Source organism: Coptis chinensis, chromosome 7 (genome assembly GCF_015680905.1).
Source record: "Coptis chinensis isolate HL-2020 chromosome 7, ASM1568090v1, whole genome shotgun sequence".
Taxonomy (NCBI): Eukaryota; Viridiplantae; Streptophyta; class Magnoliopsida; order Ranunculales; family Ranunculaceae; genus Coptis; species Coptis chinensis.
Window position 1 is genome coordinate 11,201,519 of NC_141462.1, and position 72,089 is coordinate 11,273,607.

The 72,089-nt window shown below is 35.5% G+C and overlaps 1 protein-coding gene and 1 long non-coding RNA gene across 4 annotated transcripts; one reads left to right on the forward strand and one right to left on the reverse strand.

Moving 5' to 3' along the window:
• Positions 1 to 3,476: 3,476 nt before the first annotated feature.
• Positions 3,477 to 3,914, forward strand: LOC147485989 (uncharacterized). The gene has a single exon (XM_086573620.1). It carries the CDS (start codon positions 3,477 to 3,479, stop codon positions 3,912 to 3,914), a length of 438 nt encoding a protein of 145 aa, XP_086429746.1.
• Positions 3,915 to 18,809: 14,895 nt separating this feature from the next.
• LOC147485990 (uncharacterized) lies at positions 18,810 to 23,914 on the reverse strand. Of its 3 annotated transcripts, XR_015202241.1 has the most exons (4): positions 23,635 to 23,914; positions 19,522 to 19,634; positions 19,181 to 19,399; positions 18,810 to 19,092 (listed from the first exon to the last, which is right to left on the reverse strand). It is a non-coding gene; the product is annotated as an uncharacterized LOC147485990 (long non-coding RNA). The 3 variants fall into 3 exon arrangements; XR_015202240.1 differs by lacking the exon at positions 23,635 to 23,914 and having other exon boundaries at positions 19,522 to 19,731; XR_015202242.1 differs by lacking the exons at positions 19,181 to 19,399; positions 23,635 to 23,914 and having other exon boundaries at positions 19,522 to 19,731.
• Positions 23,915 to 72,089: the final 48,175 nt, after the last annotated feature.

Consider the following 72,089-nt stretch of genomic DNA (forward strand, 5'->3'; position numbering starts at 1 on the left):
AGGTTCAACTGTTGCAAAGCAATAGATCCTTAGTATTAACAACAGTCTATGCAAGTAATAGCATGAGTGCTAGACTAGCTTTATGGAAGGAATTTACAGAACTTGTTAACTCAATCAATGTACCTTTGTGCTTGATGGGAGACTTTAATGATGTGTTATACTCATATGAGAGAATTGGTGGTGAACCTGTACTGCCAAGAGAAACCATTCCTTTAGCTATTTCACATGGTCAAATTTTGAGGATATAGTGAGGAAATGGTCTAAGATTGATAGGGTGTTGGTTAATCATAAATGGTTTGATGACTTCAACAACTCCATAGTTGAATATCTCCCTCCTAGTATGTCAGATCATTCACCAATGATTATAAGTATGGGTGAGAAATAAAAAGGATTCTTTCCTTTTAGATTTTGCAACTACTAGGCTCTCCACCCAGATTTCCAGCAAACAGTCCAACTTTGCTGGGATATAGAAGTACATGGTAGTGCTCCCTATGTACTCTCCCAGAAACTCAAGATAGTCAAGTCTAAGCTGAAACAATGGACTAGAATACACCTATCTGACCTTTACAAAAGGGTGGAAATAACAAGGGGTGAACTGCAACAAATCCAGATTAGACTACAGGCAAGTCCATTAGATGCTCAACTATGGACTAGAGGGATAGAGGCAAGATCAGTCCTGAGTACCTTTCTAGAGATGGAAGAAGTGGATTTTAGGCAGAGAACAGAGTGTGATTGGCTACAATATGGTGACAAATGCAACACATATTTTCATAATGCTGTTAAAGAGAAGAAACATAGAAACTGAGTGTGGTCACTTGAGGATCTCCATGGAAATAGACTGCAAGGGCAACAACAAGTATCAGAGGCCTTCATTAGTCATCATGAAGAGTTATTGGGGAGAGCTTTAGAAGTACAGTGTGATGTAGAAAGTCTTGAGACTCTTAGTCTGAGGAAACAGGTGGATTCAAATGTAGCAGCAAAACTAGTGGTAGAGATAACAACATAAGAGATTGAAGAAGCTTTATTCTCTATGCAAGACAACAAGTCTCTGGGACCAGATGGCTTTAATGTCTATTTCTTCAAGAAAACATGGGCAATTCTGAAAGGTGAGTTTAATGCTGCAGTAAAATCAGTTTTTGTTCTGAATAATATCCATAGAAGCACAAACTCTACATTCTTGTGCTTAATTCCTAAGATACAAAAGTCATCTAGGATAAATGAATTCAGACCTATAGCATGTTGTAATGTGATTTACAAGAGCATCTCTAAAGCTATTAGTAATAGAATGAAACCTTTCATCTTTGAATTGATTAACTTGAATCAATCTGCCTTTCTCCTTAGAAGAAAAATTCAAGACAATTTACTCTTGGCTCATGAGATTCTGAGAGGTTACAACATAACACATCGAGCTCACAGATGTACTATCAAGATAGATATTCAAAAGACTTATGACTCAGTGAGCTGGGAAGCTTTAGAATCTATTCTTACAAGGTTCAGATTTCCCCGAACATTCAACCAATGGATTAAGATGTGTTATGACTCAGTGAGCTGGGAAGCTTTAGAATCTATTCTTGCAAGGTTTAGATTTCCCCGAACATTCATCCAATGGATTAAGATGTGTTTCTCTACACCAAGCTATTCCAAACTGGTGAATGGGTTTCCACAAGGATACTTTAATGGAAAGAGATGGCTCAGGCAAGGTGATCCAATATCCCCATATCTGTTTGTTCTTATCATGGAAATTTTGGGAGGCCTTCTCAAACAAGCGTGGGCAAGGAAAAACATTAACTACCATTCGAAGTGTAGAAGGGTCAAAGTAACTCATCTATGCTTTGCAGATGATATCATTTTGTTTTGTAAAGGAGAAGCTAGCTCTATGGAAGGAGTTAAAGAAGTTCTGCAGAGTTTTTTTGAACTCACCGGACTCAAGTTGAATGTAAATAAGACCTCTCTGCTCACAGGAAGCTTAAACCCAACAACAAATATGGATTTAGCAGGCATTATGGGTGTTAAAGTAGTCTCTCCACCTATTAAGTACTTGGGTCTCCCTCTCACAGTTGCTCGGATAGGTTACAAGGACTGCTTACCTCTCATTAAGCAAATCTCAGTTCGAATGGCTGATTGGAAAAATAAATCATTAAGTCTAGCAGGAAGACTTCAATTGATCCAATTGATCTTGTCCTCATTTCATACATATTGGACTAAAACTTTTATTTTACCTGATGGAGTGGTTAAGAAGATTTCTCAACTCACCAATAGGTTCCAATGGGCAGGTCCAAGCATGAAGAAGTGTTTGCACAAAGCTAGTCATGGCACTTTGAGGTTTAGTAAGATGGAAGGAGGGTTGAACATCATTACAAAAACTTGGGAACATAGCAGCTTACTGTGGTCTTATTTATAAAGTAGTGAAGAAAGAAGAAACCCTGTGGACAAAATGGATATGGGAGTATCAGCTCAGAGGTAAAAATTTCTGGACAATGAGGATCCCTTCTGACTGCTCATGGGTTTGGAGATCCATATTGAAGCACAGAAAGACATCTGTGAGGTTCATAAAGTATGTCATAGTTAATGGGAAAGGAACTAGTCTCTGGCATGAGCCTTGGTGTGAATCTATGCTACTCACTGAGAATAATGAGTTGAAACAATTGCTGCAACTTCCAGATGATGCTAGGATGGCTGAGCTCATCACCAATGGCCAGTGGAATGGTAAAATACACTCATTGCCTGACTCTGAAGTGAAAAGGCTCATTCTAGGCATATAGATTCAAAGTTTGATGAAGGAAGACTTTGTTGTTTAGATGGAAACAACAACTGGATAATACACTACAAAGTCGGCCTACATGAATCTAAGAAGGATAAAAAACAAAGTAAAATGACACAAACAAGTATGGGGAAAACTTGTAGTTCCTAAGCATTCTTTCATAGTTTGGCAGCTGTTCAGTGGATGCCTCTCTACTCAAGATCATCTGATTAAGAAAAACATATTGCACCAATCATTATGTTGCTTATGCAGGAATCATAGAGATAACTCATCTCATCTCTTCTTTGATTGTCCCTTCCCCAAGGAAGTATGGTCTATTTTCAAAAGGCACATGGGCATGGATAAAACTATATTAACATCTAAACAAGAATGGTATAGGACATTTAGAAGAACTAGAAGCAATTCCTGTGACTCAGAGATGATTAGAGCTATGATATGTGCAGTTGTTTATGCTCTATGGAATGAGTGGAATAGTAGACGCTTTAAGAACAAAGAGCACACTCCTGCTCAAGTTATGAATGACACTTTGAGGAAAATGAAGTTATACTTGCAGAAGGAACTCAAGGAGGTCCCAAACAATGCGGAGACTAGATCCATCTTAACACACCTGGGAATTAGTTCCCAGACTGTCCAGAAGCAACCAAGACTATGTTAGTGGAATAAACCCCCACCTCAAGCTTTCATGCTTAATGCTAATGGCTCTCTCCAACAACATATGGCAAGCTTTGGAGGAACTATAAGAGATGAGGAAGGAAATGTCACACTAATGTATGCAGGAGCCTCAAGAAAGAGATCCATCCTTTTTCTGGAGCTAATGGGTATCGCTGAAGGATTGAAAGCAGCAAAGATGGAAGGCATTAAACATCTTCTGGTTAATTCAGATTCCCAAAGAGTTGTTAGTATAATCAATGAGGAAGAGCCAACACCATGGTACTGCCTAAACCTCATGTGTGGCATTAGAGCATATAAAATGTCATTTATCTCTGCATCAATACAACACATACTCAGGGAAGGAAATAGAGCAGCTGATCATATTACAAGAAATTATAATGTGAGAGAAGAGGGAGTTTGGTATAGTATAGGACCTATGGATGAAAGACTAAGTGCTATAGTACAACAAGATGCTAAGGGTTATGTTTATACTAGAGTTTAATTTTAATGCAGGTTTGGGTCTGCCTAACCCACAAAAATTCCAAAAAAAAAAAAAAAATAAATAAATAAATGTATTCATCTCTTCAATCCTTCTACAGATATGAATACATGAACAATCTGTTCAAGTCTTCATTGAGTTCGTTAAAAATCAAAACCCATCTGCTCAAGTCTTCATGAATTTTTCCCTTTTTGAAAGATGTTCGGTATAAGATGACGGGTTTAAAAGGTTATTTTCATTATTCATTTCTCTTTATTATTTATATTCTTTTAGTTTGGTTTTGTGAGCCACACACAATGTCATTTTCGAGATATGGTTCCATGCCTATCTAAAGATTAATATGCTATTTGATGTGCTCTAAATTTAAAGAGATCAATCTCTCCCAACCTGATACTTTCATTTAAAGTTATGAACTATGAACAAACCAATAAACAAAAGAAACCTATATATCTAGTATTTAATCTAAACTAAATATTTGAATAATATAAATTTACCATAAACTAAAACATGTGAACATATTAAAAAAAAAAAAAAAAAGATTGTGTGTATGAAGTCGTATTCACTGGTGTGTAACTTCAAAGAGTATTGTAAGAAGTGAGGTTCATCCTAAATTGTTTGAAGTTTGAGTGTGGGAGTTAAGAAGAAGAAAGGTAGACTCTTGGTATAGATTGATTGGTTTTAAGCTAATGAAAACATGAAAACTCAAGTTGTTTGGTATGGAAATGACATAAAAACATTAAAAGAAGTATTGATTGAAGATTGAAATAAGAACTACAAGATAAGATAAGATAAGATAAGATAAGATAGATTAATTAAAACAAACAAAGTAAAATAACAAGATTTAAATAAAAGGAAATGAATAACAATAAAGTAAAGGACTTGAATTGAAAACTAGACAAGAAAATTAAACAAACCAAATGGTTTGGACCCTAAAGCAATGGATGCTTTCTCTCTCCCTAGCTTTTAGATTATCTACCCCTATTTTTGCCTTTTACTAATTTGCCCTCCTCCATCACCTTTGAGACACCTCACACTTCACTTTTTCTTTTGCTTTTTTATTTCTTCTTGACCAAGGTAGGTTTTGGAGAATGTCATATTTTGAGATAAGGGCCTCCATCTCTGGTCTTCTGAGTTGATCGGCTTTGACCTTTGACCTTGACCTTTGACTTTGACTTTAACCTTTGACGTTAATCATTGACTTTGAATTTTTTAGCACTTTTCCATAGCAGCTTCTGGTCTTCATAATAAGCATGATTAAGGCTCCTTTTTGTGCTAAGACGTAATTTTTATGATAAGTGGTCTGAAATTCTCCATATCCTAAAAACGGTAATAAAAGTTATGAGTTGTCTTTTCGTTAAGCGTAAGACGGCTGTAATGCAGTAATATAAGGGTAATAAAACGCTAATTTGGGAGCTGATCACCACCCCCAAATAGCATCTTGCATGTCTTCAAGCAAGGATGAGAGAAAAAACTAAGATCACAAATAAGTGATTTATTATAAGTTATGCTAATCTCGTTTCGCAGAGTGCCATTGCATTGACCATATGCAACAAGGCCTTAAACAGCTAGGAATTCCCTAGTGGACGAGCTTTAAGCCTCGTGAGAGTTTTCTAGTGAAGGTACTCACAAACTTCTTCTATTTAGTACAAAGGGTCTTGTTTCCTTATTTATTCTCAGAAGTTCATACATCTCATTAGTGGAGAATATGGACAAGCTCCTTTGAACTTAGAATAACATATGTACAGTAATTTAATCATCTAAAAATAAATGTACAAAACATGAGCAATGAAAATGCAAAACCAGAGTTGTTTATGAAACTTTTAAAAAGCATCCTTAAGGTGGGTTCTCACAAGGGTGTGTTGCAATCATAACTCTCTGATAAATTCACTCATGGTTCATTCTCTCAAGTGCAGAGGCACTTATATTCCTCGATTGATCACGTTTTCCACTTACTATCACACCATCCTATTCCTAATCAAGCTAGAGGTCTTTTATTGTGAGTTACGGGGTTAGGGTGATGGTTTAGAAAGAAAAAGGAAGGGAAAAACAAAATCTGATAAGTTCAGAAACTGGGTCTTCAAGATACTTGTAACCAGAGAAGAACTTCATTTTGTTCTTTTTCTTTCGAATACATTCTTTTAGCCCTTCGGCTTTGTGACTCCATATGATTGTGAATTTTTGGGAGTTCTAACTTTGCTTTTGTTTCTTTTTGTTTTTGATATTTTCTCCTTTTGATTTTGAACTTTTGGGAGATTCAATTTTTTTACTCCTTTGATTTTTTTGGAGTTTTGGTTTTTGGATGGATCTTTCTTTTCTTTTCTTCTCTTTATTTTCTTTTTGAAGCAAATAACTATTCTGTTTTTGTACAAGGTCTTCTTTTTCTTTTCTTCTGAACTTGTCAGCTGGGTAAACTTTTTATTGTGTGTTGTAACGGGTGAGGAATTTTTAGTGAAGAATAAAAAAAACTTTTAGAAAAAGGTGAAGGATCAAGAGGGGCAACTAGAGAAAACTATCTTTTTGGGTTTTTAACATTTATTTGGCTATATCAATCCAAAAAGGGCCTAAATTCTCTAATATAATATGGTGTAGTGATCAAGCAAGTGGACGTGTGGTCTTTCTATCCGTACATCCTTTGTGTCATCACTCAATAATCATTCAGATGAGGCTTTTGGTTAGATTCTCCTAGGATATGGAACTAAATTGTTCTAACCTTGGCTTTGGAAACTCATTGCTATATACAAAAAATACTGATGCATGCCATTCATGAAAAGATGCAGAAATTATTGTACGTATATTAGTCTAAGTACAAATAACAAATCTTTACACTATTGCTATAATGAGACTTCTAAACTTTTTATTCATCATAGAAAAAGGAAACAAGACTTTTTTATACTAAATGGAAAATTATTTTTTGTCTTTTTCGAAAAAAAAATTTAGAAAGGAAGAAATATACTATTATATCTACTATATAGAAAATATTTAGTTTTTGCAAAATGTTACTATACCACCCCCAAATAGAACTATGCTTTGTCCTCAAAGTATGAAGAGATAAAGAAAGAGATTACCATAGAAACATAAGCAAAAATGGCGAGACACCTGTATTCAGTTATTCATGATGAAAATATGTCACCCCTAAATAAGTTTGGGGTGTGGGTTGTTTGATATAGAACAAGAAATACATGGTTTATTATACTAGAGATAATTATTCTACTATGAAATCTTTTTGGGTTTTTGTATTTTTGAAAATATATGAAATGCAGAAAATCTAACATGCATGCATGATTATTATTACACTAACGATAAAAAGTGCAAAATGTAAAGTATGTAAACAACTATCTATACATACACATATGAAATGTGTGTGTGTGTGTGTTTTTTATTTTATTTTTATTTTTATTTTTATTTTGTTTTGAGTAATAATTGTTTTTCTCAATCTAAAAGTATCTCTAACGATATAGTGGTTTTCACAAAAAGATAAAATTATACGTTGATCCGGTATCATTTTGGTTATTCCGGGGCGTATAATTTTCATTTTTATATCTTCTAGTTTTGAAAACCATGTAGAGATGTTATAAAGAGACTCGTTCTCAAAAGCAGTGATTGAAAACAAACCGTAATAGGTATCTCAGACAACTTTCGTGTCGGCTCTTTATTGAACCCAATCCAGTCAGACTGTGGCTTCAGTTATGTGTGTGTTGGGGGGTTTACTATGCAAGACAAAATGGAAGGGTTTAGCTAATTAGACACTAGTGGGTGATGGTTCTAGGTCTCTTTGGTGGATTTTGGTAGTTATGGTTAAAATGGGATGGAAACCAATGCTTTGTTCTGATTGTTGTAGGTACCTTGTCCCTGTCTGAATGTATTTGATGGTTGACGTGATGATATGTTGGTGAGCAAGGGGCAATTGGTATCTATATGGTTTAAGTTGAGACAGAAAGTGGATGGTTTTATGGGCGACCCTTAGTAACACATAATTGATCCTGAAACCACCCTTAGAATAATGAAGATTGCGTACTTCTAAGGGTTGGTCTATGTAGAATCCATTGCCCATTTTGTTTTGGAAGAATCACATCACTATTGATGTATCGAGAACCTTTCATAATGAGAATGAAGAAAAACAACTATTTTGACAAAGAAATGTAAAATAAAGAAAAAGAAAATTGTATACTCGCTTCACAAGTTCACACTTACTCAAACGACGAGTAAAAAGTGTTTCACAAAGAATATGTGAGATATACAAAGGGGACTAAGGATCCGACACTTACAACCACACACTCTAGGTGGAGTGGTCCAGTTACCTTAAGGATGCACTCCCATGGAATGCATTGAGAAAACATAACATGAATCTTTTATAGTCAAATATTCAAGACTATATGTGCGGAGTCGTTTTAAGTCAGATTCCCCAAGATTATGCATATAATGGATGATATGATGTTAATTATGATAGGGTTATATATTAAAAGCATTATTTTTGTATTAACTCTAATTCTTTATATTTTGAATGAGAATCATATGGGCAAATGTTATGTATATTATATATATTATTAGTTATATGCATGCGTCTAATACTTTATGTTATAAATAATATGGTGTGTGGTGACACACAGAAAATCATATCATCGGTACCTTATAAAGTATAAGTAAACGTTCACAACCTAGATGGATTTGAACAAACCATTGGTACGGTTATAGTATAATATGGTATTAGTCTATCTTGACTACAGGATTACACTAGTACACTTTGTGTGTATTGAATAGGACCAAGTGAGGTTGTTTCTCTTTATACTGACTATATAAGAGAACAAAAACCTTTGTTATTATGGATGCTTGTCCTCTTAATCCAGATATAATAATGGGCACTTAGAGCATTGTATATTGCTTTAAATCATCAATGAATGAGATTCATTTGTGAATCAATAAACTCGATGGATTGGGTAATGACATTATATGTAAGGTGTGCTGTTGATTATAGAAGGAACCCGTGACCCATAGGAAGTCGAGTTGATGATGTCCCCTTGAGGAGCTCATAAGGATTGTTATGTAAACCCTGCAGGTGGATTTAATCCGACATGACAATGAGATTTAATGGTACTACTCAAGGACATAAGAAGTTGATTAATGTAGTTGTCAGTAACTTGACTTAATCAACGGGCATTCGATATCTTAAACATGGGGAGATCAACGAGCATATAATATGGAGCCCATAAATGTAATTTGGGATTAGGGCGGTAGTGCAACAATGGCCTTTAGTGGAATAAGCCATTTGTTGACGGACTTAGGCCGTGTGTTCTGGGCGAACATGGGAAGCCCAAGCCCGTCAGGAGGCCCAACCCTAATTTCTCCTCATGGTCCCTAGTGTAGCCTATATAAAGAAACCTTTTTCTTCTTGGCCAATTTCACAATTCACTTGATTGGAAAAAGAGAGGCAAAGAGAGAAAAAAAGGGTGGTAGATAATTGCCCACACAACGTCCATTCTAAGGATAGGTATACAACAGAAGATCAAGAGGTTGCTGATTTCGTAGATCTTGGATTCTCAGAGATATCACAGCTAATCTAAAGGTATGAATTTCTAACCAAAATTGTGAGAACCTTTATTCCGCTCGCATGGTTTTCATGGTTTGTAAACTACGACCATAACGGTTCCTACAAACTATATACTAATAATCTAAACAGTTGGGGATCTTTATAGAAAAACATATGAAAGTATACACCCCCAAACAGAATAAAATAATGCAGTTAGAATGTAAGATACAAAATGATAAGAGAAAGCTTATGTAACCCATCATGGAACTCATGCAATAACCCATCATAGTTGACTTATCTAAAAGAGTGAGAGGTTGGCGGTAGACGTCCTTCATGAGGCTCAATTGATGGGGAATAAGACATACCAGGTTTCTCAACTACTGAAATGATGGACTATTGTGTTTGTACATTAGGCAAAGTCTTTTTACTGGGACTGTTTAGAAAATTATGGATGATCTCAAAAACAATTGGCTTAAGTGTGAATTTGTGGTTTCTTTGAAATGGGTTCGTGGTGCTGTCCTCAGAAATTGGTGGATTTTTGATAAATGGAGGTTGGATTTCAAGAGGTGTTAAATTGGGATGGTAATGGTTGGGTGGTGGTTCTTCATATGATCTCGAGGACTTAGAGAATTCTTCATCTAGTTTTGGAATTTCCACAAGATTGTGGTTCATATCTGCAATAGTAAGGATGTAACAAATTTATTTGATCGATAAGTCTTTAACGGCCAAACTAAATTAAAATTCACTTTCCACCATAGATTTTACTCGCTCTTTTCCAAGCACTTCATTTTCTTTGTCTTCTCTGCCTAGATTTTCAAAAAAATTCTCAATGTCATTGTCCATGTGTGTCGAGTCCAATACATGCTCTTGAGTTTCTTCTGTCGGAGTGTTTTTATTTATGGGTGATGATGCGTTAAGGCATGTGAGAAAAATTATGACTTCGGGCATATAATCATCATCATAAGATTTGGAATTCACACGATAGTCAGGTGGAGGATGATGTTTTAACTGGTCATAAGTATCAGGATGGGTTTTAGCAATTGGTCTTGTTATAGTAACATCTTGTTTCTTTTTTCGGTTGGGTTCTGGACTAGTGGGAAGAATATTAGTTTCAGATGTGGCATCATTTGAATCAGATTAGAGAAAACATAAAATAGTTGCTATTTGCTGAGTTAGTATTGTTTGTTTGGCCATTTCCTAGTAGAGTTGGTCTGTGATGGATGGTGGAGTGGAATATGAATTTGATATGGATGGTGATGTGAATGGTAATGGGTTTTGGTTGAAACCTACTCTGACTGACCATATGGATATTGGAATGGTGGTTGACTATTTGTGGTAGAACTCCATGAATTGTCGACATAATTAGAAAACTCTTGAGTATATGGGGTACTAGGGAAGTTTGAAAATTGAAGTTTAAAATCGTAAGGATTTCCCGTAATAGACTTGAATTCAGTATATGATAGATAATGGGATAACCATTGATAAGGACTACCACAAAAAAATAGGGTTTTGGGTTTGTATTGTAATTCCATGTTGGTTGCGATGCATATTGATAAGACAAGAATGCTCAATCAATGATGATGCACAAACAGTAGAAATTATTTTTTTTAGATTTTTAAAAATATTTGCTTGGGTCTATAATTTACTATGCCCTGTTCAAGGGAACAATTGGGCGCGAGATTAAGATAACTCTACTACACGTCTCATAAGAGTAGGCAGTCACTTCACCAAGTGGTGTGGTACCAAGAATCTCACTCACGATGAATCTGGGGGAGGGGAGTGAGGAAGGTAGTTAGTCCACCAGAATCTGGTAACTGATTACTCTAAATCCTTGTGGCTATATTTTTGTTATTTTCTAGAGGAGCGTGACTACTTTGGGCTCTAGTTGATTGATTTTAATTCATTTTTTTGGCCTAGGGCTTCAAGAATCAAGCAACGTCCAATTTACCTACATTGAGGAATGACTTCTCAATGATTGTTATGTGGCTCGGGTTCAGCCTTACGCGCGAATGTAAATTGCAGTGCATAAATTAAATTTCAAATAATCATGTAAGCATCACTACTGTAGAAAAGTCCTAAGATAGCATGCAAAAAACGTTATGGTTGGTGTCCATAGTGTTTTCCAAAACGCTACTAATGATGGTGCTATGCTTTTATTGATAGCGTTTTCGGCGAAAACGATATTGAATTTATAGCATTTCTTCACAAATGCTATTATATTTATAGCGTTTTCCCTTAGCGCTATTAAAAATCAATAACGTTTATTATGACAAACGCTATTATATTTATTGCGTGTTTTCTTTAGCGCGATTACCGACCGATAGTATTTATTATGACAAACGATATTATATTTATAGCGTTTTTTCCTTAGCGCTATCAGTTCTATAGCATTTTAAGCTGTGCGCATCCATTTTAAAGCTTTTCCTAATCACAATTACTATTTTTTTTTAGAAACTTGTACACAATTACATTTTCACACAGTACTATTAATTTGTGCTACTAAATTGTTGTAACCACTAAACCTGCAAAATCCACAGTATAACAATGTCTATAAAATACATACACACAATAATCAATAATAACTTCATTCATTAATTAATACCCAAAATATACAATTTCATTGTGTACTGTATAAAGACAAAAATGACTTAAAACGCGATTCAAGTGTGTACTATACAAGGACAAAAATGACTTAAAATGTGATTCAAGTTTCACAAAATTAAACAAAATAAACATCCTAATCTCGACCTACTTCGCGTGGTGATCATCAGTAAATATGGCGTGCTATGTGGGCCATGCAATTGCGGTTCCTTTAGCATCTCCCATTGTTTGCAATTCAGAATTTTCTCTCCAAATACATGATTTTGACTTCACAACTTCATCTACCCAAACTTTATAGGCATTATCTCCAAGAGGTACACCATGTACTGGTTTAAATGGATCGTTAGTCTCCCAATATCCTTTAGCAACTAAATCATGCGGACCCGTTCAATTCATCAACTTGCACTGTCGCCCATGACTCCCTCTGCCTTGACCCTACCCCAAAACAAGGAAACCACGAATATAATAACTAAGAATTTAGGTAATCAGTACAAAATCAAAAGTAGGTAGTTACTATAAAAAAATGTTGTATACTGATAATCGTAAAAAAGGATAGTTTTACTAATGAATAAAGCGATGTAACTCTAAACGAAAGTAAAGCTACAAACTGTGGCTTATACTAGACTTATCAAAGATATTTGTTTTCTACTCTCGAATCTATTGAAGTAGAGATGGAATAGAAGATTCGTTCCACTCCTAGTTCTTTAGCATTCAAGTTTCCTACGACTATAAATCCTACAAAAGTCAATGAGAGAATTACGAACTATACTACGATGCAAATTTAACTAACAAGATATGAATAACTCGACTACGAAATACTACGAATACTAAGGTTTGAATCTAGAATAAGAATTAGGGGGGAATTGAATCCACCTTGAATCCAACTTAAGAGACTAGCATAGATGGTTGTAATCCAATTCTTACGTTCTTACGGTAAAAAGTGGTCGTTCTAATCCCTAATTATACATGGCATTTCTACCAATTCATAACTAGCATGTGAGGAAGTCCACCCATTCTCATGGCGAATCAACTTCCTTCTAGAGTGGAATAGACTCTTACAACGATTCTACGCTACACAATCAAGTTTTCATTAAGGTTTCACCAAACCCCTCTAATGGAGGTTTAGCCTTGATTCATCAAACTATCATTTTCAATTGAATTAAAACTAGACATAATATAAAGATTTGAACTTTACTAATTTAACTACTCAAGAATTGAAATCCAAATTAATAACTAGGAAATGAATAACAAACAATAATTGAAATTATATCTAAACAAATTTAAATGACAAAATCGAAATTAACAAGAACTACTATTTTATTTATCTAATGAATGAAGAATAATGATTCAAATAATTAATCTAAAACAAGGAATGAAACTAATTAATTACTAATTGAAATTCAAAAACTAGATCTACAAGCTATTCTAATAGCTACTTTCTATTCTAAGCGATATAACTCTTAAGAGCTAAGTCTTGTTTTATGTAAAGGAGGAGACCAGATCCATAATTTCGTGCATGGGCTGAGGAGTCATATTTTGGGCCGGAAAATCGAGCCCAAAGCCCAATTTCTTCAGTCCACAGAGTCTGTTTCAGTTGGCTTTGACTTCAGCAGACTTTTTGTCCACTTTTGCTCCTCTGATTGGGTCAAGGCTTAGACCATTGGAAAGGTCTTTCCGAGCCGGTTGTTTTGACATAAGGTAGGCCCAAATCCGAGGCCTGAGTCCAAAGATATGGTATTCGAAAGTTCTGCTGACTTGTGCACTATTTCTGCCCGTGTTGACTTTTCAGCTTTTGACCGGGCTTTATAAAGGCTTTGTCTCCTTAAATCATGGCCTTTATCATAGAACGTCTTAGTAGCCAACCCTTTGCTCCTTTATATCGCCAAAGTGGCATATTTCTACACATAATTGAGTTCCATGCCTTAAATACATAAAAGCACGTAATTAGCATTTACTCTTATTTATTACTCGCATAATTAGTCTAAAAGTAGTATTATTAAGGGGTTAAAACTATAGTTTTGGACTCTTATCAAACCACCCCCAAACAGCATTTTGCTTGTCCTCAAGCAAAGATGAGAAATTAGCATAAGTGACCAAAAATGGAGTTCTAACTAATCTCGTTTCGCCGAGTGCGATTGCATTGACCATATGCAACAAGGCCTTAAACGACTAGGAATTCCCTAGTGGACGAGTTATAGCCTCGTGAGAGTTTTTCGATGAAGGTACTCACAAACTTCATCTATACTTTAAACGACTTCGAAATAACTATTGTTTCCTTATCTATGTCTCAATTATCTATACATCTCACTAACAATGAATACAGAATAATCAAGTCGAAACCTAAGCTAATATATGCATAATAATCTATCATCTAGGAATAAACATATATACAATGAGTAATACTATGAAATGAACTAGCGAGTCCGTTTAAAAACTTCGAATAAGCGTCCTTAAGTAGGTCCTCACATAAATGTCAAGACAAAAACCACTCTGATTTTTCCGCTCAAGTTTTGCTACTCCAGTGTGCAGTGGGCACACTTTACCTTACAATCTCTATAATACACAAGGAAGCCAGAGTCGATCAAACACATCTGCCACTTACTATCACACTAACCTATTCCTAATTGAGCTAGAGGTCTTTATTAGGTGTTGTGGGGATTAGGAGATAGTTTTAAGAAGGAAGAAAATGGATATTCAAAAAGGACAAGTCTGAGATAATAGAGGCTTCATATTATGTAACTAGAAAAACCCTTGCTCTTTACTTTTGCTTCTATACTTTGTTTCCATCCTTAGCCATATTTTTCTTTTTTTTCTTTGGCTTTTGACTCCTTTGATTCTATTTTTTTTTTGGAGTTCTAACTCTTTATTTTCTTTTATTTATTTATATTTTTTTATTTGGATGGAAACTTCATTTTCTTATCTGAAGCGACTAACGAATTCTTGATTTCAAATGTTCTTCTCTTTTCTATTCTTCAACTCTATTCTCAGACTTATTCAAAGAATTGGGTAGGTTGATTTTTTTATTTTTATTTTGTTTTGTTTTGTAATAGGGTAAAGGATTTGTGGTTTATTAAAGGCTAAAGAAAGGCTCAGAGGGGCGACTAGCGGAAAATAATTCATAGGTTTGAATTTCTGGCTATATCGATCCAAAGAGGGCCTAAATTCTTGCTTAGGATATGGTATAGTAATTAAGCAAGTGGACGTGTGATTTCTCTATCCGGATTTTACTTCTCCCTTGTATCATTTCTCAAATGTTCACTCATATAAGGCTTTAGGCTATATTCTCACAGGATTTGTAGAATAAGTACTCTAGCCTAGATTTCAAAAACTTCAATCATAGATACCAACAATCATAGATACTCATGTAACATATTTATAGTTTCTAAAAACATTCTAATGCAATACTTTTTTTTTTTATATTTTTAAAATTTTTGAATTTTTTTTTTTATATACTTTAGAAAACAAGTGCATATTATACATATCTATATCCTAACAGATGCCTTAATTACACGTGTTTCTATGCCCCCAAACAAGAAGCATGCTTTGTCCTCAAAGTATTTTAAATAAAGAGGGTAGGAAAATACCATTGAAACGCGTGAAATTCCGGAACATCTGCAAAACAAGGTTATAACATACTAATATAGAAAAGAAAACTGACGCAACTCTATAAGAGTTCCACCCGTAATGGGGTTAATGAGAAACAAATTTGCTTGGGGCATAAGCAGACACTAACTGAAACTAACACTTACCTGCACTCCCGTTTAAACATTGTCCTCCTCATTTCCCTCTTCAAAGAGATGAGGTTCCTTCGCATCCTGCCATGCCATGATAACTTGCCAAGCCTGCCGCCGTGTGTCATCAACTTGTGCTAACCTGTCTAGTGTTACTATGTCTAATGGGGTGTAAGGAGCAACCAAATGAGGTTGCACTTGCCATCCCGGCCAAGTCATTACTCGAAATGAGCGAACCACCCAATTGGTGGGTCTCATGAGTTCAATCCTTTTCCAATCCGTGAACTGGGTACATAATTCAGGTAGACAACTGAGCATGATGTGGCAAACCAAAATAGGCATAAGAAGATACTTATGTCACATGCTTTGTGCTCTCTTAAGACTAGCCACTAATACTCGGGGAATGTCATATCGGTGATGTCCCTCAGCTAAAGCAAGAAAAACGTCACTAGCGGTACTATTTGCAAAAAGTAAACTGCCACTCCCCTACAATATTCATCAGGATGAATAACATGGTGGTGCCTACATTTAGGGACAGGCTACCAAAGGCTATGTTGTAACACCCTTGGTCCATTATACGAAATACCCCTCCCCCATAATACTTATGGAAATATGTATAGTCCTAGAGGTATGAATTATTGGTCATATATCCCCACGTGTGAATAGGATCAGGTATTGGTATTCCCGAAACTAATGCTACCACATACTTATTGAATTCTAGGGGTGTGTCATCAACCGTGACAGAGAATTCTTGTTCTCCATCCTGGTTACATTAGAACTTAATATTATTGTAAAAAAATTCAGTAAGCTTAGGTGAATACGAGTTGTCTTCACTTACCAGAAGATGCCTCCATCCGAACTGCATGACCCTCTCGCAGAACCAATGTCCATAAGACTCGCTCCCTAACAAGTGTTCGGAAGACTGCTCCGGTATTACTATAGGAGGAGTCATCACAAAACTACTCTCTAGAACAACTGCAACTATCCTGGAACAACCCTCGAAAAATGGGAAATTTTTGGTGCCCATAGGTGTCAGGGCGCAGGGTGTGCTCAAGGTATGCCTGGGATGGGCGGGTTGCGCTCTGTTGAATTTCGAGTTCCAGGCACTTGGGCGCAGGGTGCGCTCACTTTTAGCCTGGGATGGGCGCAGGTGGTGCTCATGTTTGGGCTGGAGAGGGCGCAGGTGGCGCTCATGTTTGAAATTTGGAGAGGGCGCGTCGCGGCTCGGGGTAATTTCTCGGCGGTGCTTAAAGGCGGTGTAAGCTCCTCAGGATCTCTGTTAGGCTGAAGTGCAAAGGAAAAATAAGGTAAAGTGGGAATGAAATGTGAGAGATGAATGTGAGATGTAGAATGAATGTAGTTTTTATAGGTTTTAAATTGCTAAACCGAATCGGGAATTTGCCAAAAAGATTTAAGGCAATTTCCGGAAATAATAAAATTCCCAAAACCAAAAATGCGGAAACAACTCATATTCTTGATTCTAAAACAACTCTAATATCTTTTAGGTTGAATTTAGGATAGAAACTGCCTAACTTATCGAGATTTCATCCTACCACAATATCTATTTATATCGATGCCCATATAGGCAATATTCTCAACCCTCACCCCAAAATAACTTCTTAAAATAGATGATCATATAACGAATTATGCTAGGCTAAATAATACCACCCCCAAACAATTCAGGAAGGTGGGATTAATGATAAAAACAATGCATAATTTGAAATTAACCAACTTATATTAAAATTGAATTACAACAACCAAATTCAAATTTAATTACTGAACTAATCTTTTTACATCCATACTAAATAAAAACAAATACAATAAAACAAATCAACTCATTAGATCCCTAAACCGCTCACTGCTAGTAGTGGAATGCGCTCGAGAATGAGATGGCTCTTGGGCTTCTGATGGGCCAAACCATCCGTCTTGCGGCGATGTTCGTGCCTCCGCAGCTCGCTTCTTCTTCAAAGAACCCCCAGGGTGGGAAGCGTGCAAGCATGTCGTCTCTCGAATCGGCGAGAGTTTCCATCTCAGCCTTCGTCTGTTCCCACTGCTCATCCTCGCCAGGCACGAGTCTCGAAGTTATGATGCATGGTAGCTTGCCGAGTTCGGAGGTCTTCATAAATAGTATTGAGAGAACGCATGCCAAGGTGAATGACAGCCATGCGTTCTACATCCGACCTACACCTCTCTAAGGCATCAACATCAAAACATGCCATGTCATCCTCATCCTTCGAGTCAGTCTCCTCGACTACCCTCTCTTCAGGCAACCTCCAAACTCTCTTAATACACTCCGTATAAATATGATGATTTCGGTGCTCCTTCAGGCAAATCCTATCAGACCTCGGAGTCGCTCTTAAGATCATCATGATCTTTGTTAGCAAAACAGGGAGAGGTGCAATACTCTTTCCAACTCCCCTAATCATGTTACGCAAAAACTCCAAAATATAGAACTCATACTTCTGCTCCTGGAGTATCCATTGAACGTGAAGGCAGTTCAGACCGATATCGCTGACTTTCTCCTTCCCTATGATATTCCTACCAATCCACTGAGCTACAACCAGCTGGTTAGTTCTGAGAGACGACTGGCGAATACAATGCGAGCTCGCATTCACTACACCAAAACAGCAAATTTGTGACGGCTATTTGGCGTCACAATTATTTTTTGTGACGCCATTTTGGCGTCAAAAATTTAGCGTCTCAATTTGTGTCACTTTTTTGTGATGGCCCAAATATTTGTGACGCCATGTTGGCGTCGATAATTTGTGACAACACTTTGTGGTGTCACTTTTTTGAACGGCATTCTAGCGTCACAAATATTTGTGACGGCATTCTAGCGTCGATTATTTATGACAGACCTTTGCAATTAGTGGCGACAAAGGCCACCAAATATCATTTAATTGAAAAAAATAACTTTCATTTTTGGTTGCTTTCCTTTTTTTTTCTCTACCCCTTAAATCACCTGCATAAATACAACCACAAAAACCCCAAACACCAAAATTTGACAAAGCATGTATCACAAAATGATTAACACAAAATATATATCAAAAAATCTACCAACATACCATTTCAATTAATGTAATCACTTGACTACAAGTTTACAACTCAAGATCACATATTAAGTATTCAAGTTCATCTATGAGCAAAAAGTAATACAAAAAAATTCATCATACATTTGTTTTGTATTCTGCAAACGAGTGAACATATAGCGCCAATTGGCTCGGTCAAAGAATTGTGGCTAATATTCTTGTGCACAACAATACAAAAAATGCTCGGAGGTTGACATAGGCACCCAGATGCTACTAGCCAGTTCCTCTAGCAATACCTACACATTACACAGTCCCTGTCAATTCAAAACTTTTTTGAAAAAAAAAAAGATGGTCAAACACGAAACTCTAGGATTTGTATCTAACCTGAAAGAGTTCCTTGTAGGCTATTCATAATAACTTAGATACAAACTAAAAGAACCATTGCTATGACATAATCTACCACCTCCTCATTATTGTACGTGTATACCATAATGTGTCGACTCAAGAAAAAAAATAGATAACAGCGTTGTACATATAATTCCCAAGCTTTTGGTATTGTTGTGCCACATAAGCTTGACCGCATAGTGTTGAGAGTGAACTCATCTGCGTTGGCGGAGTTGATTGACAACACCAATAAAAAGAAAAGAAGGTTAAAGTCTAGGGGTTGTTCAGGAGGTTGAACATTTCTTGAAAGTTTTAAAAAACACAAAAATTTGGAATGTCACCTTTTCAAGATTGCGCTAAGTACGCTCCATCTCTTTCTTGGCATAGTCAGAACCTTTCTCCAAACTGCTCTTGGCTGCTTTCTAGTAGATCTTGCCATACCTAGAAATAGGACCTAAGATAGTATGATGAATTCATAATTCAGTATACAACAACCTAAGATAGTTAATAATTCAACCAATAAAAATGTTACTTAAACCAAGGAAATCTAATTCAACAAAGTATCTCAAAGCGCATAAAATGAGCGAAATAATTACTACTACAAATCTACAAGACAAGGAAGAATGGGACTAACGAGTAGAGGAGATTTGCCCGAGATTTACACAAGAAAAAAGGTATATTATAGCATCCAAAAGCTCCAAAACTCGTCTGTCCTAATATTGGTCTGTCTTTATCTTGTGGGGTTATCACATGGTTTTCACCCCCTAAGAAATGGGTCTATCTTCTAGAAGAAGAAGATAGATAATGTCACGCCTCGATTTTTCAGATAATTGAATATTCAGGTAAAAGAGCTCAATCTGAATATTCAACAATCTAATAAACCAAGACGTGAGCGGGTTTGACTCACACGAGTCCAAACTATAACTAAAAATAAAATCCTCTCTGAACATTGTGTTCTAAAAAAATAAATAAATAAAATAAAATAAATTCGTGAGAGTCTCCTCTGTATTTCTAACATTTCATAAATCTACAACATGTCCTAACCTGAAAATCAAATAATACACTTCCATTTATTATATTAAAACCTCAGCCATAAACCCAACTACTAAAGATATTGATTCGTGGCACCGGCTACTTAACCATCTCGACAAATGCCAGTTAAATCAAGTAGCTGCGTAAAACAAATCTCATACCCCGGATCGAGTCTTTCCCAATTGGCTAATCCATGTCATAGTTTCTAACTAATAGATGCATCATAATATGGACTCATTATTAAAGACAATAAAAAGAAATACTAAATTATTACAAAACAACTTAAATGAATAAATTTATAAACAAGAAAGAGCTAAAAGAACCGCCTTAGCCAATCCGAAGTCTTTCACGTTAAATTGTTCTTAATTTACCCGTCGCCTTTTCTTGTCTTATGGGAGCACCTGTAAAGATACTCCAATCCAACGTTGGATCTGAAGTCAATATATAATAATCCACTGGAAATGAAATTGAAACAAAAGACGAGGTTAACACATACCTTTAGCTGCTTAATACCACTTACCGTTTCCTTATTAAATCCTCGTAAGTGCATTGATTAATATACTCTCAAGAAAAACATTAGCATTCAATATAATTCATACTCACAAGATTTCTATCATGCTTAACACGTAGGCAAATGAATTGTACTAGAATTAACTAGAAATAAAATAACTTGAACTACCGATTTTCTTACTACAAGGGGGGGGTTTTCCTATGGAAGCTGCCGAGCCGAAAGTGGTTGCCCTCACGCACCCATTTAGGGATCAAACCAATCGTAGTTCCCCTATTCGGTAAGGATCTATGGGATGGATTAAGCCATTTTTACGATGAGGAAGGCGGTATAGGTTCCTCACTCTTGTTCTAACCATGTAACGTCCCTCACCGATTCTCAGCCTTGAATCGGTATTCTACCTAGTATGTCACTTCACTTCTAGTTATTTGAGGTTTTCCCTAATTCTCGACACCATATATATATATTATTCAACCTAGACAAAATAAGTATTTAGCGCAAGAGAACCTATGATAATCGTGATGTCATTAATATACTTATCTCAATACTATTTTAACAACCAAGTAATTATTATCGGAAATAAAACAATAAGTTAATAAAATAGACACGGATATATTAAAGCTCATTAAAACTTGTGTCCGTCCCTAAATGGCTCGCCCGTGACCTAACATGGTCTGTGGCGGCCTGGCGGTGGCATGGCGATATGGCATATTAGTGACTTGGATGCCGCCTAAAACAGCTTAACACGGCCCGGTGATGGCCTAGTGCGGTCCTTTTGATGTGGCTCGACGCGACCTTCTTGCGGACCTTATTATGCGGTCGACAACGGCCGGTTGTCGGTCTTAATAACTTATATATATATAAGTTAATAATTAATACCCAACTTAAGGTGAAATACACATATTGTACACTAAGAAGCCACGAAAAATTAGAAGATATGGGTAGTGTCCAATATAAGTATATTTGTTCAATATATACAAATGATGGTCTACTATCGACAAGTCAAACAGATGAAGTATGCACAGCATTAAATTACCTGCTAGCTAATGATTTCGGGTTCACAATTCCTTCAAGATAAACATGAAAACCAGGTACCAAAATTCTCCAGCCAAACTCTTCCAATAGCTCTCGATCCATTAGAAAGCGGTGAGTGCTCAAACGACATAATCAAAGTAGTTCCCCTTTCAAATTCTCTCGAACACCAGACTCTTTTTTCCCTTTAGTTCCCCGGGTTTCCTTATTAGTACCGAAATTAATTTAAGTTGTGGATTAACAACGGATGGTGGCGGAAGAAGTTTTGATTAAAAGGTTGAGGGAGACGGATTTCAGGGAAATCAAAACCGAGATATTTCTTGAAAACCCCCAGAGAGAGAAGAGTGTGATCCCCTTTTCTTCTTCTTTTTGTTTTCGTCCTTATCCCTCCATAAGCTCTGTCTCCCTCTAATAAAACGGGCCCAAACATATATAGCCCACTCCCTAATCTCCTAAGTCCACTATAATAGCAAGTCTAATACTTAACAGGCCCACTAACATAAAAGGTGGCCCAATAATATAGAGCAAACCCAATAATTATCTAACAGCCCAACAGAATAACAAGCCCAATACAATAACCAGGCCCAATATAAAAATAATCATCAATGAAAAACCCTATATCAATTAATCCAGCCCACCAAATGATAAATGTTCAACCTCACCATATACGTAAGTACCTAGAGTGGCACTGAACTAACACGTAAAATGACCAGTTTACCCGTAGGTAAAATTCCGGGTCATTACAGATAATGAGATGGGTCTAGGGGTTTCTTACCTTATCCGTTTTGTACTCCAGATTAGGTTCGAAAGATCAAGTTAATCCCAATTAGTTGGGATGTCCATCACTCAACATTCTATGCTAATGGGGGTCTTTAAACTAAAACCAACTTAAGGCCCATCAAAGCCCATAAGATGTTTACTTCCTAATCCAAATATACGGGGTTCTACATTTGGAGTTTATGCAAAGTGGAGCACACACTCTCGAAAGAGAGCAAAATAGATTAAAGGGGTCAAGAATATAATAGGCCTAGAGAAACACATAATTTGTTCAACAGTCATAATTAAATAAGTTTTTAGACATACCCCTATCCTATATCTTACAAACTCTATATAAATTAATCATATGCTCAACCAATTAATAAGTCCTTCAATTCTAATTAAAAGAACATACTTGTGCCACTAAACTTACACATTGTTCCCTCTGGTTGTGCGGTGTCATTAATAAAGGCAAATAGTGAGAATTTAGAAATTACATAGACAAAAAAAGTTGTATAGGAGTGCTTCAAGTAGTCAAGTAGCCAAAAATTCACATGATTTCATGCAATCTAGTCCAGTTACTAGCTAATTACAGTGGGATCAGCTTAATGATATATACATTATAATAAATGGATACCAAACAGAACACTACATAATAAAGGATTAGCAAGTACTCAAGTTGCAAATCAGGCAACAAACAACTATCGAATATTGAGAATTGGACTCTACGAGTCTGCAAATCTAGAGTCGCAGTTCAGCTATGCAAACAAAGGAACCATGATTACCTACCATAGTCCTGAATCCGTACAAATGCACATGAATTGAAAATAAAGGCAAGCAAAGGATAACGCAAACATTGGAAATAAATAAAACTAGATACAATTCTCAGCCTACTATTGGTGAAATAGTGCCCCGATTAATAAAGTCTTGATTACCAACACCTTGGTACTTAACAAAATGAAGAAATGCTTGACACCATTCCTTCCAAAAAAAAGAGGGGTTTTAATGCTTTTAAATGAGTTTTAATGATCATTGAAGAAGCCACAATGCATTTTCAAAGAAAAACACTAAATTGTGATGCATTTTGATCCTAAAAATTAGAGTCAAACACTAAAAAATCATATACCTGAGCAGCCTTGTAAACGTGCATAGCATCATCTTTGCGCTCAACAAGGTATCAATCGTAACCACTTTCAACATCAACATCAACAACAGCAAAAAAATTCAGAGAAATTGAGAAAGTAAACCCTATAAATTTTTGTTGATTAAACAATCAACGATTGAAAAAGTAAACCCTATAAATTTTAACTTACCTTTCAATTTTAATTGGAATATAGGAACTTCTGAACCAATTTTCATCTTGATTACTGATTTGAGAAGATATATTGGTGGTTTCACCATTGAAGCTGCAGAGACTTGAAAGAGACGAGTGAAAACACGAAAATCAGGCATGGGTACCTAGTTACCCATTCTTGCTGGTTCGATAAGATTGAGATGAGGAGGGAGTTAGGGTTTCGGTGATAGAGAACTGAATTCAAAAGGGGGACCTTGAGAGTGAATGAGAGATGAGATCGTGGGAATTGATTTTGAGTGATGGCTTTCTTTTTTCTTCATAAGTTTATTCTCACGTTTCTGACGAGGTCTTGCCGTCACTTAATTTGATTAAATTCAGCCATTTATTTCAAGTAATTGTATGAGTTTTAGTCATGGCTTTTACCAAATAGTGACGCTACCTTGCCGTCACAAACTTACTGACGCCAAACTGGCGTCACAAATGGAAAAAACCATGGGTCACAAAATTGTTGTTATGGTGTAGTGATTGTAGTTCCCTTCCACAACAGTCACGTTCATCAAAGGTTCTACAGCAGTAAACTGGGAATCCTATAATGTTGCATCGAGATGGTGTCTAGGTGAAATGCCTAAAATCTCAGCCAACAACCTAATAGTAACCTCTCTCCTCCTCCCAGCCACCTTAACAAAAATTCGATTCCCATCCAACTCCCTCGTCCTATAAAACTCTCGGACCAAATCTTCGTAGTAAAAATCATCTGTTGAGTACCACAAACCACTCCAGTCTCTCCTAACCATCTCGTCACCGTAAAATAAGCCTTGAAGTGGTCGGTCGGCGAAAAAAGTGCTCCGACAATATCCGACGTCTTTGAGCCATTGGAGTTTTTATAAGATTTGTGGGTTTGAATGATGTAGGGAGACTTGTTTTGAAACACCCTAACTAAAAATAATGGCAGGAGGCGCGGTGGTGGTAGTGGCAGTTCGAAATTCTTGAATTTTCGGTTGGTTTTGGTTGTTTAAATTGGTGGAGGTGGTGGTCGGTGTAGTTAGGAGAAGATTTGGGTGGGTTTTAACTTTGGTTGAATTTTTTTTTTTTTTTTTTTTTTTTTAGGTTAGGTTTTAAGCTTTGTTGTTTGTTAATGGCGGTTTGGAGAATGAAACGCGATTGTTGGTGGAACGCGCGAGGTTGGGCCCAAGCCCATTTGATTTTCCGATTTTGTTTTTCGATATTTCACGCAACTTCAAACTGAAATTGCCGCTTTGTTACCGGGCCGATTTTTGTGAATGAGGTATGGAAATGATCAGGAGAGAATTTCCAATCCAATGATCCATAAAATGCTTTAGTCTGACTGTTAGTGACATGTAAGAAGATGGAAAATGCCTCGTAATGCGTGCATGACGTAAGTTATGCGAACGAATGAAATCTAATTTCATAGATAATATCAACCCGGATCGGAATACGATTAAACGGTCTAAACAACACAAATGGACAGTTGAACAATCCAGGATGGAAACCGGACACCCCACCCCCCAAACAAATTTTTAACAACAGAGTTTAGATTTTTTTTTTTTTTTTTTTTAAAAGTAGGTCTTTTAAACTCAGATTCCCGAGACTTCTTAAATTACTATGTTTGTGATTTTAACAATTTTTTTATTTTTTTATGAATAAAATTTAATATAAGAAAAACAAGAAGGCAATAAATGCATAATTCACACCATAGAGGAACATAACTCAAAAACCGAGAAAACATATAAGAGTGGAAAAGGTGAATTATGTTAACCGTGGACTTAGGATTCGGTACTTACAGCCACACACTCCATAGGGAGGGCCCGATTACCTGATTGGTGCACTTACCAATATATGGAAATGAAAGGAAGTACACCAATAAAAGAGGTCAGTCCTCATAGACAGGGTCCTGTAAAAGGACTTCCTCTACATCAGGGGACAATAGCTCGTGAAAATGTTTCAACCGTTGGCTATTAACTTGAAAGGTACTGTTATCCTTGGGATTTACTAAGGTGATTGCCTCGTAAAGGGTGACTTCAGTAACCATAAAAGGACCAGAACCAACGGGTTTTTAATTTCCCTAGAAAAATATGTTGACGAGAATTGTATAGTAAGACCTTTTGACCTACCACAAACTCTTTGCGCAAGATTTGCTTATCATGAACACGTTTCATGTTAGCTTTATAATCATTTGCAAGATCATAAGAGTCGCTACATATTTCTTCAAGCTCATTCAATTGCAACTTACACTTGACACCCGCCTCATCAAAATTGAAGTTAAGGCTTTTTATAGCCCACATAGCATGGTGCTCCAATTCAACGGGCAAATGACAAGGTTTTCCAAATACAAGTATAAAGGGAGACATACCTATAGGAGTTTTGAAAGTCGTCCTATATGCTCATAAGGCATCAGATAGATGCTTTGACCAGTCTTTCCTATCAGGATTTATAGTTGTTTCGAATATCTTTTTTATTTCCCTATTAGAAACTTCTACTTGTCCGCTAATTTGTGGATGATACGGAGTTCCTACTTTATGTGTAACTCCATACTTTTTCACTAGAGATGCAACAACTCTGTTATAAAAATGTGTTCCACCATCACTAATGATGGCTTTGGGAATGCCAAATCGATAGAAAATATATTCCTTAACAAAAAACACAAGTGTCTTATGATCATTGCTACGACAAGCCATGGCCTCTATCCATTTAGACACGTAGTCCACGGCGACTAAAATATAAATGAAACCATGGGAAACTAGAAAGGGACCCATGAAATCAATGCCCCATACATCAAAAATTTCTACCACCAATATTGGATTCAATGGCATCATATTACGCTTCATGATTTGCCCAAGTTGTTGGCAATGAATGCAAGTCTTGCAATGTACTTGGGCATCATTAAAGAGAGTGGGCCAATAAAACCCACTTGGGCATCAACCGTGTCTCTTTCTCCTTAGATAGCAGAGAAGATATAATTACCGGATGACTACCATCCGGATCAAGTTGAATATACTTTAACTCAGGAGGAAGAGGTTTAAGCACCGGGGTGGGAGGAATATCGATAAATGCTTCTGGAAGGTCCTCATCTTGAGTAATGAATACTTGCTTAGGTAGCAGGTCTTCAAACTCTGTATATGGAGCAACCGAAGGGTCTATGATTTGTGTAGACTCAAAGATGGTGTTGACTTCCTTTATGTAGGAGTCATCGACAAAATCTGAACTTCCAAAAGAAAGGAATTTATGCATATGGTTTTTTGGAAACGTGTTATGAAAGTAATCTTGAGCTAAACTCTCGATCATGCTAACCTCTCCATCTATAGACGAATCTGGTAACGGTTTCATCATTTTAAAAACATTTACCTCAACCAAAAGATGGCCAAAAGACAAGGACATCGACCCATCGGGGTAGTTTATAAGCGCGTTGGCAGTTGCCAAGAAGGGACGCCCTAAAATGATCGGAACAGAGTCATTAGCGACTTCTGTATCGAGGATAACAAAATCAACAAGATAATAGAAATCCTGGACCTTAACAAGCACATTTTCAACCACACCCTTAGGGTACTTAATTGATCGATCCGCTAGTTGCAACGTCATTTTAGTAGGTTGCATCTCTTGTAGACCTATTTGTTTGTATAGATAATACGGGAGTAAGTTAACATTCCCCCCCAGGTCTAGTAAAGCGGTCTTCGTGTGGGAATCTCCTAAGGTGCATTGTATAGTAGGATGACCAAGGTCCTTGTACTTAACGATTCCATTGTGTTCCGTTAAAGTTGGAAATTGTTCAGTTAAAAAGGCATCTTTAGGAATATTTGTCTTACGCCTTTTAGTGCACAACTCTTTGAGAAACTTAGCATGGTGAGGTAATTTTTTAATTGCGTCCAGAAAAGGTATGTTTATCGTTAGATTTTTAAAAACTTCCCTAACCTCGTCGAAGTTTGTATCCCTGTTTAACATTGCTAATTTATGGGGAAACGATGGTTTCTCTCTATATTTAGCGTATGGATCAACTAGATGTCTAACATTTGCTTTCTATTTCTTAGGTTGTGATTTAACTGGTACCTCTACAAGGGTAAGGTCTTCAGTTTCTATTACGGTATCTAGTACAATCTCCGGTGTAGGGACAACTGGTGGGGTAACTATATGCATAGTTACTTTGTTATCAACCACTCTCTCAGAGCGGAGAGTGGAGATGGCATTTAGCTCACCTACGTTTTCATTTTCCGTACTAGTATTACCATTTACCTCAAAAGCTGTGTTTGTTGTTTTAAGATTAGCTATCGCTTGTCCTGGAAACACACCTTTGGGTTGCATTTTCTCTTGAGCTAACTGCTGTAAGGAAAGTTGGATGGCTTGTAAAATCTGTTGCTGAGATTGCATAAAGGTATCAAAATGATCCGGTTGTGGAAGAGTGTTAGCTATAGGTTGTGTGACAGGAACTATGACACGTTGATTATTAATGGGTAGATTTTGATAGTTATTATTTACCGGAACAATACCTCTATTTGCAATATAATTATTATTGTTATAATTATTATAATTACGCTGACCTTGTCCTTGGCGTGGTGGAGCTTGGTTATAATTGTTTGCTTGCCTAACATTTTGATTATTAAACACTGGAGGTGTTACTTGTTGATTATTTCTCCAACTGAAGTTGGGATATTGTCTCCAAGGGGCGTTAGGAATAGGAAAACTATTAATCGAGCAAATATTATCTTGTTATGACTGTTGTTGTTCATAGGCGAGAGGACAATAGGAGTCGGGATGCTTTGGACTCAAACAGAAATTACATGGATTGGTGTTGACATTAATGACGGGGATCGGCGTTTGTTGAACAGAAATAGCCTCTACCTTTTTAGTTAGAGATTCGATTAAATTTTTCAGTTCCGGATCGGGTTTCATCTCAAACATACCGGCGGCTTTAACTGTTGTAGAAGAACTAGCGGAAAGGGAGAAATCGTCACTACCCCCCCCCCCCAGTTATTATTACGCTTAGTTTGATCTTCTAAAAATTTATAAGCCTCTGAGGCTCCCTTACTTAGGAAACTACCCCCATTCATTATGTCAAGCATCTCTTTGTGGTGGTGTAACAATCCCTTGAAAAAGGCACGAACTAGCGTGTCTTTCGCGAGGTTATGGTGTGAACACTCTATAAGTAGATCGGTGAAATGATTCCAATCCTCTGAAAATGATTCATGAAGATTCTGTCGAAAGAAATGAATCTTGAAAAGCATTTCATCGGTCTTCAGTGGTGGGTAAAAATGTTCCATGAATAGTTGAACAAGTTTAGCCCACGAGTCCACAGAATTTGGCGCTTGGGTAGTTAACCAAGACGCCGCCTTATTGGCTAAGGTGAAGGGAATTACCCTCAGTTTAATTTGTTCAGCACCAACCATAGGATGGTGGAATATAGTAAGGACTTGGTCAATCCTACGCATGAGCTAATAAGGTTTTTCATGGTCTAACCCAAGAAAAATGGGTAACAAATTAAATATATTTGGGGGGATTTGGAAATCCCCCACTGGGTCTGATAGAACGATGCAAGATTTAGGGCTATTGTTCAAGGCTTTATAAAAGTCCGAGAGAAGCGACTCTCTTTGTTTATCCATTATTTCAGGTGTGGTGTGTGGTATTCTAGCAAGAGGTGTAGTGAGTGGTATACTAAAAAGATGTGTTTGTTGCCGTTGTCGGTTAATTACGTTAGGCGTTTTTCTTCGGCCTGACCTTAATCTCATGCAAGGCTAAGACCAATCTTAATGAAACACAACAACACTCCAAACAATCCTGATATGCTAGTATGAACCTCCAACAGAAGATGCGAAGTGTGGAAGAAAAGAGTACCTGAAAGCCTCCTTGCTTCACTTATGAATAACGTCTTGTTTACACGTGCTCAGTGTATATAACAAGTTAGAACACTGAAAATCTTGAAGAAATGGAAGTTTGAATCAAACCTATAGAAATCGGGCGGTTTTAGAGGGGGGGGTCGCTTTCGAATAGGCCTAGGCTGGGCGCGCAGTCGCTGCCAGTCAAGCTGGAGTTCCAAGCGTGTGGGCGTAGGTCGCGCTTAGGCAAAAAGTGGAATTCCAGGCGTGTGGACGCAGGTCGCGCTCCAAGTTAGCCTTGGTAGGGTGTAGGTCGCTTCGGGGAAAAAAAAAGTGGAATTCCAGTGTGGGGCGGGTGTGTGCTCCATTTTGGCTTGCCCAGTGCGGTCGCTCCCGAAGTAATTTTTTTCGAGAAAAATTTCAGTGCTAAAATAGACAACCACAGTGAGAATCAAACAAGGGTGGGTGGGTTATGGGACTTTGGAAAATTAACAATTCTAAAGAAAACAATGCTAAAGGCAACTAAGATGGCAGCGACGCCATTTGATAATTGTAAAAAAGGATAGTTTTACTAATGAATAAAGCGATGTAACTCTAAACAAAAGTAAAACTACAAACTGTGGCTTATACTAGACTTATCAAAGATATTTGTTTTCTACTCTCGAATCTATTGAAGTAGATATGGAATAAAAGATTCGTTCCACTCCTAGTTCTTTAACATTCAAGTTTTCTACGACTATCAATCCTACCAAAGTCAATGAGAGAATTACGAACTATACTATGATGCAAATTTAACTAACAAGATATGAATAACTCGACTACGAAATACTAAGGTTTGAATCTAGAATAAGAATTAGGGGGGAATTGAATCCACCTCGAATCCAACTTAAGAGACTAGCATAGATGGTTGTAATCCAATTCTTACGTTCTTACGGTAAGAAGTGGTCGTTCAAATCCCTAATTATACTTGGCATTTCTACCAATTCATAACTAGCATGTGAGGAAGTCCACCCATTCTCATGGCGAATCAACTTCCTTCTAGAGTGGAATAGACTCTTACAACGATTCTACACTACACAATCAAGTTTTCTTCAAGGCTTCACCAAACCCCTCTAATGCAAGTTTAGCCTTGATTCATCAAACTATCATTTACAATTGAATTAAAACTAGACATAATATAAAGATTTGAACTTTGTTAATTTAACTACTCAAGAATTGAAATCAAAATTAATAACTAGGAAATGAATAACAAACAATAATTGAAATTAGATCTAAACAAATTTAAATGACAAAATCAAAATTAACAAGAACTACTATTTTATTTATCTAATGAATGAAGAACAATGATTCAAATAATTAATCTAAAACAAGGAATGAAACAAATTAATTATTAAATGAAATTCAAAAACTAGATCTACAAGCTATTCTAATGGCTACTTTCTATTCTAAGCTATATAACTCTTAAGAGCTAAGTCTTGTTTTATGTAAAGGAGGAGACCAGATCCACAATTTCGTGCATGGGCTGAGGAGCCATGTTTTGGGCCGGAAAATCGAGCCCAAAGCCCAATTTCTTCAGTCCACAGAGCCTGTTTCAGCTAGCTTTGACTTTAGTAGATTTTTCGTCCACTTTTTCTGCTCTGATTGGGTCAAGGCTTGGACCATTGAAAAGCTCTTTCCGAGCCGGTCGTTTTGACATAAGGTAGGCCCAAATCTGAGGCCTGAGTCCAAAGATATGGTCTTCGGAAGTTCTGCTGACTTTTGCACTATTTCTGCCCGTGTTGACTTTTCAGCTTTTTTACCGGCTTTATAAAGGATTTGTCTCCTTGAATCTTGGCCTTTATTACAAAACTTCTTAGTAGCCAACCCTTTGCTCCTTTATATCGCCAAAGTGGCATATTTCTGCACATAATTGAGTTCCATGCCTGAAATACATAAAAACACGTAATTAGCATTAACTCTTATTTATTACTCGTATAATTGGTCTAAAAGTAGTATTATTAAGGGGTTAAAACTACAGTTTTGGGCTCTTATCATATACATTCTAATAAGCTTACAAGTAGGAAACATGGCAATGAATTATTAGTATGGTTATTACTCACCTGACTTTCGAGCATTTGTTTCAAGGCAAATTGAAAATTGTTCGAAATCAGTCAACATAGTGATTCATTATTTAAAACTTCGCATTTTATTAAGCATAAGTGTAGGAAGTTCAGTTGGAACAACCCACTTCGAAACATAACTCACAACTCAGATATTGAAATGCAATGAAACAGGGTTCATTAGATAGCAGACACAAAGCACTAAATTTATTGCCTAGGTCACTGAAGCTCAAATCCAACTCTAACTATGACAAAATCGAGCACCAAGTCAGTCCAGTATAGCTGCCTTGAGCAGACTGCAGCACAAGCATATATTCTTAAACTCTAATTACGTCAACAATACATGCATAACAACCATTTGATACTATCTAATTACAAATGAGCATTGAATAAGCCATAAGTTACCCCTTGTAAAAAGAAATATTTTACCTGTGGAAGAGAAGTTATAGTAGTTCGTATACCCTGATCATCATTACTCCCTATGTCTCGACCCTACCCAAACAAAAAGAAATTCAGTATAATAACCAAGTATAATAAATCCCTGCTATGTCCCCTCATGTTTAAGGTTCTGCAGGTGCAAATAATCTTGTGAAACAAAATGGCGTCACAAGTACCCCCTTGCAACACACCCCAGCCATATATTACCAGAAAACAGGAAAGACTTGGGAAGTTTTATCATTTTTCTAAGCCAATCCATAATAGTACTCTCTAACTTAGTAGCAACAGGTGAAGACATCCAATTAAAACCAACAACATTAAAACCAGTACTAAGCATTGATGAAGGTGTGCATGCATGCATGCATTGGCAGACAAAGAGCATGATATTCTGTACGTGTCCATGCCTTAAAAACATCAAGCTGAAGATCAAAAGTCGAGGGTATTTAATTGAGCAAAACAAACCCTCACCTAAGTCCCCCACAGATGATGAAGCCGCAGCAAAAATGTCATTTTGGGTGACCTGGTTAAGTCTAGTCTCAAAGCATCATAGTTTGAAAAGGCTCAGCGAATGTAGCCTTCACTCATTCTTGGGCCTTCGAGCCCTTAGGGATGACTCCAGTCAAGCAATACGTTTAATGGTGAATCCATATATTATATAATGGATGATTGTCTTTAGAACCAAGTGGCGGATCGGTCTAAGGACCAAAGGAATTCAGGGCTAGTCACTTATTCCATGAGACTTCTTACAGGAAGTATAGCAGATGGCTTTCTTTCACTGCCCTTAATTAGCTTAGAGAATAAAAGACCTAGAGAAAGAAAAGGAAGCTCGAAAGAGGAATTAATGAAGCTACGTTTCCTCTCCATCTGAATATCTCCTCGTACTATGCTGGTCGCCGATCCACTCACTTTATGGGTTCACCCTGGGACTCACGATGAGCAAGATAATGTTAATGTTTATTAACAATGGGCATTCTCAGAGCAAGCCTTGGCCATTGGCCTGTCCAAGAGAGCGTTGCAACTTCACCCAAGAAAACACTCATGGCCAGAAAGCAATCCAAGCTAGATTATTGTTGCAATCAACTAGTCATGTGAAACCAAACGCTGGTCGTAATATACCGACTTTCATGCTGGAGAAAAACGAGTTGCTAGTGTTTAAAAGAATGGTGAATATGTTCTATAAGAGAAGAGCAAGCTAAATAATAATGGTATTCGTTTTTATCTCCTTGCCTTTCTTTCTTGCTACTAGACGAAGAGCTAAGTCTCAGGAAAGGCCTGGTCTGGAGTTCATCCCCATTTTTATTTCGTAGGCAATCAAGAGGCTGGAAGTGATTGACCAGCTATATTAGGAATGGGAGGTTTGAAGGTCAAGGCTCAGTTCGTTAGCGATGTTACCAAGTGCCAGAGGAAGGAAGGTAAACGTGTACTTGTTTTTTGTCGAGATTGGGTTGGTGTTCAATGTACTCAATTTGATTTAACATTAAACCAGCAAAAAAAATATAATATAGTAGAGCTAACTGAAGAGATAGAACAAAGCAAATGTAGGAGTTAAAGTCCAAGAAGCCTGAGTCCCCTCACCATCAGACTAGGGCTATTCCTCGGAAAAAGAAATTACAAAAGTTTTTTCTATCCCAAAAGGGGTCCAAAAGGCATATCTTTAGGCTAAAAAACACCGACTGTCAGTGGTATCTGGATACTTTTTGTTCCTTAGAAAAGGCGAAGGGAAAGCACCAGCCGTTCCTGTTGCCCCAAACAACAAGTGAGTGACTCTGTGCCTTCACCTGTTATGTGAGGAGAAAAAGAATTCAAATCTAGTCATGCCTCCCCTTCCAGCACAACTAACTTAGGAACAATTCAGAGAAAGGAAAGATTTTTGCCAAATGTAAGCTCCCCTATCTTCTGTTAGCCTCGTCATTCATTACGCCCACCACTCATTGGCCTTTCTCCAGCCTATCTCACTCGCTCCGCGTTAACGGGCTAGCTGCTATTGGTTTTCATTTTGTTATAAGCTTGTTAAAGATTTAATAAAAATGGCGAGAGAAATATCAGACACAATCGAAAGGTTCAGGACTGAAGTGGCAACAGAGAAAATATTGCAATTCTCTCCTTGGCAGCTCAGGAGCTATACATCAAACTTTAAATATAAAGTAGGTATTGGTGAGTCTGGAAGTGATTACAGAGGTAGGTTACCTAATGGTACACAAGTAGCCGTAAACTGAAAAAGGCTACCAAATATAGACCTAATATAATCTCACCAACACCTTAAGCACACTAACTCTAATCTTACAGCCCTACTGCATAATGGCCTTTTTAACTCAAAAAAAAATTTCTCGCCAGACCAAGTAAGCCAAAAGCTAGTTACCCTTGCTTGCAAAAAGAAATATTTTACCTGTGGAAGAGTAGTTTGTATCCCCTGATCACCACTGCCTATGCCTTGACCCTAACCAAATAATCATAACCATTGGTTAGTTGTTAGTCTATTAATTAAGAATCTATAATACTTTGCTTTAGAGATTCTAAAAAAAATACCTGCGAAAGTGAAGTTATTGGAGCAATAGTTTACTGTATCACTTGCTCAGTCACAACTTGTTGACTTTCATCCTAGAAAAATATATTAAGATTGTCAATTCAAGTACTCTAGCAAGACAACAAATATCAAATAAGCTATTGTGCAATGCTTGTACATCTGTCACTTGCCTTTTGAATATTCAGAGAAGCAATTAAGTTTCTTATAAGTTCATTTTGAGTATTCACCAAATTGGTCATTTGAGCCATATCCTTCTCGACCGTTATTACCTTCTCCTGAAGTTGGGTGACCAACTCTTTGTTTTGTGACACCACACCTACTTTTGAAGGAGTTACTCCTGCTCCTTTACCTCTCACACGACCATAACGATCAGGTCCAAGTACTTGTGAAAGAGCATCATTTTGTATCGAGTGATTACGAGAATCTGATGCTGCCACATTTCTAATTTCTTTTATTTTTTTTCTACAGCAATCACATTTGATAGGTATGTTAATAGAGAAATTAGCAAAGCTCAACAAAATCGATGATATTTATGGCTATACTTCTGGTTAGAAAATATAACTAAACATACCATTCGTTCCCCAACTCTACTATTTGATGGTTTGCCATTTTTCTTAGTGTGTCCTTTGCACCAAACATCAACTCTAGTTATAGACGAGGAATTTGGACTCTCTTTTTGCTACATGATAACAATATCCACAATCAAGATACATACACAAAAACAAAGTTGCACAAATTTGATAGTTAATTACCATTTGGAACTCTAGGCGTGCATAGCCTTGTCGACTACATGTGTGAGGGAGATCTTGTTTTCCCTCATTTCTTGAAACTTTCAACTCTTCAGCTGCAGTACAAAAGAGTTAAATAACACATTTCATAATATGAGTATATTCAAAGTATCACCAAAATAACTCACAATGAACTTTCTCTTTGACATTTGTTTAACAAACATCTCCCAGTCTGCATCATCACAGTCTTCAGGCTAGAGACGTGCAATGTCCTTTTTCTTTTTCTATAAACTCTTATCTTTCCCTTCAATCTTGATTTATGCACCCGCCACAACCTTCCAATTTGTTGGAGGGCATAAGTTCTGCACCCTTCATCCAAGATAAATTTTTGCTACAAGAAATCAAAATAATACTTGAAATGTTTTGACAACCCCACCATCAACAAATTAAACATATATAATAAGAACATCATAATAACTATATATATTTACATAAAAGCAAAGTAAAAAAAAAAAATGTTCTTACCAAGACTGATTGCCAATACAGATCTTTGTACCCTTTTTGATTACTCTCCAATCACTAAAAGTTAGTGGCACCATCTCAGATGCAATATTTCCCAAATAAGAAGAAAATTGCTCTGAATTTTCTCCTACAAGCTGCCCATTCGCATTAAAGGTCACCGTTAACTTATATCCACTATCAGTCGCCATTACCTTAGATCTACGAGAACCTCTTAGCGTCTTACTTGATAGGTAAGATTCTTTGGAAGAAGGATTACTACTTTCAAGTTCTGCATCCAAGTCGATAGCATCACCTTCATCACTAGAATCTCTGTCATTCTCTTCTTCAGTCAATGGCCCCTTAAACTTGGCTCGGTTAGTAGTAGTCTTACTTCCATCCTAGTCATTACAATAATCTTCATCGTCAAGATCTTTTTCACTTAAGTCGTGAGAAGAATTCCTTTTTGTCCTAGATCTTTTATCAACTTTTTTGAAACTCTGTGATAAAACTCCATTAAAGGAAAAAAAAGATTAATGAAAATTATAAACAATACTTAACAAAGGAAAACACAAAAATCTAACATATATAAACAAAAATGTTAAGCAAAACATATTTAAACAACACCTTAAACTTTGTAGAACCCCCCATCTTTTTTGATTTGTGAGATTCATTTGAAGAAGGGTTCTCTCTATTGCCACGAGAGTAAGAATTTGGGACTATGTCGTCGTCCTCACTGAAATCATGGGCATCTTCTTCCTTGCTAAAGTCCCCATCAGTGGAATCTGCATCGTTAGTATCTCGGATGGGCATCTTACCCATCTTAGATCATTTAGTTGTTGCTCCCTTTACACTCTGAAATTTAAAGAATATAACATAAAACACCCTTAAACTTGGGAGTGAATTAGGTGAAAGGCAGCAGTTATATATCAAGATTAAAGTGCAACAAAGACATATATTGGGAATGCTTTTGTGTGTGTATGTGTGCTACAAATAACCAGGTACAGAGTTATCTAAAGGCACCAGCCGGTAGGGTAAGTTAGACCTATACTAAGAGTCTCATACATACTTACGAAAGTCGACGAATATAGCAGCATCTGGGGAAGCACTAACTACTAGTTAATGGCTATTTATGGAGACTCAGTGATAAGAGCCCAAAACTGTAGTTTTATCCCCTAAATAATATTATATTTAGACCAATTATGTGTATAATAAATAAGAGTTAGTATTGTTAACGTGTTTTTGAGTATTTCATGTCTTGGAGTCAAATATGTGAAGAAATATGTCAATTTTGCAAGAAAATGAGCAAAGGTTGGTTGCTAAAAAGTTCTATGGTTAAAGCCCAAGTTTCAAGGAGAAAAAGACTTTTTAAAGCCTAGTCAAAGCTGAAAAGTCAAAGTTAACACAGGTAGAAAAAGAGCATAAAAGTTAACAAAACTTCCGCAGGCCGTATCTTTGGACCCAAACCTCGGAATTGGGCCTATTATATGTCAAAACGACTAGATCAGAAAGATATTTATAATGGTCCAACCTTTGACCTAATAAGAGCAGTAAAAGTGGACGAAAAAGTTGTTGAAGTAATTTAACATAAAGAAACCCTTTTTAGACATATGTAATTAGGTTTTGGGCTTGATTTCATGGCCCAAAACATGGCTCCAAAACCCATGCACAAAATTATAAACCTAACCCTCTCCTATATAAAGAGGTTTAAGACTATACAAAACTTGACTACTCCCCTCTTTAGTTTAGTTCTAAATTAAGGTTCTCTCTCTCTCTATCTTTAGTTTAAGTTAGGTTTAGTTAATTAGTTTAGTTTGTAGCCTCAATTAGAATTATTAATAAAAGCTTTAGTTTATTCAATTTAATTATTTCTTCTTTACATTATGTATTTCTTTCATTCTTCTGTTCATGATAGTCCCATGAATCAAAGCTAAACTCCCATTAGAAAGAGTTTGAATGAAGCATTGAGAGGACTTGATTTGTTAATATAGATTTGTTGTTAGGGTTTTAAGTTTAGGTTTTTCTTGACTTAGACATAAGAAGAGTTTAACCTAAACTAGAGAATAGTGAGATTGTCATGAGAATGGGAACAAGCTTTCTCTCATGCTAATTAATTTATGACTAGAGATAGTATAAAGTAATTAGGGATCATTAAAGGTGTAGTCTTTATATTTTAACCTTGTGTGAGAATATCTAGACTAGGGTTTTCTATACAAATCTATGCTAGTATGTTAAGAAATTAAAAGTGGATTTCAATCTCTCTCTAGTTTTCTCCATATTTGATTCACCTATAAATAATTACTTTAGTTAATATTAGTATAAGATCAATTGATAGTCTTATCTCGTAGTATAAATTCTCAACATAATATTACTTTCACCATTGTTTCTTGTGTTTGATTAATTGGATTCTATTTAGTCTTGGTAGTTTAGGAGTGGAACGATTTCGTACTCTATATATTGTATAATGAATTGAGAGTAGGAATAATATTGATAAGGTAGTTGATCATTATTTGTTTATATTCATCTATAGATAATTAAGAATCAATTTACTAACTATCAAATGGTGCCACTACCATCTTAAACTCATTCAGGACAAGAATTCAATTGGTTTAATTCAAGGGGCAATCCCCCATTCTCAACCCACCCATCCTTTTAATTTTTCTTTCTTATTTCTTGCATTTTTGGTACTATTCACTATTTTAAGCACAGGGGCGCCCGCCCTCCCTTGTGTCTGCGGATTCACTGTGAAGAACACTGCGGTAAAAGGAATTCTTAAATTTCCAAAAATTCAGAACATTTTCAGGCATAATATTTACGGTGTTGTTGATTTACTAGAATATTTTCAGATTTTTCCTAGTTGTTTTACCTAGTAAACTATTGCCATCTTTATAGTGTTGCATTTCAGCATTCAAACCATAAGTTTCGGGAAATACTAACGAGTAAGGTTACTTCGACAGTTCCAAATATTCTAAGATATTTACAGGAATATCTATCATAAGTCAGAAGTTTACAGTATAAATTTTAAGTGTTTTTTATTTGTTTTGACCACCTAACTAGTGGACTGTTTTCAGTGTATTTCTATAGTTTTGCAACACTTAATTTCTGGAACAACAACTGATAAGGAGGGTTTGTAGAACTCCAATTGCTCTAAATTTTTTACAGGAATACGCATGATCTGTCAAGATTCTCCAATAAACCTTTGGCGATTTTTTGCTCTTTTTTTATTGATTAACCATTCGATTGTTTGTGTTATGTTCGAAAACTTTTTCACAAACTTTGCAGGGAAGTAGAAGGACTTTCATAACTCCGATTGACCTAAAAATTTACAGGCAAATTACTGGATGTCTTAACAAACTACTGTAAAAATTTCAAATTTTTTGGACTGCGTGTCCACACCATATTAACCCTATCATTTGAGCGTGCCCGCTCTTAAAGTACTAGACATCGTGTCAAGCAAGAGTGCGCCCGCACTTATATAAGCCTATTTCCAAGCGCGCCCGCACCCCTTCTAAAAGAAGCCTGATTTTCCTAGGTGAGTCACCGGCTCTCCTATGTTCAACTATTTTATATTTAATGTTTCCAACTTCTTAAATACACTGAGATTGCGTATACAAGACGTTATTCATATGCGTAGCAAGGAGGCATTCAGGTACTCCTTCTTCCACTCCTCATCTCTTCTGTCAAAGGAGTTTCAATTCTAGTATAATCAGGCTTGTATTTTGTAGACACAATACTACACACCTATCTAGAATTTTACACACTACACCTGCATCAATGGCTAAAGAACTAGAGACTCCTCTCTCTGATTTTTATAAAGCACTAAACGATGGCCCTAAGTCATGCATCGTTCTTACAGACCTAGTGGGGGATTTTCGAATTCCCCCGAATATATTTAACTTGTTACCGGTTTTCCATGGTTTATACCATGAGAAGCCTTATCAACACAAGCATAGGATAGAACAAGTTCTCACTACATTCCATCATCCTAGCATAAGTCTGGATCAAGTTAAACTTAGGGTGTTTTCATTCACCCTAGCCGACAAGGTGACGTCTTGGTTAACTGCCCAAACGCCAAACTCTGTGGACTCATGGGCTAATCTTGTTCAATTGTTCATGGAATAGCTTTACCCACCCCTGAAGGCAAATGAAATGCTTCAAAAGATTCATTTCTTTCACAAGAATCCTCATGAATCCTTTTAAGAGGCTGGAAATTGTTTCACTGATCTTCTCATTAAATGCCCGGATCATAATCTTGCAAAAGACACACTTGTTCCTGCCTCCTTCAACGGGCTTTTACATCGTCATAAGTAGGTTCTAGATGTCATTACTGGGATAGTTTTCTTAGTAAAGGAGCCTTGGAGGCTTATAAATTCTTAGAAGATCAATCTAAGAGGAACAACAATTGGGGAGGTAACAACTATTCCCGCTCCACTCCTTCTTCTTTTGAGGTTAAACATGATCCCGAGCTTAAAACTCTTATTGATGCCCTTACTAAAAAGGTAGATGCTCTCTCTGTTCAACAACAACCCACTCCAATCATGAATATTAACTTTACTCGTTGTAATGTATGTTTTAGTCTTGAGCATTCCGACTTCTATTGTCCTCTTGTCTATGCACAACCACCACACAGCCATCACACTTCAACCAGTTAACTCAACATCAAAGACAAGGAAACTTAGGTGACAAGAATAGAGGTTTAGTACCCATGACCCAAAACTATCAATATCAAGACATGAGCGCTCAACAAGCCTTAATTCCAGTCCAACCATATACAGACAAAGTAGTAGTGACCTTGTTAGAAAAAAAAAATCAAATTATGCAACAAAACTCTAACTTGATGAAAGATTAGCATGATCAAAACTCTAATATGATGAAACAAACGATGCAAATGATGCAGTCTTTGTGCCAAAAGGTTATTGACATGTCTCCTAACCAAAATAATAACCAAACAGGCGTGTTTCTAGGTCAAGTAGTGCCTAATACTAAAGTCAACAAACACCGCCTTCGAAATAAGCAGTATTCATTGTAATGGTAATATAACCTCAAGGGACCTACAAGCAATCACTACCCTTCGTTCAGGGAGGGTAGTTGATAAAAAAGTAACTATGCCTGCAAATCGCCCGCAACCAGAAGCTGAAAATGAAACCATCCTAAATACTGTCATAGAAACTAAAGACCCTATAACTGTAGAAATTCTAATCCAACCACAACCAAAAGGTACAACCTTACTAAATACCACCATAGAAATTGATGATCCTACACCTGTAGAGGTTCCAATATGGACACCTAGATGGAAAATGGCTAAAGATAAAACAAAGACTAATAATACTTTTGACTCTTATGCTAATTATAGGGATAAACCACCGTATCCCCAGTGACTAGTTGTGTCTAAAAAGGATGAGAATTTTGATGAGATTAGGGACGTGTTTAAAAATCTTACTATAAACCTACCTTTTCTAGATGCTATAAAAATTATACCTAGACATGCTAAGTTTCTAAAATAGTTATACACCAAGAAGAGGAAAACCAACATACCCCACGAAGCCTTCTTAACTAAACAATATCCCTCTTTATCTGAACATAACGAAATTGTTAAGTACAAGGACCCTGGTTGTCCTACTGAATAATGCACCTTAGGTGATACCTTCATAACAACTGCTTTATCAGACCTGGGGGCGAGTGCTAACTTACTCCCTTTTTATTTATATAAACAACTAGGTCTAACAAAACTTCAACCAACCAAAATGACTTTGCAGTTAATCGATCGTTCTATTAAGTATCCCAAAGGCGTAGTTGAAAACATTCTCGTTAAAGTTTAGGATTGTTACTACCCCGTTGACTTCGTTATTCTCGACCACAGAAGCTGCTCATGATTCTATTCCCATCATCTTAGGGCGTCCTTTCTTGGCAACCGCCAATGCCCAAATCAATTGCTGGGATGGCTCAATGGCCCTTTATTTTGGAAATCTTTCTGTGGAAGTTAACATGTTTAGACAAAAGCAGAGACAACTAGGTTTGCCTGTAGAAGGAGAAGTGAAGTCCATTGACAGTTTTGTATCTCACATTAGTGTGGCCGACGCTTTCATCCCCACACTAGTAGATACCCCTCTTATGGAAGAAGACAAAGATCACAATTTCGACGTCTTTGGACAAGATTGATGACTTTTTCAAAGATATAGATGAATATCATAATTATGTGGATGTGACCAAGATATTGAATTCTATGAGTTTCTAAGAGCTTGTGATGATCCACCCGACCACCATTCACCTGAGCTAATCCCTCATAGAATCCAACCATTTTTTCCATTCCATCCTTCTAAAACCTATCTACATCCCATGTATTTTCCAAAACCATCTATTTTCTCACACTCATTCACTTGGCCTCCCTTTTGTAGGAGGAAAAAGAAGAAATTGTATGCTCGATTAGGTTCTATATCCATCAGAATTCCTTCCCATTCCACTAAGCCACGTCATAGGAAATCTTTGTGCTTGATTATGTTTGATGGTGCATTCTGTGTTAACTATTTATGGAAAGATCCACAATTATTTAGATTATTGATATATAGTAAACTGTATGTTAATACATATATATCACATTAAGTCTAGGGAATCTAACTTTAAACAACCCAAGTTTTTGGACAATACCACCTTTCTGGAGTATAGGCCAAACAAAAAATTTCGAACTTAAAAAGAGTTTTCTAATTTTGTTTAGGGTGGCATATTTTGGTATTTCATTTCAAAACGTTTTGCCACTACCCATTGCCTGTCATGTTTACTCCAATTTAGTTAGTACATAACAATTTAATTGTGTTTCATGTTATCATATCATTTTTATAATATTTTTGTTACAGGTATTGCCAATTTTTGCCACGTTTCTATGGTAAATTATTTGGGGGTGGGATAGAAACATTTAAAAAAAATTAAGCACTTTTAGGATGTAAATTACGCACTTTTCTTTATAAAATATTAAACAAATCATAAATAATGTTTATAGTAGGCACTTAGTGATAATGGTATTGTTCCCTTCTCCATGATGATATTAATCTTGAAATCTCATGTAGTACTTGAATTAGGATTTAATTTTTGAAACTTAGATTAATATATAGGTAATAGTCATTGTATCTTTTCATGAACATCTTGCATGAGCATCTTTGATTGTACTTGGCAGTATTTTTCTGAAACCTAGGTTAGAGTACTTAATACATATCATGTGAGCATCTAGCCTAAAAGCCTCATAAGAGTGAAATATCTGAGTGATGACACAAGGGAGAAGTAAATTCCAAGTAGAGAAATCACACATCCACTTGCTTGATCACCATACCATATCCTAAGTGAGAATTTAGGCCCTTTTTGGATCGATATAGCAAGAAATTCACACTTATATGAAATTTATTATCCGCTAGTCGCCCCACTGAGTCTTTCATTAGCCTTTTCACAAACCAAAAATCCTTTACCCAATAAAACAAAATAAAAAATAAAATCATCCTACCGACCTGGAAAAGTATGAGAAATAAGATGAGTGAAGAAAAGAGAAGAGAAAAACATGTGTAAACAAAAATTAGTTAGTTACTTCAGAAAAGAAAAAGAAAAGAAGTTTCCATCCAAAGAAAATAAAATAAAATAAAAATAAAAATAGAAATAAAATAAAAACTCCAAAAATAGAATAAAAGGAGGCAAAAAGCCAAAATAAAAAGGCTAAGGATGGAAACAAAGTGTAGAAGCCAAAGAACAAGGTTTTCTCTAGTTACATAATATGAAGACCTTATTTTCTCAAACTTGTCTTTTTGAATATCCATTTCCTTCCTTCTTTAACCAACACCTACGTCTCGTATTACCTAATAAAGACCTCTAACTCAATTAGGAATAGGTTGGTTTGATAGTAAGTGGTAGATGTGTTTGATCGACCTCGACTTTCTTGGATTGTCATTAAGATTGTGAGGAAACGTGTGCCCACTACACACTGGAGTTAGCAAACTTGAGTGGAAAAATTAGAGTGTTATGTGTTTTGACACATTCGTTATGAGAACCTACTTGGGCATGCTACCCAAAAGTTTCAGAAACGGACCTGCCATTGCATTTCATATCATAGTTCATTGTATAGTTGTTTATCTTAAGATGATTTGATTATTATGCATGTATTAGTTTAAGTTTAAGAATGATCATCCATGTTTAAATACTAATGAGACGTATAAATTCTGAGATAAAATTAGGAAACAATTACTTTTATTTCTTAGTCGTTGTAGTATAAATGAAGTTTGTGAGTACCTTCTCTAGAAAACTCTCATAAGGATATAACTCATCCACTAGGGAATTCTTAGTGGTTTAAGGCCTTATTGCATATGGTCAATGCAGTCGCACTCAGTGAAATGAGACTAGTTAAAAATACATTTTTAGTCACATTTTAATTTCTCATATTTGCTTGAGGACAAGCAAAATGCTATTTGGGGGTAGTTTGATAAGAGCCCAAAACTGTAGTTTTAACCATTTAATAATATTACATTTAGACTAATTATGTGTATATTAAATAAGAGTTAGTATTGTTTACATGCTTTTGTGTATTTCAGGTCTTAGAGTCAAATATGTAAAGAAATATGTCACTTTTGTAATAGAAATGAGCAAAGGTTGGTTGCTAAGAAGTTCTATGGTTAAAGCCCAAGTTTCAAGGAGAAAAAACATTTTTAAAGCCTAGTCAAAGTCAACAAGGGTAGAAAAAGAGCAGAAAAGTCAACAAAACTTCCGCAGGCCGTATCTTTGGACTTAGACCTCATAATTGGACCTATTATATGTCAAAACGACTAGCTCGGAAAGATCTTTCTAATGGTCCAAGCCTTGACCCAATCAAAGAAATAAACGTTGACGAAAAGGGTGTTGACATAATTTTGCACAGAGAAACCCTTTTTGGACATATGTAATTAGGTTTTGGGCTTGATTTCATGGCCCAAAACATGCCTCCAAAACCCATGCACAAAATTGTAAACCTAACCCTCTCCTATATAAAGAGGTTTAAGGCTAAACAAAACTTGACTACTCCCCTGTTTAGTTTAGTTTTAAATTAGGGTTCTCTCTCTCTCTCTCTTTAATTTAAGTTAGGTTTAGTTAATTAGTTTAGTTTGTAGTCTCCATTAGAATTATTAATAAAAGTTTTAGTTTATTCAATTCAATTAATTATTTCTTCTATACATTATGTCTTTCTTTCATTCTTTTGTTCATGATAGCCCCATGAATCAAAACTAAACTCCCATTTGAGGAAGTTTGAATGAAGCTTTGAGAGGACTTAATTTGTTAATATAGATTTGTTATTAGGGTTTTAAGTTTAGGTTTTTCTTGACTTAGAGATAAGAAGAGGTTAACCTAAACTAGAGAATAGTGAGTTTGCCATGAGAATGGGAACAAGCTTTCTCTCATGCTAATTAATTTTTAACTAAAGATAGTATGAAGTAATTAGGGATCATTAAAGGTCTAGTCTTTATATTTTAACCTTGTGTGAGAATATCTAGACTAGGGTTTTCTATACAAATCTATGCTAACATATTAAGAAATTAAAAGTGGATTTCAATCTCTCTCTAGTTTTCTCCATATTTGATTCACCTATAAATAATTATTTTAGTTAATATTAGTATAAGAGCAATTGATAGTCTTATCTCGTAGTATAAATTCTCAACATAATATTACTTTCACCATTGTTTCTTGTGTTTGATTAATTGGATTCTATTTAGTCTTGGTAGTTTAGGAGTGGAACGATTTCGTACTCTATATATTGCATAATGAATTGAGAGTAGGAATAATATTGATAAGGTAGTTGATCATTAGTTATTTATATTCATTTATAGATAATTAAGAATCAATTTACTAACTATCACTCAGACATGTACCAAACTAACTAGGACTAGTACGGCTTCAGTGCCTAGTTGCATAAGGAAGAAAATGAGAGGAAGATAGGTGTGCTTACCTTATTCTTCTTAGAGTTAGACTTCTCTAAGGTACACGATTGTTTCTTTGACAAGTGGGACTCATTGGCTTGAGAGGATGAGTGTGGTAGAGTACCATCACTTCTATTTGATATGTATATCCCAGCATTTGATGTATTCCTAAAAGCAGCTATAATAGCTAGTCTTTCATTAAGTTTCCTTTTCTTAGCTTGTTTTGAACTCAATCAACATGCCAACAAAAATTCTGTTAAATGAAAAACATGTGTATATACAAACATTATCAACAAAAAGTCTTACCTCTGCTTTCAACATTTTGTTTGAAGTGAAGTGTGTTTACGTCCTTGTCAAAATCCTGAAATGTCAACGATGCATAATGTGGCAGAAAACATCAAGACACAAAACTGATATGAACAAGATAAAAGAGAGTACCAAAAACAAATCACAACACATATTAATAAAAACAAACAACCAATATTAATACTAAGATGAACAAACAACCGACAAATCATATACTAATATTAATTGGAAAAACTACCAGAACTAAACAACCAGAACTCATAGCCAAAAATATTAATACAAAAAACATTTTACTAAATTGTTGAAAGTACATGCACTACACATAGTTTCCCTCACAATCCTTTCTAAGATAGCTACCATCTTCATCATCAATGTTCTTGTCAATTCTCGAAACATCTAGTGGTCCTGAGAATATATCGACATTCTCCTCATACAAATCCAAGTGATGACACCTTCTTGGTGGGGATTGTAATACAACATACCAATTGGATTTATTGTTGTCCTTTGAATAAAAGACCTGTTTCTCTTGTGATGCTAAAATGAATGGTTCTTTTTCGAACTGGCATTGTCCTTGATGGAGGTTAACCAAAGTAAATCCATCTTCCACCTTGACACCATTTCCTACATTTGCCCAATCCCAAAAAAAAACAAGCACTTGGAAGCCAATGTAGTCAAGCAAAATTATATCTTTGATGAACCCATAGTAAGAAACATTGTTCATGACTTGGTTTCTATCCTTTGAACTAGATCTACACATAGTTGTTGACTCAAGTGAAACACCACTATTTTGGTTGGACTTCTCAGCACTTTTCTTGTGGTAACATTGACCTTTGACAATAAATGAAGAATACAACATTGCTAGCTTCCTCGGTCCATTGGCAATCCACGTTAATGTCTCAGAGATATTCTCACTAGTGTTCTCTACAATCTGTCCAAATGCATGCATAAGTATCACGATTATTATCTACGTATATGTAAAAAGGGTAACACAAATACACAAAAGTCACAACTGAACCTTCTCACGTAGCCATTTAGAAAACATTTCTACATGTTTTTTCCACAACAAATTTCTATTTCTTGAGAGTTGTTTGTTTTGCTTCCATAGCTCATCCATGTGCTTCCTAACCAAAGAAAAATGGTAAAAGATAATTAAGGTACGTCTTTTCAAAACTCTAAATTTCAATAATTATTACCATACTCACTCAAAATATGGCTCAACTCCAGTTGTATAGAACAGCACATATAGATGGGCAACATGTAACCTTTCTTTACTTAAATTAATCGAGACTCCTCTAGGATTCGGCCTACCATCAAGTATTGCATCGCTTGCAAAACCATCATTTTAAGTTCGGCAATTACTTATCTCAACGGTCTATTTCATAAATTCACTACAAAATCTCATGCCCTCTTCTGCAAGATAGCACTTTGCAATGGAACCCTCAGGTCTTGCGAAGTTTCTGACATATCCTTTCAAATCTTTCATGTATCTAAAGATAAGAAATAACATCAATAGTAAATAAGAAACAAGTAGTGGAATATAATCATTAACGTTTTATGAATTAGTATAAATTCACCTTTCAAAAGCATACATCCAACGCAAATGAATTAGTCCACCAAGTCATGCTTCTCGTGCTAAATATATTGTTAAATGGATCATAATATCAAAGAAGGATGGAGGGAAGAACCTTTCTAGCATGCCCAAAGTCTCTGCAACGTCTCTCTCGAGCTTTTTTAGTCTTTCCGTATTAACGACTTTTTTGCATAATTTATTGTAAAAGGCACATAAGCAAAAATTGCAGTCATCGGTCCTTTTGGAAGAAGCCCCCTTAACACAATAGACAACAATTGTTGCATTAAAACATGAAAATCTTGGGACTTGAGACCTGAAATCTTGAACTCATCCCCTGATATAACCCTCCCGATATTTGAGCTATAGCCATAAGGTAGCTTTAAATCTTGTAATCTCTTACAAAAAAATCTTTTTTTCGACTTTCGATAGTGTGTGTGGTGCCGGTGGAAGATAAGTTTTGTTGCCACGAACTTCTGGATGCAATTCATGCTTAATTCCCAATTGTTGCAAATCTTGGCAAGACTTAAGATGGTCCTTTGATTTGTTCTTCAAATTAAATAATGTGGCAATAATGCTTTCACACACATTTTTCTCTTGGTGCATTACATCCACATTGTGACGCAAAGGATTATACTGAAAAATTAGAAAAAAAATTAATATTGCTCAAAAAAAATAAAGTTGGCTTACCTAGGGTATCTAAGAGGGTGGAGGACCACTGAGTATGGGGGCATGTAGTACATTCTAGAGGGTGCAATGGGGGGCAAGCAGTACATTCTAGGGGGGGGGGGGAGTACATTACATTTTAGGAAGGATAATCAGTGTTCATGATAATACAAGTGTCATAAGGTCATACATTTCTAGTTAGGCCAAAATATCAGTCCATTTTAGTGAAGTGAATCTGCCCATCAACGTAGCCTGTGGCCCTTACTCCCCTTAGACCATTTCCACACTAGTCGAGTCAGATTCCACCTAAATAGTATCAAACAGTGTCGCAATGTATCTTAAAATTATTTAAAACTCCTAAGGCCTTTAGTAATTCAGCAGGGGTCTTGTTAAAAATATATTGCCCCAGGCACATAACTATAACATACTTGGGTTTGGTCCAACCTCAGGTAGTATGGAGTAGAAGTTTGAACACTTCATTTAATTGACAAGTACAATTTTACAATGGTACATTCTAAATTTTCAGCACTAGCATGGATGGTATGTAGTGACAGAGTTGTTATAAACATCTTAGGGCATAGAGTTCAGAGTGGTCAACCTAGGCTTCTAGATAATTACTTCGAAATATATATATATATATATATATGTGTGTGTGTGTGTGTGTGTGTGTGTGTGTGTGTGTGGAAAGTGTAAAACATTACCTCCCAATAAGGCAAATCAAAAAATATTGACCTCTTCTTCCATATTATAGCATGTTCTTCCCTCTTCCTCTTCTTCATTTTGTTTTCATCTTTTCCAAAGTCATTTTCTATTTTGTCCACCACAACCTTAATTTCTGAACCAAACATAACTTTAGGTTTCTCCCGATATTCATGCTTTCCATTGAACCATTTTCTTTTCTTTCGAAATGAGTGATTTGGCAGGAGGAAACATCTATGATCCATATAAATTGTTTTACCGCTAAAGGGCAACCACATTGAATTTGTATTAACACCACAAATAGGGCATGCAATTTTACCCTTTGTTGTGCAACCGGCTAAGTTCCCAAGGGCGGGAAATCATTCACAGTCCACATTAGTACTGCCTTTAGGTTGAAGATGGTCTTAGTAAATACATCATAAACCTCCCTCCTTTATTCCACAACTCCATTAAATCATCGATAAGTGGTTGTAGATATACGTCAATTTCATTTCCAGGTTGTTTTTTCCAAGAATCAATAATGTTAGCATCAAATGTTCCTTTCTCATGCATAGCCATGGCGGGAGATTGTACGTACACAACATGACTGGCAAGCAACTATATGTTGAACTAAGATTACTAAATGGGTTAACTCCATCAGCAGCAAGACCAAGTCTAAGGTTGTGTGGCTCTCTGAGAACAATGGTCATTTCTTGTCAACTTCTTGCCATGCCTCAGAATCTACTGGGTGTCGCATGTTACCATCTGTACTCTTGTTGTTGTGATGCCACCTTAAATGTTCAGCCAACTTTGGCAATTGAAACATTCTTTTAAACCTTGGTATTATAGGAAAATACCTTAACACCTTTGCGGGAACACCTTTCTTAATCTCATTAGTCTTCTCATCCACAAACCATCGCGAAGAATTGCATTTTGGACACTCATCAATTTTCTCATCCCTAAAAAGATAACAATCGTTGACACAAGCATGTATCTTTTTCTCTTCGAGTTGAAACTCTTTGATTAACGAGTCTGCCAAGTATGAGGAGTCAGGAATGGTGTTCCCCGCTGGTAACATATCTTGCAATACCCTTAGAAGCCCATCAAAAAAACTATTTGAAACACCATGCGTAACTTTAATCTTGTACGAAACAACGGTTGCTGCCAACTTTGTGTATTTGGTGCAACCTGGATATAGAGGGAGTTCAGCATTTTCAAAGAACTCTTCAAACTCAGCACCCATTCTCTCTTCAGTAATCCCCGGTTCGAAAGCATCATCATGCTCAAATGCAGCTTCACATAATTCATGTCTCTGTGGTTTCAATACCAGATTGCACTGCATCCAGTGGCTCCCCGTGCCAAAACCAAGTAGTATACGTCATATCCATACCATTTATCACCAAGTGTTCGACGACCTTATTATCATCTCCATGACGAAAATTCTGACATACTTTGCAAGGACATCTCAATTTCTTTTCTCCAGTTCTAGTTTTAGCAAGTTCCACGAAGTTCTCAGCCGCTTTTCTATACTCTACTTCATTTCTATAAAAAAAAAACAAAACAAAACCAAACAAAATAGAAGAAAAACAAAAAAGAAATTACTAAATGTGGTAAATATATGTCAAATTTTATGTAAGGCAATATAAGGACTTCTTTTCAGAACCTCTGCCAATGGACCCAAGCTTTATCTATCATTATGCTACCACTTCCTAACTTCAAATCTGATCTGACATAAGCAAAAGAATTAAGTCGCTAAACCACTTCCATAGTTATTTAGCTTACACCTACATCAGCACGCTAAACTACATTGCTGAAACTAGAACACATTATCACATAAATCAACAATCAAAACTTGAACTAGCAACAATTGAACCATATATTAAGTAAACATGAACCACCAATAGTGCTACTTATTAGTACAACCAAAATAAAAGAAAGCTATAATCAAAAACTGAAAAAATTGAAATTCAGTAATCATTCATATAGGCTATAAATTATTGGCAATAGAGACGAGCAATAAACATGCAGACACGACCAAATGATGAAATTTTCTATTCCTTTTCTCAAGAAAAAAATATATAAAAACTAGCTTAATTATGCATGTTTCAATGTGTTCTCTAATTACTAACAATTTTGGCATAAAATTACATAACCATGATTCATAATTCACTAATTACAAATGATTCAACATAACGTACAAACACCCAATTCATGATTAATTAAAAATATCAAATATATGAACCAATAACAAACACCACACTTCATAATTCACTAAAGCAATTTAACACTTCATACAACACAAAACCCAAATTCACAAATAATCATCAGGCGACTAAGTCGGAGTTTGACTTTGTACAATAACATATAATTTTAGAATCAAATATGAGAAGAGGAATGAATTTGATGAACTTACCAAAATATTCAGGCTTGAGATGTTCACGTTGTTTGGCTTAATTTCTTCAAACTCAATTCACCTGAACACCCAGTACACAAACAAGAAAGAAAAAAAAACAATTGAAGTAAAATTGAAATAAAGACAAAATAACTAAGACTGAAATGGAACTAAAATTCAAAAACTTTAACAAAAGACCGAATTTTTAACAAAAAATTCAAAAGACAGAATTTTTATTTGTTAAAAATAAAGATGGAAATGAAAACATGGGGTTTTTTTTATGAAGGAGAAGATGAGTGCGTACATTATAATCTGTTTTTAGCTTTTCTTCACAACCTTTTCTCCGATGGCTTTTGACGATTGGGTTTATCCGATAAAACTTTTTGGCTTTGTTTTGAGATGAAGAGAAGGAATGAATTGATGGGTCGGTGGAGATAAATGTGGTGGTGGGGTGATTGGAGTTGATTATATACAGTTTTGGATTAGAAAGAAAACAATTTTGATTAGGTGGTGGTCGGTGAATGGAGGGTCTGGATTAGAGAGAAAACGATGGTGGTTGTTTTCCTTTTTAGTTCTTAATTCGGAAAGAGGAAAAATGAGTTAAAAAAGAAGGGCGCGAGCTAAAAATTGGGATTTTCATTTTGAGTGGGCTTAAATTGGGCCCCTCTGGCAATAGAAGATAGCACTTGGCCCAAAACGCAATCAATTATGTAGTGCTATTCATCCAAATGCAATTGTAAGTTGGCCCAGCGGAAAATTTTCATAGCACTAGATAAGCAAACGCTATCCCAATAAAAACATAGCATTTTTTTATAAGTGCTATTAAATAAACGCTATCTTATTGCATTTTTGTAGTAGTGCATGCTTGAACACACAAGGTATCCTCTTACTTGGGTTCGAGGAGGTTTAGAATTTACCTCTCAATCCGGGCTTACACGCTACTTGAGGAGAAGACGACATCGGTTGGCACGCGTGATCTAAGAATCAGGCCCAACCTTTCGAGCTTTATCCTGTTTAAAGTTATAATAAAGGCCCACTTAAAAAGCCCACAAGTTGGGTTTTTGATAATTTATACAACTTTGCCTTCAAGGGCCCAAACTTAAAACTAAACTAATACTATACTAATCTAATTAGATTAACTAGTTTAAGATTGATAAGATAGATTAACTAGAGTCAAATAGACTTAGAGTGTTCATTACCAAGTTGATTCATAGTGTGTGAGCTATAATCCACAACTTGCCTCACACACTTGAACTTCTCAAGACAATGAAAACTATAATCCCTTGGTAAGTATATAACTTAAACCAAGTTTAACTCATGTTCATCCACACAAATCAATCAAAACCCAATTTTTCCTAAATTTTTTCATTTTTCTTTTTATCTCTAACTATTACAAACAAGTTCCACTGATTTCTCCTACTTTATTACAAAATCCAGACTCAGTGTTCAACTATTCATCAAAAAACAACTAAACTACCAAAAAATTAGACCCTTGTGCCTGGAGGTGACTGGGCGGTTGCCCGCCGACTCCAGTGAAGTTTCGTCGTCTTTCGGCTGTATCTTCAGCTCCTTTCCAGCTTGTTGGTCTCGAACCCTGATTTGAAAGAAAGTAAATCAAAACTGAAAAACAACATAATTAAATGACGAAAAATTTAAAAAAAAAATAGAAATGGAAAGATGAGAATGGTGCTTCCTCCTTAGATTCTCAACCAAACATTCTTGCTCCTCCAATCCCCAACAGCGGCGCCATTTGAAGTTTTAGATAGTGGTGTGTAACTTCAAAGAGTTTGTAAGAAGTGAGGTTCATCCTAAATTATTTGGAGTTTGAGTGTGAGAGTTAAAAAGAAGAAAGGTAGACTCTTGGTATAGATTTGATTGGTTTTAAACTAATGAAAACATGAAAACTCAAGTTGTTTGGTATGGAAATGACATGAAAATATTGAAAGAAGTATTGATTGAAGATTTAAATAAGAACAACAAGATAAGATAAGATAGATTGATTAAAACAAACAAAGTAAAATAACAAGATTTAAATAAAAGGAAATGAAGAACAATAAAGTAAATGACTTGAATTGAAACTAGACAAGAAAATATATTAAACAAACCAAATGGTTTGGACCCTAAAGCAATGGATGCTCTCTCTCCCCAGCTTTTAGATTATATACTCTTACTTTTGCCTTTTACTGATTTGCCCTCCTCCATCACCTTTGAGACACCTCACACTTCACTTTTGCTTTTGCTTTTTCATTTGATTTTTTATTTCTTCTTGACCAAGGTAGGTTTTGGAGAATGTCATATTTTGAGATAAGGGCCTCCATCTCTGGTCTTCTGAGTTGAAGGCTTTGACCTTTGACTTTGAATTTTTCATCACTTTTCCATAGCAGCTTCTAGTCTTCATAATAAGTGTGATTAAGGCTCTTTTTGTTGCTAAGATGTAGCTTTTATGATAAGTGGTCTAAAATTCTCCATATCCTGAAAAAGGCAAAAAAAGCTATAAGTTGTCTTTTCGGGAAGCGTAAGACGGGCTGTAATGCAGTAATATAAAGGTAATAAACTGCACATTTAGGAGCTGATCAGTGTATGTGGTGGGGGGGGGGGGGGGGGAATTACTTGTTGAATTTTGACTTTTGAGAACATGTTCTTTTTTGTTTTAGTGTGATAACCTTCAATTTAGAAACGAGATTTGGGTTTTGAGAATGAAATCTACCTTCAATTTAGAAACGAATCATTTTTCAGGATGAGCTATCTAATTTAAACAAAAAAAATGGCTATCTAAGAACATAAAATTAGGCCCAAACATAGAAATTGACTTGTAATTATGATTCTAGTACCGGTGAACAAAAATTATGGTTTTAGGACAAAAACGGGCTGACATCATTATCAATCATTAATAATTTCATTATGATGACTTTTTTGGGCTGACGTCAGTAAGTTATTTTTTATTAATACCAATTATGACATTCTTCTCCATCTAGCAAACAAAACAAAAAAAAAACTTCAACTAGTTAAATTTGAGATCTAGCTATTTCCATCTTTGAACTAGATAATTTGTGTGTTGAGATTAGTGATTTAAGAGATGAGAAAACATCTTATTCTCTCATAACAATCAAATACTCTTCTCACTTTGTAATCTACTTTTTCACTTTCCAATTCTAGGTTATTATTCATTGAAGAATGATTGGGTCAATTTCGACACCCATTCGACAAATAAACAATTGAACAACAATTTAATTTCCTTTTCAAATCCTCGAATCTTGTATTAATCAATCGTGTGATTTATCTCAATTTCGATATTGTTGTCATCGATGATATTTTTAAGTTGGGACTTGGGAGTAGCAGTCCGATATACATGCAAACACCACTATGTATGTATGATCACTACATGTGTATACCCACATGGCACATCATTATGCATGCATGTGTATAATACACATGCAAATATCATTATGTATGTGTATAACACACATGCAAACACTTTAATACATGTGTATACATGTGCATACCACACATGCAAATACTACTATGCAAGTGTACACCACACATGCACACACCATTATGCATGTGTGCAATAAACATGCAAACACTACTGCCACACATAGACACACCAGTATGCATGTGTACAACATGAAATAAATTAAATTTCTTATGTTTGTCCTAACATAAAATGTGAGTGTGCTGGGGTGGTCAAAAACAAAATTGAAAAGTTAGGTGGGAGTTTTCCCCATTAGCCACAACATTTTGATTTTGATTTAACTAATAAAAACTTAAATGAGGGTAATATCATCTTTCAGCAGTGGTCAATCTCGTTTGTCTTTAAGCTATAATTATCTGTCGACCCAAACTAGAAGCTAAATTAAAACTTGATTCTGTCCTATGGACCCGTTCTCTTATCTAATTTAAACAAAGGATGGGCTATCTAATTTAAAAGAATGGGTTGGGTTATCTAATTATTTTGGATATCTATTTATAAGAATGGGCATTTGTTTGGGGTCTGGCTATCTAATGCAAATGGATCCGATTTTTTTGGCCCAAAAACCTTTATAATGTTATAGTGTGCTTATGATAGGATAGGGCCCTAATTTTAGTTTTTATTTGGGGGGCCTATGTAAGGCCTTAGGCAACATAGGCCCAGTGCCAACCCTGCTCTACACTTACGTGTCTACGCCTCCTCTTATGTGATTTATGGGTTGCAATGAGTATCTTTAGTCTGACTACAAGAAATCCTACGTACTAGGTTCCCTTGGGGGGTTGATGAGTATTCGGGCTACTGTCCCTTCGGGGTTGATGAGTCTTCAGGCAAGGGTCCTTCAATGTAACCGGTGTGGGTTTGTCTTAACCCTCTAAATATTTCAGAAAAGAAAAAACAAAGTTTGTGACCTTGAGAGATAATTTAAAATAAACAAAAAAAGAAGAAGCTAACTATAAAAGTCATCTCAACTTCTCCATCATTTATCCATTTATAAATATCCTATCACCTTATCTTCATGTAATCAAACATGGTATATGTAAATGCTCTTTTTGGGATAAGCTATACGATCTAGTCGATTAGGGGTGATTGGTGTTTTGGTATGATTTTGAGTGAGTTCGCGATAGATGCGGACAGCCTACGTATCAAGTTCTTGGGTGTAACTTGAATCAAGTCAGACGTAGTTTATCTTCTCTTTATATAGGCAAGTTGCCCATGCTTCCTCCTCTCCCATGTCAGGTCAGGTTCAGCTCTAAAGATCATCCAGCGAGTGAATTTATAGTTTAGTTGTGAGTTCAAAGTTTATTTGAGTGAGGGTCACCATAAATTGTTTAGAACTTGAATGAATAAGAGTTTTGAGGGAGGAAATGTAGATTTCTTTAGCTTTTAGGACTTGTTTTTGGTTAACTCTAGTTGAACTGAAGAAAACTTATAAAGACTTTGTTGATTGAAAGATTGAAAACACAAACTTGAAAGGAATAACTTGATTGAAATGAAGAACACAACTTGAAAGAAATAACTTGATTGAAATGAAGAACAAAACTTGAAAGTAATAACTTGATTGAAATGAAGAACAAAAAGTAAAATAACTTGAATGTAAATGACTTGAAAATTAAATCCTACACTACTCCTACATGACACTAGAATAAGTCTAGGTGTTTTCTCTCCCCCTACTTTTTGGTTCTTATGCCTCTACTTTTACAAAAGTCTAATTTGCCCTCTCTCTACAATCAAGACACCTCACCATGGTTGCTTTATGTTTTTCCTTTCTACTTTTTCATTTCCTCTTGATCAAGCTAGGTTTAGATCAAGCCTTCTTTTGTGTCAAGGACATCCATCTTTAGTCTTCTGAGTTAAGGACATGACTTTCAGTTCACTGGTTCTGAATCTTTGACCTTTGACCCTTGACTTTGACTTTGACTTTTTCAACACTTTTTCATAGCAGCTTCGAGTCTTCATAATAAGCGTAAATAAGGCTCATTTTAGTGCTAAGATGCATCTTTTATGATAAGTGGTCTGAAATGCTATGTAACCTGAAAAAGGCAATAAAAGCTATGAGTTGTCTTTTCATTATATATAAAAAGGGTTGTAATTTAGTAATATAAGGGTAATTAAATGCACATTTGGGAGCTAATCACCACCCCCAAATAGCATTTTGCTTGTAATGTCCTTAAGCAAATATGAGAGAAAAACTAAGATCACAAATGAGTGATTTATTAATTATTAGACTAATCTCATTTCGCGGAGTGTGATTGCATTGACATATGCAATAAGGCATTAAGCCACTAGGAATTCCCTAGTAGACGAGCTTTAAGCCTCGTGAGAGTTTTGAAGAAAAGGTACTCACAAACTTCTTCTATCTAGTACAAAGGGTCTTGTCTCCTTATTTATTCTCAGAAGTCTATACATCTCATTAGCGGGGAATAAAGACAAGATCCTTTAAACTTAGAGTAATATATGTATTGTAATTTAATCATCAAAAGATAAATGTGCAAACATGAGCCGTGAAATGCAAAAACAGAGTCGTTTCTAAAACTTTTGGAGATCGTCCTTAAGGTGGGTTCTCACAGGGATGTGTTAAAACACAAACTCTCTGATAGATTCACTCAAGTTTTGGTCTCTCAAATATAGTGGGCATATATATTCTTCACATACACAAATGATGTTCAAAGGAAACCAGGGTCGATTCATCACACTTGACACTTACTATCACACCATCCTATTCCGAATTGAGCTAGAGGTCTTTTATTAGGAGTTGTGGGGCTAGGGTGATGGTTTAGAAAGAAAAAGGTAAGAAAAAACAAAAATATGATAAGTTGAAAAATTGGGTCTTCAAGATACTTGTAACTAGAGAAGATCCTCGTTTTGTTCTTTGCTTCCGAATTGTGATTCTTTAGTCCTTTGGCTTTGTGACTCCATATGATTTTGAATTTTTTGGAGTTCTAACTTTGCTTTTGTTTCTTTTTGCTTTTGTTTCTGGTATCGTCTCCTTTTGATTTTGAACTTTTGTGAGATTCAATTTTTGACTCCTTTGATTTTTTTAGAGTTTTGGTTTTTTATGGGTCTTTCTTTTCTTTTCAAAGCAACCCCTAACTGATATGTTTTTGTACAAGGTCTTCTCTTCTCTTTTTCTGATATCCATATAATTCTCAACTCGTCAGCTGGGTAAACTTTTTATTGTGTGTTGTAACGGATTAGGAATTTGTGGTGAAAAATAAAAAGGCTTTTAGAAATTGGTGAAGGCTCAAAAAGGGCTAACTAGAGGAAAACTATCTTTTTAGGTTTTTAATGTGTATTTGGCTATATAGATCCACAAAGGGCCTAAATTCTCTCTTAGAATATGGCGTGGTGATCAAGCAAGTGGACGTGTCGTCTTTCTCTCCGGACATCATTTGTGTCACCACTAAATAATCATTCAGATGAGGCTTTTGGCTAGATTCTCATAGGATATAGAAATTAATTGTTCTAACCTTGGTCTCAGAAACTCACTGTTATATACAATCAAATGCTTATGCATGCCATTCATGAAAAGATGTAGAAACTATTGTACATATATTAATCTATGTTCGAAGAACGAATCCCCACTCTATTGCTATAATGAGACTTCTAAACTTTTTATTCATCATAGAAAAAGGAAACAAGTTAAGACTTTTAATACTAAACAGAAAAATATTTTTAGTCATTTTTGAATTTTTTTTTTTTAGAAATGAAGAAATATACTATTATAGAAAATGCCTAGTTTTTGTAAAATGTTACTATACCACTCCCAAATAAAAATATGTTTTGTCATCAAAGTATGAAGAGATAAGAAAAGAGATTACCATAGAAACATGAACTAAAATGGCTATACACCTGTATTCTATTCTTCATGATGAAAATACGCCACCCCCAAATAAGTTTAGGGCGTGGGTTGTTTGATGTAGAACGAAAAATACATGGTTTATTGTACTAGGGATAATTATTCTACTATGAAATTTTTGGGTTTTTGTATTTTTGAAAAGATATGTAATGCATAAGATCTAACATGCATGCATGATTATTATTATACTAACACGTTGAAGAAATAAAAAGTGTAAAATGTAAAGTATGTAAGCACCGATCTAAACGGACACATATGAAATGTGTGTGTGTGTGTGTGTGTGTGTGTGTGTGTGTTTGTGTGTGTGTGTGTGTGTGTGTGTGTGTGCGTGTGTTTTTCAAAGTAATTGTTTTTCTCAATCAAAATGTATCTCTAACCATATAGAGGTTTGACAAGAAGATAAAATTATACGTGAATCCGATATCATTTGGTTACTCCAGGGCGTATAATTTTCATTTTTATATTCTCTAGTTTTGAAAATTATGGAGAGATGTTTTAAGATACTCGTACTCAAAAGTCGTGATTCTTAATGCTAGTTTTTGAAAACAAACCATAATTGGTGATCTCAGGCAACTTTCGTGTCAGCTCTTTATTGAACCCAATCCAGTCAGACTGTGACTTTAGTTATGTGTGTTGGGGAGTTTACTGCGCAAGACTTAATGGAAGGGTTTATCTAATTGGACACTAGTGGGTGGTGTAATCGAAACTAGGTCTCTTTGGTGGATTTTGGTAGTTCTGGTTAAAATGGGATATAACCAATGCTCTGTTCTGATTGTTGTAGGTACTTTGTCCTTGTCTAAATGTATTTGGTGGTTTGACGTGATTGGTGCACGAACCCTGGAGTTGGTTGGGTTTGTGGATTAGTATTTGGGTGTTGCCTCCATGGTGCATTTGGTTGCATAGATTTCTTCTGGTTGAAGTGATGATATGTTGTTGAGCAAGGGACAATTGGTATCCATGTGGTTTAAGCTGAGACAAAAAGTGCATGGTGATATGGGCGACCCTTAGTAACACATAATTGATCATCAAACCGCCCTTAGAAGAATTGAGATTGCGTACTTCTAAGGGTTGGTCTATGTGAAATCCATTGCCCGTTTTGTTTTGTTTTTAGAAAAATCACATAACTATTAATGTATCGAGAATCTTTCATAATGAGAATGGCTAAAACAATTGTTTTGAAAAAGAAATGTAAAATAAAGAAAAGAAAATTTGTATACTTGCTCCACAGGTTTACACTTACACAAATAACAAGTAAAAAATGTTTTATAAAGAATATACGAGATATACGAGGACTAAAGTTCCGGCACTTACAACCACACACTCCAAGAGGAGGGCCCGGTTACCTTAATGATGTACTCCCATGGAATGTATCGAGAAAACATAACATGAATATTTTTTAGTCAGTTTTTCAAGACTATATGTGCGGGGTCATTTTAAGACAGATTCTCCAAGACTATGCATAATATGGATGATATGTTGTTAACTATATACTAATAGTCTAAACAGTTGGGGATCTTTATAGAAAAATATATGAAAACATACACCCCCAAATTGAATGGAATAATGTATTTGGAGTGTAAGATGTAGAAAGATAAGAGAGAGCTTATGTAATCCATCATGGAACTTATGCAATAACCCGTCATAGTTAAATTGTCCAAAGGAGTGAGAGGTTGGTAGTATATGTCCTTCATGAGGCTCAAATGATGGGGAATAGGACATACCAAGTTTCTCAACTAATGAAATGATAAACTCTTGCGTTTGTATATTGGGTGATAAGGAAGTTTTAATAATGTAAAAATAGTAGTTAGAACAGTGCTAAAATCATGTTATCAATCAATATATCATACTCTCAAATTCATAGAATAAATGGAGTAATCGTGTTCTCCATTATTGCTTGTATGTATTTAACATGAATTTAGACTAACAAAACTAATTAGAGACTATGAGGAGGAAGGAGAGAATAAGTTTAGCCTTAACCCTCTTTATATAGGAGAGGGTTAGGTTTATATTTTCGTGCATGGGCCAAAAAGGGAGACTTTGGGCCTCTAATGTGAGCCCAAAGTACATTAGGTTAAGTCTAAAGAGGCCACAACTATTGGAAATTACTTCAGTTCCCTTTTCGTTTACTTTTACAGCTTTGATAAGGGCAAGACTGGGTCCATTGGAAAGCTTATTCCGAGCCGGTCGTTTTGACATAAAGTAAATAGTGGTGTTGGATTTTGTTGTTGTTCATCTTAAATCCTTAGGTTGGAAGAATGGTTTGATGGTTGGAAAAATCTCTCTCTACTATTTTCTAGTCTCTCTTACTCTTGTTCTTAAGTTTTAATGGTGGAAACACTAGTTCTTTATCTAGATTAGTTGAAATCTTAACTATGCTATGGATTGATTACAAAACACTTATGAAAATGGTTTTTATGGATATCTTGCTCACAAAGTTATACTCATTTGAACCTGTCAAATGAGTATGACTAGTGTTTTGGGATTGAATAAAAGATGGGTGAAGAAATGTAAACTTGTATTGAAGAGAAGTAATGAAAACTTGTATTGAAGATAATAAGAGCTTTGTTTAATCACTAAAGCTTGAAGAACATAAAAATGGAAAATAACAAAATAACAAATTACACTATTAAATTAAAACATTTTATCTACTCCTAATGACCAAAGATTAGCTCTAGGGTTTTCTACTCCTAACAAATAAAATGGTTTGGACCCCAAAACTTTGGATGACTAATTATCTACATCTCTTTGGTTTATATAGGACACCAATTATATATTTACCCCTCCTTCTGGATAAGATTAAGCTTTGTGGGCTTTTGACTTAAGCCCATCTAATTAAATTTTTGATTTGGCTTTAAGTCCTTGAGTTTTCAGCTTTTGGCTTTGAGTCTTTCAGAGTTTGCCTTTGACTTTTCGGCACTTTTGCTCCTAAACTAGAATCTTCCCAAGCAGCGTCAATAGCAATCTTTTTTGCTCTAAAATGCACGTTTTAGGAATATACGTCATAAATTACCTGTATCCAGCAAACGGTAGCAAAACCTATAAATTGTCTGTCCATTAAGCATAAGAAGGGCATAATTAAATTATTGTAAAGATAGTAAAATGCACATTTGGGGACTGATCAACTACCCCCAAACAACATTTTGCTTGTCCTCAAGCAAAGCTGAGAGAGAAAAAACTAAGATCACAAATGTGTGATTTATTATACTAGTCTCGTTCCGCGGAGTGTGATTGCATTGACTATATGCAACAAGGCCTTAAACCACTAGGACTTCCCTAGTGGATGAGCTTAAGCCTCATGAGAGTTTTCTAGAGAAGATAATCACAAACTTCCTCTGATCTATTTAGTACAAAGGGTCTCGTTTCCTTATTTATTTTCAAAGGTTTATACATCTCATTAGCGAGGGAATAAAGAAAAGCTCCTTTGAACTCAGAATAATATATATATACAATAATTTAATCATCTAAAGATAAACGTACAAAACATGAGCGGTGAAATGCAAAAGCATAGTCGTTTCCGAAACTTTTGGAGAGCGTCTTTAAGCTTGGTTCTCACAAGGGTGTGTTGCAATCATAACTCTCTAATAGATTCACTCAAGTTTTGTTTTCTCAAGTGCAGAGGGCAATTATATTCCTCACATACACAAATGACGTCCAAAGAAACTGGGGTCGATTGATCACAATATCCACTTACTATCACACCATCCTATTCCTAGTTGAGCTAGAGGTCTTTTATTAGGAATTATGGGGATAAGGTAGTGGTTTAGAAATAAAAGGAAGGGAAGGCAAACTCTGATAAGTTGAGAAATTGGGTCTTCAGGATATTTGTAACTAGAAAAGAACCTCGTTTTGTTCTTTTGCTTCCTAATTTATGATTCATTCTTTAGCCATTTGGCTTTGTCACTCCATATGATTTTGATTTTTGGGAGTTCTAACTTTGCTTTTGTTTCTTTTGAATTCGACTCCTTTTGATTTTGAACTTTTGGGAGATTTCAATTTTTGAATCTTTTCTTTCTTTTCTTTTCGAAGCTTCTAACTATTCTGTTTTTGTACAATGCCTTATCTTCTCTTTTTACAATTCATCCAATTCTCAACTCGTATGTTGGGTATGCTTTTTATTGTGTGCAGTAATGGGTTAGGGATTGATGGCGAAGAAATAAAAAGCCTTTTAGAAATTGGTGAAGGCTCAAGGGGGGTAACTAGAGGAAAAATTATCTTTTTGGGTTTTTAACATTTATTTGGCTATATCGATCCAAAAATGGCCTAAATTCTCTCCTAGGATATGGTGTGGTGATCAAACAAGTGGATGTTTTATCTCTCTATCCGGACATCCTTGTGTCATCACTCAATAATCATTCAGATAAGGCTTTTGGCTAGATTCTCATAGGATATGAAACTTAACTGTTCTAACCTTGGTCTCAGAAACTCACTGTTATATACAATCAAATGTTGATGCATGTCATATATGAAAAGATGCGAAAACTATTGTATGTCTATTAGTCTGAGTTCAAAGAACGAATTTTTATTCTATTGCTTTAATGACACTTCTAAACCATTTATTCATCATAGAAAAAGGAAAACATAACTTTTAGTACTAAACAGAAAAAATATTTTTGGCCTTTTCAAAATATTTTAAAAAGAAATATAGAAATATACTTAATATATCTAATATAAGAATTGCTATATAATAAATGTCTAGTTTTTGCATAATGTTAATGTACCACCCCCAAACAGAAATATGCTTTGTCATCAAAGTATGAAGAAAAGGAAAGAGATTATCATAGGAACATGAGCAAAAATGGTAGTAACATGTACTATATTATTCGTGATGAGAATATACCACCCCCAAACAAGTTTGGAGCATGGTTTAATAGATATAGAACAAGATGTACATCGGTTATTGTACAAGGGATTTACATAATTATTCTATTATGAAATACTTAACATGCATACAGAATTATACTTAGAAGTTAAGAAATAAAAAGATGGGAAATGCATGTATGTAAACAACTATCTATATGAAATGGGTGTGTGTGTGTTTTTTTTTTTTTTTTTTTTTTTTTTGAATCCTGTTTTTCTCAAAAGGTACCATATATAAGGTTTTTACAAGAAGATAAAATCATATGTTTATCCAGTATCATTTTGGTTACTCTGGGGCATAAGATTTTAAATTTTATATCCTCAAGTTTTAAAAACTATGTACAGATGTTATAAAGATACTCGTACTCAAAAGTTGTGCTTTCTAACCTAAGTTTGAAAACAACACATAACAGGTGATCTTAGGCAACTTTCGTGTCGGCTCTTATTGAACCTAATCTAGTGAGACTGTGGCTTCAATTATGTGTGTTGGGGGATTTACTGTGCAAGATGTAAGATGTCTCGTACGAATATCATGGTGATATGGGCAACCCTTAGTAGCATATAACTGATCCTTAAACCGCCCTTAGAAGAATAGAGATTGCGTACTTCTAAGGAATCCATTGCCCATTTTGTTTTTGGAAAATCACATAACTATTGATGTATCGAGAAACTCTATTATAAGCACAGGACAAATAAGAACTTTTATGAAAGGGCGAGAGAAGGGTTTTTCTTTTTGGGTTTTTGTTCCTAAATTACTTAAAACAATAACAGAAAAAGAGAAAACTACTAAGAAAAATCACTATAAGGAGAGTGATCCTCCCAATAGAAGGAAAAGATTTTTGAATTTAGGTAACTTAAATTGCGTACCATCCCATGGTTTGGCCTCCCTAGATCTTCCACCTCTTGTTTTGCAAGTAGGCAAATCTAGTGAAGAGGAATAGCTCTATTTCTAGATAATCTAGTCACTCCTCTCCTACTCTCTAGTTAGCCCTTGTTAAAGCCATTCCAACTAGATTGTAAGACGAAACTCGGAACAACTAGAAATCACCCACAGAAGGAAAAAGTTTTTCGAAATAAAAGGGCTGAAGTTGCCAACCATCCCATGGTTTGTCATGCCTATGGAAGATGAGACATGCTAAACAACCATGAGAGACAATTGTAAGACACCTTCAATCAATCCCCATCGCCCTCTGCTTTGTTTCACATCTTTTCTTTATAGAAGTAAGACTACTCAGTGTCAAAGGTGAGATTGAAATAAAAATTCTTATGTAAAAATAGAAAATAGTGAAATAAAAATAAAGATAGGAATTGTAAATGACAGAAATAGAAAAGCTATTCTAAAAAGAGTATAAAATAAAAAAAATAAAATTGTATACTTACTCCGTAGGGGTACACTACTCAAACCAAGAATAAAAGTGCTAACAAGGAATATGCAAGATATTCATAGACTCAAGGCTCTGGCACTTATAGCCACACACTCCAAGTGGAGTGGTCCGGTTACCTTAATGATGCACTCCCATGGAATGCATCAAGAAAACATAATATGAATCTTTTATAGTTAGATATTCAAGACTATATGTGGGGTTGTTTTAAGTCAGATTCCCCAAGACTATGCATATGAGTTGGATTATATGCTGTTAACTATATACTAATAGTCTAAACAGAATAAAACATATGAAAGCATATAGCCCCAAACAGAATAAAATGATGCATTTGAAGTGAAAAAAGTAGAATGATAAGAGAAAGCTTATGTAACGCATCATGGAATTTATGCAATAACCCGTCATTGAATTGTCCAAGAGAGTGTAAGTGTGGTAGTAGTTGTTCTTCATGAGGCTTAGATAATGCGACATATGAATTTTTTAGCCACTTGAATAAAGAGATCATCGTATGCTCTCAAGAACTCATATCCCACCTTAAATTCTATTTCCTCTTTTTCTAACACTTCAATCAATGTGGGGCTCTTCTCAACTGGAATGATAGTCTCGGGAGTTTGTATGTTGGGCAAAGTCTCTTTACTGGGAAGGTTTAGAAAATTATGAAGGATTTCAAAGGCAATTGGCTTAAGTGTGAGCTTGAGGTTTCTTTGGAAAGGTTTAGTGGTGTAGTCTTCAGAATCTGGTTGATTTTTTATGAATGGAGGTTGGCTTTCGAGAGTGTTAACTCGAGGGAATGATGGTCGAGTGGTGGTTCTTCATATGATCTCGAGGACTCATGGAAGTCTTCATCTAGTTTTGGCATTTTCATAAATTTGTGGTTCATATCGGCAATATTAAGGATGTTACAAATTTGTTCCATCGTTAAGTCTTTAACAGCCAAACTAAAATTAGATCCACTTTCTACTATATAATTTTTATCCTCTTCTCCAGACACTTCATTTTCTTTGTCTTCTTTATCTAGAATTTCATAAATTTTCTTAATATCATCGTCCAAGTTTGTCGAGTTATTTTCAAACACATGTTCTAGATTTTCTTCTGCCGGAGTGTTCTCATCCATTGGTGTACTAAGACAAATGGGAGAAACTTTAACTTTAGGCATGTAATCATCATAAGAACTGGAATTCACACGATAGTCAGGTAGATGGTGATGTGGCTTTAATTGGTCATAAATGTCAAGATAGGCTTTAGCAATTGGTTTTGTTATAGCAGCACCTTGTTCCTATTGTTGGTTGGTTTTTGGAATGGTGGAAAGAACATTAGTCTCAGACGTGGTATTAATTGAAATGGATTGGAGATAACAAAAGGTCTTTGCTATTTGTTGTATTTGAAATATTGTTTGCTTGACCATTGATTGGTAAAGTTGGTATGTGATAGATGGTGAAGTGGAATATGAATTTGAAATGGAAGGTGATGTGAATGGTAATGGACTGTTAGTGAACCCATATTCTAACTGACCGGGTGGATATATGAATGATGGTTGACTATCTGTGATGGAACTCCATGAATTGTTTGCATGATTAGAAAATTGTTGCATGTATTGGGTACTAGAAAATTTTGAAATTTGAGGTTCGTAATTGTACGAATATTCCATAGGAGGCTCGAACTCGGTATATGATGTGCATTGAGACTCCCAATGATACGAACTACCACGACAAGAACAAGGTTCTGTGTTTGCATTTGATCAGTCCCCAAATGTGCATTTTATTACTTTTATAATTCTTCAAATATGCCCTTCTTATGCTTAATGAATAGATAACTTATAACTTTTGCTACCGTTTGCAGGATACAGGCCATTCAGGACGTATATTCCTAAAACATGCATTTTAGCGAGAAAAGGATTGTTATTGACGCTGCTTGGGAAGATTCCAGCATAAGAGCAAAAGTACCAAAAAGTCAAAGTCAACTCTCAAGGACTCAGGACTAAAAGCTGAAGACTCAAGGACTCAAAGCTAAAAGCTATAGACTCAAGGACTTAAAGCCAATGTCAAGAATTCAATTGTATGGGCTAAAGTCAAAAGCCCACAAAGCTTAAATGTTGTTTCTAAAAGAAAGGGCAAATATGTAATTGGTGTCCTATATAAACCAAAGAGATGTAGAGATTTAGTTATCCAATGTTTTAGGGTCCAAACCATTTGGTTTGTTAGGAGTAGAAACCTTAAAGTTAATCTTTGGTCATTAGGAGTAGATAATATTTTTTAAATTAATAGTGTTAATTTGTAATTTACTTGTTTTCCATTTTTATGTTCTTCAAGCTTCAAGTGATTTAATACAAGTTTTCAATATTCTCTTTAATATAAGTTTTCATTCTTCTTTTCAATACAAGTTTCATTACTTATCTCATCTTTGATTCAATCCCAAACACTAGTTATACTCATTTGACAAGTTCAAATGAGTATGACTTTGTGAGCAAGATAGCCATACAACCAATTTTCATACATGTTTCTCTATTAAATCCATAGTGTGTTTAAGATTCCAAACTATTCTAGATAAATAACTAGTGTTTCCACCATTAAAACTTAAGAAAAAGATAAAGAGAGACTAGAAAATAGTAGAGAGAGATTTTTCCAACCAAGAATCTCATCCACGGTATTTCTAAGGGAGGGGAGTAAGGAACGTGGTTCGTCCACTGGAATCTGGTAGTTCATTACTCTCTTTGTTCGTGCTAAATGTTTGTCTTGATGGATGTGACTAGATTGGCTCTGCTTGATTGATTTTATCTTTTTAGTTTGGTCTATGTGACAAATAGTTCACGCAATGTCCGTTCTAAAGTGGGGTTTAATCCCACTTTTTGTTCTTTTAGGGCTCGGGTTTAGCCTTAGCGTTAATGTAAAGACGAGACTGAAACATAAATCATATAATCATCCAAGCATGCTTCGTAACAAACAAGTATCCTCTTACACTTTGTAGCAAGGAGGTTTAGAAATTACCGCCCAAGGTGTGCATACACGACCCTCGAGGTGAAGGCGGCTTGGTGGGGTTGACGAAGTGTTTGGTGTCTTGTGTGTCAACCCACCACTCGAGTTTTTCCTTACGGTTACAAGTTTAATCTATCTAAGACCCACAAGTCGGGTCGAAATGTGGCAAAGCCAATAAGATACAATTAGTTGCCTTCGTGGGCTTAAAACTATGAAAGCAATAAATACGAAAATTAACTACGTTTAGCTAAATAACTATTCACTAGTGATTAATTAAACAAAATACATAAAAGCTTGGAAAGTGTTCGTCAACGATTGGAACTTCAACCCCAAGTTGGGTTGAGATGCGCGAGCGTGATGTTACACAATTTATCTCGCACATCCAACCGGTCCAAGTTAGTTGAATCCCCAACTATTGGTAAGTAAACTTAAACCAAAAGACTAAACTTCCAAAACCTAACCTATTTTATATTTATCCTAATTATTTTTTTTATATTTTGACTTAACTATATGATATTATCTTAATCTAATCATGCATAACAACACTTAATAGAAAATAAAACCAAAACATGCTACTAAACTAATTTTAATGTTTAATTTTACTGATGGGTTACTAATTTATTTTAAATAATAAAACATTTTAAATTTTAAATTTCTTTTTTAATTGAATTTTTGGTTTTGAAAATACAAAACTTTGCAAATATATCTACTTTTTATCTACTAAAAGTAGAATTAAAAAAACCAGGGAGAATTAAAGTAGGCTTACACACGAAGATTCTGAGCCAACAGAATCTTCGTCGGAGAAAATCGAGGCGCAGCGTGGGTGAACGAGGCACGGTCACGTGTCATAAGCGGGCGCATGTCTTACGCGGGTGCGTGTCTGACATGTGTTGGGGCGTATCACGTGTGGGTGCACGGGTGATAGGCAAGGCATAGGTTCTTTTGCTCTATTTGTGCTCGTTTTTCTCCAACAAATTCTGGTGATTCGTCTCATGCTATTCTCAAGCTTTGTTTGCGCAGAAGTGTGCTAGAAACATGCAAAAATGAAACATCATTAACGAAATCAAGGAAAAAAAAAACTAAAAAATTTTAAAATTAAGATTGAAAAGAAGGGTTCAATGAGTGATTTTTTCTCCATCTTAGTATTCCCAATTGATTCCATGACGGCGGTGCCATTTGACATTAGTAGATAGTGGTGTTGGGTTTTTTTGTTGTTCATCTTAAATCTTTAGGTTTGAGGAATGGTTTGATGGTTGGAAAAATCTCTCTCTATTATTTTCTAGTCTCTCTTACTCTTGTTCTTATGTTTTAATGGTGGAAACACTAGTTCTTTATCTAGAATAGTTGAAATCTTAATTATTCTATGGATTGATTGAAAAACATGTATAGAAATGGTTTTTATGGATATCTTGCTCACAAAGTTATATGATTTGAATTTGTCAAATGAGTATGACTAGTGTTTTGGGATTGAATAAAAGATGAGAGAAGAAATGAAAACTTGTATTGAAGAGAAGTAATGAAAACTTGTATTGAAGATAATAAGAACTTGGTTTAATCATTAAAGCTTGAAGAACATAAAAATGGAAAACAAGGAAATAACAAATTACACTATTAAATTAAAACATTTTATCTACTCCTAATAACCAACAATTAGCTATAGGGTTTTCTACTCCTAACAAACCAAATGGTTTGGACCCTAAAACATTGGATAGTTAATTCTCTACATCTCTTTGGTCTATATAGGACACCAATTACATATTTGCCCCTCCTTCTAGATAAGAATAAGCTTTGTGGGCTTTTAGATAATTGAATAATTTGGCTTTGTGGGCTTTTTAGCTTTGAATCCTTCAATGTTAGTTTGACTTTGACAGTTGACTTTGACTTTTGGCACTTTTGCTCCTAAACTGGAATCTTCTCAAGCAGCGTCAATAGCAGTCCTTTTTTCTCTAAAATGCATGTTTTAGGAATATACGTCCTAAATGACTTGTATCCTGCAAATGGTAGCAAAAGCTATAAGTTGTCTGTCTATTAAGTATAAGACAGGCATAATTGAAGTATTGTAAAGGTAATAAAACGCACATTTGAGGGGACTGCCACAGGTTCACACTTACTTAAACAACTAGTAAAAAGTATTTTACAAAGAATATGAGAGATATACGAGGACTAAAGTTCCGACACTTACAACCACACACTCTAAAAGGAAGGCTTGGTTACCTTAATGATGCACTACCATGGAATGCATAGAAAATATAACATGAATATTTTATATTCAATTTTTCAAGACTATATGTGCGGGGTCGTTTTAAGTCAGATTCTCCAAGACTATACATAATATGGATGATATGTTGTTAACTATATACTAATAGTTTAAACAGTTGGGGATCTTTATAGATAAACATATAAAAGCATATACCCCCAAATAGAATGAAATGATGTATTTGGAGTGTAAGATGTAGAATGATAAGAGAGAGCTTATGTAACCCATCATGGAACTTATGAAATAACCCGTCATAGTTGAATTGTCTAAAAAAGTGAGAGGTTGTTAGTATATGTCCTTCATGAGACTCAAATGATGGGGAATAGGACATACCAGATTTCTCAACTACTAAAATAATAAACTCTTGCGTTTGTATATTGGGTGATAAGTAAGTTTTAATAATGTAAAAATAGTTGTTTGAATAATACTAAAATCATGTTATCAATCAATATATTATACTCTCAAATTCATAGAATATATAGAGTAATCGTGTTCTCTACTCTTGCTTGTAAGTATTTAACACGAATTTAGACTAACTAAACTAATTAAAGATTAAGGGGAGGAAGGAGAGAATAAGTTTAGCCTTAACTCTTTTTATATAGGAGAGGGTTGAGGTTACATTTTCGTGCATGGGCAAAAAGGGGAGACTTTGGGCCTCTAATGTGAGCCCAAAGTCCATTAGGTTAAGTCTAAAGAGGCCACAACTGCTGGAAATTACTTCAGTACATGCCCTTTTCATCTACTTTTGCAATTCTAATTGGGGCAAGACTGGGTCCATTGGGAAACTTATTTCGAGCCAGTCGTTTTGACATAAAGTAAATAGTGGTGTTGGATTTTGTTGTTGTTCATCTTAAATTCTTAGGTTGGAAGAATGGTTTGATGGTTGGAAAAATCTCTCTCTACTATTTTCTAGTCTCTCTTACTCTTGTTCTTAAGTTTTAATGGTGGAAACACTAGTTCTTTATCTAGATTTGTTGAAAGCTTAACTACACTATGGATTGATTGCAAAACATGTATGGAAATGGTTTTTATGGATATCTTGCTCACAAAGTTATACTCATTTGAACTTGTCAAATGAGTATGACTAGTGTTTTGGGATTGAATAAAAGATGAGAGAAGAAATGTAAACTTGTATTGAAGAGAAGTAATGAAAACTTGTATTGAAGATAATAAGAACTTGGTTTAATCATTAAAGCTTGAAGAACATAAAAATGGAAAACAAGAAAATAACAAATTACACTATTAAATTAAAACATTTTATCTACTCCTAATAACCAAATATTAGCTCTAGGGTTTTCTACTCCTAACAAACCAAATGGTTTGGACCCTAAAACATTGGATGGTTAATTCTCTACATCTCTTTGGTTTATATAAGACACTAATTACATATTTGCCCCTCTTTCTAGATAAGATTAAGCTTTGTGGGATTTTGATTTCAGCCCATCTAATTGAATTCTTGATTTGGCTTTAAGTCCTTGAGTCTTCAGCTTTTGGCTTTGAGTTCTTCAGAGATTGACTTTGACTTTTCGACACTTTTGCTCCAAAACTGGAATCTTTCCAAGCAGCGTCAATAGCAATCTTTTTTTCTCTAAAATACATGTTTTAGGAATATACATCCTAAATTACTTGTATCCTACAAACGGTAGCAAAAGCTATAAGTTGTCTATCCATTAAGCATAAGACGGGCATAATTGAAGTATTGTAAAGGTAATAAAACGCACATTTGGGGACTGGTCATATACTCGCTCCACAGGTTCACACTTACTCAAACAATGAATAAAAAGTGTTTTACAAATTTAAGAATATGCGAGATATATGAGGACTAAGGTTCCAGCACTTACAACCACACACCCCAA

Bases quoted from the DNA above. Each gene is read 5' to 3' on its own strand.
- LOC147485989 (XM_086573620.1), top strand. From the start codon at position 3,477: ATGGCAAGCTTTGGAGGAACTATAAGAGATGAGGAAGGAAATGTCACA.